This window comes from Magnolia sinica, chromosome 19 (genome assembly GCF_029962835.1).
Source record: "Magnolia sinica isolate HGM2019 chromosome 19, MsV1, whole genome shotgun sequence".
NCBI lineage: Eukaryota > Viridiplantae > Streptophyta > Magnoliopsida > Magnoliales > Magnoliaceae > Magnolia > Magnolia sinica.
Genome location: NC_080591.1, coordinates 31176172 through 31248260, shown reverse-complemented (window position 1 = coordinate 31248260; position 72089 = coordinate 31176172). Strand labels below are relative to the sequence as shown.

General features: G+C 40.4%; 1 protein-coding gene and 1 long non-coding RNA gene across 3 annotated transcripts; both read left to right on the top strand.

Moving 5' to 3' along the window:
• Positions 1-22516: 22516 nt before the first annotated feature.
• On the top strand, positions 22517-34784 carry LOC131235023 (uncharacterized). 2 transcript variants are annotated; one of them, XM_058232101.1, is made up of 4 exons: positions 22525-22630; positions 22940-25253; positions 32023-32330; positions 34277-34784. In XM_058232101.1, the coding sequence occupies exons 2-4, from the start codon at positions 23050-23052 to the stop codon at positions 34642-34644; spliced, it is 2880 nt and encodes a 959-aa protein (XP_058088084.1). In that variant the 5' UTR covers positions 22525-22630; positions 22940-23049; the 3' UTR covers positions 34645-34784. The 2 variants fall into 2 exon arrangements, with proteins under 2 accessions (XP_058088083.1, XP_058088084.1); XM_058232100.1 differs by having other exon boundaries at positions 22517-25253.
• LOC131235024 (uncharacterized) lies at positions 25260-26656 on the top strand. Its single transcript, XR_009165892.1, has 2 exons — positions 25260-25760; positions 25963-26656. It is a non-coding gene; the product is annotated as an uncharacterized LOC131235024 (long non-coding RNA).
• Positions 34785-72089: the final 37305 nt, after the last annotated feature.

The following is a 72089-nucleotide window of genomic DNA, read 5'->3' as shown; positions in this document are numbered from 1 at the left end:
AACCATACAGTTATGACCACATTACTAGACTTGACAACTCCCTCAGAAATCAAGTCTAAATGCACAACTTGAACCTGGAGCAAAGTGTGTGAGAAACGTGAATATATTTAGAATTAAATTTCGAATTTAAGTAATCTGAGTCGTGTAGCTTGCGGGCCAAATATAAGGATTCAGACCGTCAGAATCTGACCCAAATACACCCTCGGATCAGGAAAAATGTCCCATATATGGCCATGTACTTGTGGCCCTGATCGAGTGACCGTGACCATTGAACTGAAACTGGTCCGCCATGGTCGATCTATAAATCCGATCGAAATAAAAACTCAGCCTGACCTAGATCCAATGTGAGGGAGCTTAAGTCCGACCGCATGTGGAAAAGGGGCCACCAGAAGTGCTCCGTTGAGCTGAAACAGACACCCTTTGGATATAACCTAAGTATACCTTGGCCCTGGGGCCATTTCCATCAAACCTGGGCCTATATAAGGACCTTAAACTCTCTCTCTCTCATATTCCATACGAATTCTAAAACCCTAAGAAAGAGAGTAGAGGAAAAGGAAAGGAAAGAGAGAAAAAGTGAGAGAGTGAGTTGGAGATTCCTCCTGGGATTCGATCTCATTGCTCCTCGGGCTAAACTACCGCTTCGACATCACTATTCCGGCGATTTCGACTCCGTACTTGGGTAAGAAAACCTAACCCTAATTTGTCTTAGGGTTTTCGATTAGCGTAATAGATGAATTAGCTAACCTATTCCCTGTTATAGGTTATTGTTGTGCCGTAGACAAAGACTTAGCTTTTAAACTGAGTTCGTTACGAGTCTACCAGTGAAAGGTGCGGACTATAAACGTATAGGTTATGGTTTTCAAGACTTTCAATGTCGGTTGATGGTTTATTACTGATGTGGGTGCTATTTCACATGCCAAATGCGATGTTTGTTTCGTGTTTCAGATATATATGAACTATATGGAGTTTAGTGTATTCCATGTATTTGTAGAAAGGATCGTATACGTATGGAATTTGAATGTGTGTTTGCCATGATTAATTGTCGTGTGTTTATACTAGTTGTATGTGTAACAACTCCTTGGCGAAAGGATTTGCCCCAGTATATGTTATGGCCAACATACGTTGTGTATGTTAAAAAGGTGTAGTCTAAGTGTTCGTAAAAATGTCTAAATGAGTAAGTACTTGGCATCAGGCACTTTATATGAGTGTTGAGATAAGATTCTCAACTAACTTGACTATGTGTATGATTTCCTCCATGCAACTTATATTATATTGTCTGTTTTACTTATGAAATGCGCATGTGTGAAATCTTGTGTATGTTGTACTTCATAACATGCTCAAGTGGTTGTAGGATTAAAATTATGTGTTTATTACTGCTTTAACTATTTCATATGAATACTTGTTAGAATTGGATATGTTTGGGACTACGATTTAGTCCGGCCAATCGGTATCAGATCTCGAATAGGTGGTTGAGGTTATTTTCACCACACAAGACGCATTCGATGAACCCGAGTCATACTTTGATTGTCGGCAGTGGTTAGGCCACACGGAGTGCTTACGCACTTCATGTCGATCAACTTGAGGTGTACTCGTACTAATCGGGCTTGTCAAGTAACCCGATTGACCTGATGTATGTTCACTATGTATGGACGTTACTGCTTGAATCTAAAGTACTAAACTCACCAGTGAAAACCCCTTTAACCTTGGTACCTCGATCCACTAAGACTCATGAGCCGGGCATGGTGCTATGGGACACCGTGGTCGAGCTGTCGGCCTATGCTGGCGTGACGAGCCTCCCCGTAGTGTCCAGTGAGCAACACAGCCTCGTGAGCTGAATATGGTAGTATGGGACATTGTATTCGAGCTGTCGGCTTACACTGATAAGGTGACGAGCCCTTTGTAGTGACCTCGAGCATACGCTAAGACTGTGTAGAGGCGACGAGCCCTTACGTAGCAACAAGAGTACAAACTAGGCCTACACTGATAAGGTGATGAGCCCTTTGTAGCGACCTAGAACCGTAACACCGTATGAGATTTACTAGGATTGACGACCCTAGATTGGATCATCGTTTAGGAATTGATATAAGGGAGGTACCTTAGCTTCCTAATCCTGCTGTATAAAAAGGACTAATAAGAACTTGACAATCATGTTCATGCACCGCACTGCATGTGCCGTTTGGCGTTGGGTAGTGTACTAAGGAAGTGACTAACATGCGCGACCGTTAGATGAAGATCGCAGATGGAGTGCAGGCGAAGGCGTGCATCATTTATACATACCATTCTTGCATTAATTAGAGTACTTAGGGATGTTTGATTGTATTGTTTTATCATTACTGCTTAGCTGAATTAAGAACATGTTAACCTTTGCTTTATTATTCCACTGAGTTGATCACTCACTCCCACGTTACGGGACGATGTTGTACACACCAACCAGACTCTGTCTTAGTTGCAGATGGAGACCCAACTGGCGAGGCAGAGCCGGACTTCGAAGACGAGGAAGATGCTTTCTCGTATATGCAGTATTCAGGCGGGTTTATATAGACCGTTCTGATCGACGGGGCTTTAGGGTTATACTTGTAGTGGACTATTACATTTTTGACATTTTGTATTTTGAAACAATACATGTAATTATTGACCTGGCAATGCATACATACTTTGGGGACCTATACTAATTTATAAAGTTATACATATTTGAGACAGTCTTTCGCTTGCGTATTACCACTGTCCCTGGATTATGTTTTATTGATATGGCTTGATCTTATTCATGTTTTATGCACTAATACAGACAATATTTAATCATCATTAAATATATTGCATAAGTGATGCGTTGGAACTCGTAAGTTGGACTTCTACTCGACCCCCGATTTTCAGGGCGTTACAATGCTAAAAATCCAAAACGAACGCCCAAAACCGGCCATTAAACCATGGTCATTGGATGGAATAACCCACACATGTCTAGCCCTATAAAAGCTAACCGTTGGCCTCGGGATTCGCACCAGTGAAAGAGAGGGGAGAAAAGAGAGAGAGAAAGGAGAGGAGGGAGAAAGAGAGAGAAGAGAGAGAGTCCTATGAGTGAGTCTGTAGCCACTCGGCTCGACTCGACCCATCTCCAGCTTGACTCGGTCAGGAGTCGAGTTGCTGCCTCGTTGCGTTCTAAAATCCGGAACCCGTAAGGATCCCTAAATTAATTTGATCAACCCCCCGTTCAAAGCATTGCACTAAACCAACGTGCACATTGCAGGTTTACACCGCTGTAGCTGCAATTAAGTCAAGTCGACTCAGGTGACAACTGAGTAGGCCAGGTAACTCGTAATCCCACTTGTTTTCCTACCATCTAGCAGCGCATTACTGATGGAATCATGATCGGTTAGGATTAGAAATCAAAACTAGGCCGAGCGTCCCATCCCTACTGGCAAAAATGGGTCGAGGATAGCCACAATCTGGACTAGGGCCCATTCAAAGGTAGAGCTAGAATCGGCCTTCCTCTTGGGCCGCAAACCAGCCTCCAGCTGGGCTCAAAATGGCCTTAATGGGCCATGGGACCAAGCCCTCATCAAACCTTGAAAGGAGCCGAAAACAGGCCTCCATCAGGCTTGTCTTGGGTCGCAGAAGTCAAGCTCATAGGCCCTGTTTCTAACTAGAAGCGGACCTCCGACTAGGCTTCTACATGGGCGCTAAATGGACTAAAGATAAAACGTCTTCTGGGCTGAGATCACAACCGGTTCCAGTCACAAATCTAGCCTCCATTTTTAGCTAAAAACCACCTTAAGTGGGTCGTAGGAATGGCCTGCATGCTGGTCTCAAGCCCTGAAGTGGGCCTTATCCAAAGAAATGCAGTAATGGGCCGCACCACATTTGGAAGTTAGCTGGGCCGCACCCTGTATAACTCAGGTGGGCTGCACCTGAGATATATCTTAGTGGGCCGCACCTCACAGGGCAGTGGGCCGCACTCAGTCTTAAATCTGGTGGGCCAGGCCATCAGGCCACCACTCATGCATGGGATGGGCCGCACCTTCTCAGTAAACTGTGCCACAAATCACAATGGGCCACACCATAGATTCCAGTGGGCCGCCCTTAAGGCCTGCTGATGGGCCGGGACAAGCCAGCCTAACTCCCTGTGGTTGGGGAGTAAATGCAAGTGCTAGGCCGGGATAGCCCAGCCTAGCCGGCTGGCTCTTCAAAGCAACTGCTGGGCCAGCAACCGTCCGGCCCAGTCCCCATTGGCCAGCTGGGCCAACCGTTATTAGGCCAGGGATAGTTAACCCATCCCAATCTTGGGCTCATTTTGAACCTAGCACACCGGGCCCAGTTAGGCCCAATTCAGCCTTAGAATAGGGTAGTTCTAGGCCCAATTTGGACTGCTTGTTGGACTAAAAAAATCTGGTGGGCCTTACCACTTTGGTGCAGGCCCAATTCCCATATTGATGGATCCTTACAATCCCCACGCAATTTCGATAGTTTAGATGGACAAAGGCCTTGGAAATACGTGTCTAATATGAACTCTGACTCTAAGAAATTACTTGCATGACTCTGGGCCGCAAGATTCATACGGGAATTTGGATTAAGGTTCGGACTACAACTCTCAGGTGATGATTCTCTTCCCCTTGGGCTTTCCATCCTCAACTAGACTAAGAGTAGTCGTTATAATGATTTAGAAATGTAAAGACATTTAATGGCTAATTAGACTTATGGTGGATTGTTTTTAAATTAGTTACCTAGACACTGCTTCAAGGAATGATTTAATAGCTTGGAAATAGATTGTATTTATTTGTTATATTTGTTTAGATTAATGATTCTCATGATTTAGAAATAATTGACTTACCTGGTGAGATTGTTTAGTACATTTGATTGTTGGGATTGAAAGCATGCTCTAGGGTCACATTTATACTTGGTTAGCTCGCTTGAACATGTGTATTAAATTTATCTAAATTACATGCACAATGTGTTAGTTCACTTAGTACATATTTTGGATTGTAAACTCATGATCACGTAGGAATACATGCAATGCTCTCTACTTCTTATTCATAAGTAAGTTCTATGCTATTGTTTATGACACATACATTATTGAAATCTCTCTATGGAAACTCTAACTAAGGAGAGTCTATGCTTGGGGTGTAACTAGACTAGTTGTGACGTAAGTAAACCCCTAGCATGGAGGTTGTGGTTAGTGTCATTTGATTATGAGGTTTATTATCCATGTGTAGTTTCACCTATCTGGCTATGGAATGAACGTTGCAATATTTATAATTATCGTTGTTTACTCGTCCTTGAATCATACATGTCATCATGTTTAATCGCCGTACTTAACAATTTTGATATTTCATTCCAAGTTAGCATTTGGTGGTGGCCCTATTCGCATTGGAAGTGATTGACCACGTGTTGGTGGGTTCTACACACACCCTAAGGCGGTAGTCTCATGGGCCAGGGATGGTGATCATGGGACACTATGCCTGAGCCGTCGGCCTACGCTAGGCCATGAGTTCCCCGTAGTGACCATGAGTTTATTTAAATCGGCTGAGTGAAATTGGATTAATAATGTGTTGGCTAATCATGCATACATCGCATTCAGGCGATTACGGATGGCTAATTCTAGATGTTGTAGCACGTACCCAATAGGATTTAGCTGGGGTATCATTTCGCTAGCTCTCAGACCATCGACTATCGACCCACCTTTAGTGAGTTTAACACTACGTATGTACTATGTACTTTCGCTGGTGACTGGCCACATTGCATGAGTTTTACCTAAAAGCCAACTAGATGAGCATCTTCAGTTGATGTGCACTCATACATCCATGTATTTAATAAGACTACGTCATGTATTGTTTTGTATGCTATATTGTTTGATGCTATATCTTGTCTAAGGTGGCTGTAACGCCCCGTACTTTCAGTACTCGGGTGCTACCAAGTAACCTTACTTAGTATAAGTACGAACCTAGCTCGAGCAAACGTTCACATGCATTCCAGTAAAAAACCGACCGTTGAAGAACCGTTCCCATCCATATGTCAAGCTATCCATCCGTTATTCCTCGAGACAGACCATCACGTCATCAGAATACCCACCCTTAGGATTCTAATTTGATTGACAAACATGTCCATCCAACCATTGTAGATTGCATGGGGACATTTAAAAGCATCAATGAATAACATACTTCAAGTAATTTAATGACTTATATAAAATTTAAAGCATAGCACATGTATAACCATACATATAATATATATTATCTTCACTTACTAATATTCATATAATTTATATATGTTAACGATCTGCGATAATATAAAGCATATATGATAGAATATATGAATGATAATAATAATAATAATAATAGTAACAATAATAATAATAATAACAACAACAACAACAATAGAATTATTCTAATAATAGCATTTAGTGTTTTAAATTCATAGAACAGGTGTCCCAGTCATCTAAATGGATCCTTGGACCTTTTTAACCATTGGCGTTCAGTTTTGGAATCATCCAACCATCAGATTGATGAGAATCAGCAAATAGGACCCGAATCCATTTGCGGAGCCCACCTGAAATTTAGATCTATCTGAAAATTGGCCTAAGGCCCAAAGTAAACTCCTAGGAACGAATGGACAGTGTGGATCTGATGAAAGCATCACACTGGACCCTCCATAGAGCGTGTGCGCACCAAAACTACCCGTGCACGAAGTGCATGGGACGTCATGGGTTGGTTTGACCAGCGCTGACCGAGCCTCTTTCGAAACAGAGGACGGAAATCCCGCCAACGCTACCCTGTTTAAACTGACGAACGTCAGCATCCTAGTGGCCCACCATGATCATGTTCTTACATGATCCGAACCATCTATCACGTTTGGGGCATGGTCTCGACCAAAACCGAGAAGTTTTGCATGTTGAAACCCACAGGCATGCACGCGGTTTTAGCCGAATCGAGTCGACGAGCGAATAGAAGTTGTGTTTCCAGCCTCCCCAAATCTGACCCATGGTGATCGAGGTGGACCACCTTCAACCAATCCCAACCGTCCATTGAGTAGAGGACTCCCATTTGACCAAACCCATGCCGTCTGTACGTGATCTTTCACACGTGCAGGCACTCAAATCGAGCCCGAAAAGAGCACTTATCTTCGGATCATAGCCGTCCGTCCTAGGCATTCTCTGTCATCCGTTCTAGCTGAGCGGTTTAGGGCTTCCTTAGCAAAAGAAAACCATGGCCGGTTTCGGCCATACCCACTGTTTTAGGGGCAGTTTCGGGCAGACAAATCCTGACCGATCAACGTCCATCCGACGGTTGTTGGTGCTAGGACGAATGGATAAAAGAGAAAGGAGAAGGAATAGAAGAGAAAGGAATGAGGGAGAGAAATCAGGAGGGAATAAGGGAGAGAAAACAGGGGAGAATGAGGGGGATGCGGCTGCTGTTGCGGCTGTCGCTCGACCCGCTGACAAGTGGTGGCCTGGGACACCTCAGGCTGGATCGGACCAAGGTCTGTCCAAGCTCGGAGGCGTTGCTGGATATTCCCAGCAGTAGGAAGAGAGAAGAAAGAAGAAAGGGAAGGAGGAGAGGAAAAGGAAAGAGAAAACAAGGAAGGAAGAAGAAACAGAGGGAGAGGATTGGTGCGTTGCTGCACCAGCTCAAACCAAGCCCAGTTCGAGCTCGAGTCGGGTCTGGTCCTGCTGATGCTAAAGTTCCAGCAGGAGGATGAGAGATGGAGTAAGGAAGATGAGAGGAGGAGAGAAAGAGAGAAGAAAAATAAGAGTGTGGGTCTTTGGGGGTTACCGAGTCAACTCGGCTGAAACCGAGTTTGACTGGGTCAAGTTGGGTTGGGTCGGGTCCATGTCTTGCTGGACATTCAGCATGTGAAGAAAGAGAGGGAGTGAAAGGAAGAAAGAAAAGAAAGAAAAGAAAGGAAGAAAGAAAAGAGAAAGGAGGAAGAAGTGTGATTGGTTAAGCTGAGTTAACTCGGCTGGAACCGAGTCAACTCATCGTGTCAGCTTGCTGACCCATTGGCTGGGCCAAGTCCAGAGGCCGCTGGACCTCTCTAAGTAAGGAGAAGAGGGAGAAGGAGATAGGGAGAGGTGGGCGGTTAAGTGGAGCCGAGTCAACTCAACTCGATCCGAGTCAACAAGGTGAGTCAACATTTTCTCCTCATTCTAGTTTTGTTTCGATGTACTATTATCAATTGTTACCGTTGTTATTATTAGGATTATTAATATTAGCAAAGATTAGTCATTAGTGGATCATTATGCTAAACAAGTTATTATCAACAAAATGCAATTATTAACTAGTAGTATCTTATTTATCATTCTTAAATATTCATTTTGGATAGTCATTGGTGTTACCATGATGATTATTTTGCTACATTAACTAATATTAATTGTAACACTAATGTTAACAATTATTTTCTAATTATTAAATTAACATCGTTACCATTTCCATCATTATTAGGGTTGTTAAATATTAGGATGCATGACCATTAGTAAATTATCTATTCTAATGAAAGTTATTACATACAAGAAATTAAAATGATATCATTATTAAATGCCAATGTATTGTTTTTACATAAATAATATATCATAATATTAATTGTCATCATAATGATTATTAACTAATATTTATTACACTAATGTTAGTAAATATTTTATAATTATTAAATTAACATTTGTAAGCTATTACACATCAACTACAATTCAAACCCTATAGTTAAGACTACAACTAAGCTCTAGGATAAAGCCCTAATTCTACATTAAAAGCCCTAAAAATAAGAAATTCAAACCTAGGTTACATTGGTCTTAACCATGGATACTTGGCAGAACATCGATCTCACGTACAACTTCACAGTTCGTGGTAGGATTCAATTCTAAGGGTGTGCGCACTTCCTAGTAATGTCAGTTAGCGATTCAAAATATAATGTGATGATTTCTTCCCCTTAAGCTTTCCATTTCCAAATTGGTTTAATTTATAGTTTTTATCAAATGTTAAAATTGTTATCTCATAGCATGTGACCTCTTACATTAGTATGAATTCTTAATATATGATTTATATCTGATTTATGGATGATAGTTATGAACCGTGATTGCATGCGATAGCTACTTACACAATAACTCTCATTTTAATGGATTGTTCACATCGTGATTTATTGTGATTATTATGCTTAACTTCTGCCATGCCACAACTATATGTTTTCTCATGGACTGTTGTGAGTCGCTATGGATCTCTATTCACTACACTTACTAGCGGGCGATCCCCCTTGTGTATATGAACCCATACTTAGGATATAACAAGATGGGTTGGTGAGGAATGGGCCCTCGATTTAGAGGTTATATGGGACATGGAACATTAATGTGGGATTTACCATCCATAGGGCATATGACTTGAATGACTTGAAATGACCTCTTTAACCGCTCTGATTTAATCTTACCTGACCCTTTGCCGTCTCGATTAATATTCTGAGCATTCTTTTACCGCTACGATTCAACATATGTCCTATGTTTTAATGATTTCCTTGCATGCCTTTGATGGCCTATACCATGCGATGGAAATCCCTACTTATTGAATTTGATTGGCCACTGATTGATGAGTTTCATTAAGCATCCTAAGGTGGGGGAATCTTATGAGCCGGGGATGGTGGTCATGGGACACTATGCCCGAGCTGTCGGCCTACGCTGGGTGATGAGCCCTCCGTAGTGACCATTGAGTTACTTAAATTGGCTGATTGTAACTGGATTAATAACGGTTGGCTAATCATGCATTCATAGCATATTGGCAATGACGGGTGGCTAATTCTGGATGCTGTCTAGCTCCCAGACCATCGACTATCGACCCATTTTTCCGACTGGATGAGTTTTCCTAGGTCGATGATTGCATGGGTGACGAGCCCAAGTCTGACTGGATCTGCATCCCCAGGTTGATGTGCATTCATGCATCCATGCATATAAAAAGACTGCATCATGTATTATTTTGATTTCCTTGTCATTTTAACTATGCTTAGCTAAGGCGGCGATGTGAAATCTTGAGGAAAATTCACATTGAGTTGGTCACTCATCCATCAAATAAATAACCGTACAAGTAGCACAAGCGGCTTAAGTGACATTCAGGTTTAGATTTGATGAGGAACAGGGTACAAGTGCCAGGGACGCATGGCTGTATAGGCAGGAGAAGCTGCGCGATCTTGCGGCTCAAATTATATGCATTCTTTTATTTCTCATGTACTAAGTCATGTAAATCTTGTATTTTTTTTAAGACATTGGTTTGTATAAGTCATTATGGGCAACCTCTTGCATATTTTAAATATAATTGAAAATTTTCTTTATGCTTACTTATCCATTCTACGCTCATTTGCTTACTCTGATAGTTAATATATATATATATACACACATACACTCGAATTTGACCATCCTTTAAGGTTAACACTAGGATTTTTGGGAAACGAGTCCTATACTCGAGTCTTAAAAATATGGGGCGTTGCAGTGGCGGTGTGTAATCTTGAGTGAAAATCACACTGAGCTGGTCACTTATTCATCAATGTTCGGCCCTACAGAGGACGCAGATACAGGAGCCGATAAATACGCAGCAGATTTGGAGGTAGTGGCGGTCAAGGAGGAGCTCTATGACGAGGAGCTGCAACAGGAGGCGGCTGCTTATTTTGGGCTAAACCAGTAGATTAGCCCTTCATGATTATTTCAGTACATTTAGAAACTTGAAGTTTTGTAATTGGCCCCCAGCCGAGTGGGTCAGGATATTATTCACATTTTGGATCATATCTAGGCTATGTTTCATTTTCGCTATTTTCACTTTGATTTATTTATTGATTACCATTATTACTAGTTAACTTCTGGGTTTTTGGAATGCGAGGCATGTACTCAGGTTTTGAAAATCGGGGCGTTACAGTTTGCTTCTACAATTAAATGGTTATATTTTTTGATTAAGTGTCAATCGTCCTACAAGAAGTTGTGGGCCCGATGAACAGTAAATTTTGTGAATTAAGTCCATAAAATGATGGTGTACGATGGAGATTGTTCATGTCGATTTAGGACCATAATTGAGGGATTGGTTTATCTTTATACCTGGATCGATCTGAAGCATTTAGGTATGATATCACATGCCTCAACGATAGGCTCAGGTCGTGGGTTAAATAATCATATATGATGAAATCCTATATTGAGAAGTCCAGGGTCAATTCAAAGGTTGGTTAATCTCAAATCAAATAAGTACGTTGTATACCCCAACGTTAGGCAATTAAATGGCGAATTGTGAAGTGGTATAAGAAATCTGATTTTTTTTTCATAGCGAGTTAGAGGTTTATCAGGAGTGAGTATGATCATTGTGTCTATTACAAGACACTTAAGTAATGAGAATTTCATTATCTTGGTATTGTATGTTGAAGATATGTTTATCGGTAGTCATATCTTCTTTGAGATCGACATACTGAAGACTTAGTTGTCATGGCCATTCAAGGTGAAAGATATTGGGGATGTAAGGAGGGTTCTCGGCATTGACATACATAAAGACAAAAAGATAAGCAATCTATGGTTATCTCAGGAGGAATACCTTGAGATGGTATTGAAGAAGTATGGGATGGACAAGGCAAAGTTGGTTAGCATTCCCCATGCGGCTCATTTTAAGCTTTCTTCTGAACAATGTCCTAAAACAGATGAAGAAAAGTAGGATATGTCTCGTATGCCTTATTTGAGTGTAGTTGGCAGGTTGATGAGTGTCATGATCTGTACAAGACCAGATATTTCACATGCGGTTCTTGTTGTTAACAGATATTGTCTAACCCCGACAAGCAACATTGTTAGAGTGAAATAGCTACTTCGATATATTCAAGGTATGCAGGACTACGTCTTTCATTTGAGAAATCAGAGGCTAAGTAAGTAGGCTATGTCGATGTTGATTACGCGGGCAGTATGGACTATAGAATGTCAACTTCTGATTACTCGTTTGTACTAGCGGGTGAAGCGATTTGTTAGATGTCGAAGCTTCAGTCTGTAGTTGATTTTTCCATGACCGAAGCTGAGTATATGACGGTGAAGAAGCATTCAAGGAAGGTGTTTCGTTAAGGGGGATGATAAGTGCAACACTTCATACCTTTTACTACTCGGGTATTACCATGAGGACCAAATTTAGTATAAACATAAACCCAATTTATTTGAACATTCGCCTTCATTCAAGCTTGATTTGACGGTTAGGAGTAATCTTTGTCCATAGATCAACCCCCATTCGTTGATTCTCAAGATGAATGATTATATCACTTTGAAATTAAACTGCATGCTACCAATCTGTGGTCTTAAGTTGCAAGATCTACCGTTTATTGTGTCCTTAATAGCATGAGGGTTGATCCACACATAAACCACACAATCTAGTTAATAATTATGTAAGCACCTACCTAATTCCACCTAAAATTCCCTTAGGAACCATTAGGAATGCTGACAATCAGATTCGAAAATAATCTGTCCATTAGATTATTAGGAATCGACGATTAGGACAAGTTTCACTTGGCATGGCCTACCTGAGCTTTGGATCTGCCTGATCTTTGGCCAAGGGTCCTAGGTAGACCTATAGAATCTGGTGAGTGGTGTGAATTTCACTAGACATCATGGTGGCCCCCACCTTGAAGTTATGTGTGCACAGATGTGTGGTGTACTTGTGGAACACCGAGCGACAACCCCAGCCAATCAAGTTTGACATGATCTTTTCGAAAGAGGAAGGCTTCCTTCTTTTGATTTTTTCCACCCATGAACGAACAAATGGACAACGTCCATTTGGGTTTAATTGTGGCCCACCATCATGGCCCACTGTGCTGATTTGAATCGTCCATCGAGTCCGTGTGGTGGATCCGACCAAAACCACATGGGTTCCGCGCGTAGTTGCACATGTGTATGCACACAAATACTAGCACAAAAAGAGTTGTGCATGCAAAAAAATTTCAGAAATGGAAGCCCTCTCACTGCCAGGCTGGCAATTTGCCCCAACATCTCTCTCACCTCTCTCTCTCTCTCTCCATCTTAGCCGCTAGAATGAGGAAATATCAACCCTTTAACCAAGCCATTTTAGGGTTTCCACAACTTCAGAAACATGAAAAAGGAATCTTCGATGTTTTGTTGTTGGCACAATCATAACCATCTAAAGGCTTCTAAAAGGCTCGCTAATGAATCCCAGTCGTCGAATTTAGGGCATCCCGAAGCCCCTTTCGTAATGGATTGGGCTCTCATAAGATATTTATGCGGCGCACAAGATATTATCGCATAAACAAAATTCTCACGCACCACCGAGTTTTGTGCAAACTCCTTCATCTGGTGGGTCCCACAATGATAAATGGATCAATTTAGTCTATTCATATGCCTCAAATCACAAGATCGCCCATCTGTTGGAATTCCGCCATGATCGACAGAGCCTTCTTCCTTATTTGTTTAAAAAACCCATCTTCTTGGATGGCCCCCATTTTACTGATCGAAGGCGTCCTTTAAGTGGGCCAAGGTCCCAGAAATTCATCCCTGGTGTCCGATAAGAGCCACGTAAGATGTTTAAGACAACCAGACTCAGATTAGTGAAATTTCATTGTATTGCATTTGCATCCGAATTTGACTTGGCATAACTAATCCAGTGATTAGTTGTAATTGGAACTTCTGGGATGAGATAACATAGCTTATAAAAGCTATCTTTTAGGGCTTCCTTTCTTAAAATAGAAAACGAGAGAGATAAAGAGCAGCGAGCGTCACATTGTAGTGAGTCGAGGGTTGTTGCAAGGGTCAACTTAGTTGAGTCATGTGCAAGTTTGGTCGTGGGTTGTATTGAGGAAAAGAAAGAGAAGAGAGAGAGAGAGAGAGGAAGAGAGAAGGTGAAAGTAGAAGAGAGGCTAGAGAGAGAGAGAGTCGAGGGTCGCTGCATCAAGTTGACTCAGGTTTTGGTCCAGCAATCTTGTTGGACAAGCCTGAGGTGAGAAAGCAAAGAAAGGAGAGGAAAAAGGAGAGAGCGAGAGAGAGAGAGAGAGCGAGAGAGAGAGAGAGGAAGAGAAATGACAGAGAAAGGGATCTTGGCTCGTGGGCTGTTGTCGAGTCGAGTGGACTCAACTCGCAGAGTTTGAATTGGGTCTGGGTCATCGACTGAGTTGCTGGTCATTCCACAAGAAGGAAACAATAAAGAAAGAGGAGAAGAGGAGGGAAGACAGAAGTAGGGAGAGAGTTCGAGTCGAGGGCTGCCGCACTAACTCGACTCGGTTGATTTTTGGGCCGTGTTTTGAGTACACCTGGTCTGGTCTAGTGTAGACACCATCTGGTCCAGAGAGGGAAGAAAGAGAAGTAGAAGAATGAGAGAGAGAAAGGAAAAGAGGAAGAAGATTATAGAGAGGGAAGTGGGAACGTTGCTTGGTGTCGAGTCAACTCGGCTAAAACTCACCGAGTACAGCCGAGTCTAGCTAAATATGGGGTTTGTTGGGTTCCGTTTAGGTTGAGTTGGGCTTAGGTCTGGTTCGGGTCCAGCTAGAATCCCAGTAGGTAGAGAGGAAGAACAAAGAAAGAAGAAGAGGAGGAGCAAGAGTCGCTGAGGCAACTCGATTTAAAACCGAGTCAAGGCGCTAACTCATTGGTGGGTTACTGGGTTCAAAAGAGTGAAAAGAAGTAGGAGGAGATAGAGAGAAGGGAGGTGTGTCTGAGTCATGATTGAGTTGACTTAGTTGTTTTTCGGTTGAGTTCAGCCAAGTTCGGCTGAGTTCAGACAAGTCAGCCAAGTCACTCAATTCTTCATTAGATTTCTGTATCAGTGAGTGCTTCTCAGAGTTCATTTTTGTAGTGGTTGCAATTACTCCTTAAGTGAGTTCGTGTCGAGTCGTTGAGTTGAGCTACTAATTGAGGTAAATCGAAACCAAATTCATTTGTTTACTACCAAGTTGACTCAGTAAGTTTTCACTGAGTCTATTGTCCGTCGAAAGCTAAGTATTAACATTTTTCCTAAATGTATTAATTAGCTCATGGCTGCATGCTTATCAATCAGATTTCACTCTATCAGATTGCAGTCGTGTTATCTAGCGGGCCACACATGTAGGTTGTTTGATCGAAGTGAGGACTCTCCCTTTAAGCTTTCCACTTAAATTTGTTAATCTTGATATATATGATGTTTTAGTCTCTAACATTTAGTATCTCCTAAGTTACTTAATTAATCTACTTGTCTCACTATACGAATATGCTAATCTGTTGCACAATTGTCTCTTAATTTAGATAATTGACATGTTTCTTTAATTTCAGTAAGCATGAATAATTTGATTGCCACATGTTATCTCAAGTTATAAAAGTTGTTAATCAATTAGATGCTTGCTACTTGTGATTACTTGATGATATTTTTGGAGGTCTTCTGTAAGACCCGTATCCTAGACCGTACCGTTTCGTAGGCTTCCGCGGTCCTTCCGGTCGAATTCTGGCAACCCTCGACCTGTATTCGATGTTTGCATGTGATCCTAAGCCGAGTCCTGCATACCGAAGTCGGCTCGACTCGAAACTTATACCCTAGCGACCGCGCCGTCGCCGCGGTTCCAACGCCGCAACTCGCGCACCAATCCGATACCCGGGCCAGAAGATGTGGGCCCGCGTTCATTCTAAAGAATGGCACGTGTTACGAATTTTGAGAGAACCTCTACAACATGTCACATCAAATCAAGTCAAGTACACCACCATACCCCATGCCACCTCACCCTATCCCAAGTACAAATGCCCACTCCCTCTTTTCCACAAGTCAATTCTCTCTCTCTCTCCCTACCCATCCCTCTTTTACCAAAAATTTAAACAAACCCATGCTTTCCCATTCTCATTCCTTACAACACCCATTCCATCCATCCCTTTCATCCATTACTCCTCTCCCTCCCTCTCATTTCTATCTTTACTCCCCAACTCCCAAGAGAAATATCCAACGTCCAAGCTCCCCAAGCTTTCCAAAAAAAAAACTAAGTGTGACCCACTTTCCCACTCTCTCATCTCCCATCTCAACCATTCATTCTCTATCAACCTCCATTAAAATAGAAGGTAAGGAGCATAGGAGTCCAAGGAGTTAAACAAGAAGGCCGATAGGTGGGTGATCCACCGTTAAATCTCATTTTTTTTGGGACCACATGTGGTGGGACCCATTTGGAGTATGCAATGTAAGAAATGGAGGGCTCATAGTGGCGGGGTCCCTCCTCTTTGTCACGATCTCTCTCTCTCCCTCTCTCTTTCTCTCTCTCTCCTTCTCTCACTCTCTCTCCTTTCCAAGTTTTGTGGCCCCTATTGTAATGTATGGTTCATATATTTGATCTAGACCGTCCGTGGGCCACCATGGTACATGTGTGAATCCACGCCATTCAGTACCTTGATATGGGGCCACCTTGACGTATATAGATCGTGGGCCACATGTATGTGGACCCCACCTTGATGGATGTCTAGCCATGGAGCGTCCAGCAGCTGAGGCTGCTGGACCGCATGCAGCTGTGAAGCCTGGAAAAGAAACACCTCCCTCCTTCCTTTTATTAGTATTGTTATTATTATTATTATTATTAAATGCTATTATATACATGGGACCCACCATCTTAAATCTACCCTGCCTTGACGTCATATAGCAAGCTGTATAGCTGCTATATTGACGTCAACAGGGTCTATGGGACCCAGTTGATGTGACAACCTTCCCCACCGTCTAAGGTAATACGGTGGGGCCATCTGTGAGGTGTGTGGGTCCTCCACACGTGGGACGTGGGACCCACCTTCCATAGTGCTGGTGTTATATCCCAGCCGTCTATCCATTTGACGAGCTTGTCTTAAGCTTGAGACAAAAAATGAAGTAGATTCACGTCAGTGGTGGGCCACATACGTGGATTCCCACCCTGATGCATGAGTTGTATCCCTACCGTCCATCCATTATGTGGGACCCATCGAATGATGGATGTGCTACATCCAGCCGTCCATCCCTTTGGCCAGCCGTCCATCCATTTGGCTACCATCCATCCATTATGTGGGACCCACCGCATGATGGATGTGTTACATCCAGCCATCCATCCATTTGGCTAGCTCGTCTCAAGCTTGAGACCAGAAATGAGATAGATCCAGTTGTCAAGTGGACCACATTGCAGAAAACTGTGGTGTTGAACGTCTACCATTGAAACCCCTTTGGGTTATAGAAGTTTTGAATCAATATAATATTTGTTTTTCCCTCCCTATTCAGGTCCTTGTGACCTTATGAACAGATTGGATGGAAAATAAACGCTATGGTGGGCCCCCTCTAAATTTTAACAGTGGAAATCATTATCACCACTGTTATTTATGGTATGGTCCAGATGATCTTTTGATCTGATTCATTGTTTGGATAATGCTCTAAAAAGATCTCTATAGATGGATGAATGGTGCGGCTCAAGTAGTGCGGCCCACTTGTTGTATTTGAGAGGCCCAATATGACGTATTCGGGGCCCATGGGTTGAGGCCCATTAAGATGTATTTGGGGCCCATGGGTTAAGGCCCATTGTGATGTATTTGAAGCCCATGGGTAGAGGCCCATTGTGATATATTAGGCTCATTTGACTCGGCCCATTTGATTTGGCCCATTTGACTCAGCCCATTGATTTCGCCCATTTGATTTCGCCCGTTTAGTTCGACCCATTGATTCGGCTCATTTGATTTGGCCCTTTGATTCGACCCATTTGTATTGGCCCATGTGATAGGCTCACTTGATTCGGCCCATTTGATGTAAATGAGGCCCGTGATGATGTACATTAGACCCTTGTGCTAGGCCGTGGGCCCCTATCCGATTGGCCCTATGAGCGCCATTCCTTAGGAGCAATGTTGGTTAAATGACAACATTGATAGACAATGCTGGTTAAACGTCCACATTGTGACCTTCCCTTAGGCCTTGTTAGGCCCTTCCTCATCATTCTCTCGCGGGTTAACCTAAACGCTTGGGCTCCATTGATTTTAATTGGTCCATCATCGGCCGTATATTTATGGACCCTACTTTGCATTGAGGTTGATTATCGATGCCGATTACCGATACCGACTATCGTTGTCAATTATGAGTTTGTGACAGCATAACATCATGATACATGCCCATACGCATCATCTGTATGTTTGTTATGAAATGTGATTGGTCATTGCATATGCCACAGTGTAGGTGGTTTTTGGGACTCCCTGATAGGCAGAGTTACCCCACATGAGCGCATGATATACGCATGATTAGACTGCGCGACTCATGCACATTTACATTTGTGTGATTGTGATTACTGTGTGCCCTAACGACATCAGGGTTGTAGCCTCCATAGACACATCATGGGTGGCCAGATTGGATACCAAAAATACTGTTTCTAGCATCGAGGCGCCATAAATGTCTCTTGGTGAAAATCCCAAAACCCGATGGTACCAGAGGATGACTCCAGCGTCGAGATCGAGTGGATACATGAGCACACGAGGGCCGAATACCAGGAGACCGCATCTCCCACTATGTCGTGGTCGGTTAGAAATGGGTGTGGCCTTACCTACCCAAGCGTGGGGAGCATTGCTAGGTTGAGTTTGACCAGCTTGTGAATGGAGCCGCTATTGACGTGCCGGATAGGTATTGACAGACTATTAGCCAGGCAGATAGTGAGGTTTCTTACGCTCACTTGGACTGCGCGCCTAGAAAAGGGGTAGTGCCATTTGGAGTGTACTAAACCTCGGTAATGATCCAGAATGAGAACTGTACTGATATTTGATGCTCTATTGATGAGGTGCATTGATATGTGGATTTGGATGAGGATTGACATGCTTGAGTTGCATCTCGCATCGCATGGTCTTGTTATGGCCGATAACATTCATATCTTGCACCGCATAGCCTTGGTACGGCTGATTGCATTCATGTACTCATCAGCATGATTCCGTATTACTTTGACATTGTATTCTTAGCACATTCACATTCGCACACACTTACACCACTCTTTAAGCTTTCTATAAGCTTATGCACGATTGATGCGTGCAGGTGACGCTAGGACGTAGCCGTAGCTTCGCCGCCGTAGGAGCGTACAGTTGAGCTTCTAGAGTTTTCATTATTTCATTATCTTGTATTTTCCTTCATACACATTATACTCAAAGTTTTTTATCATAGTGGATTTTGTGATAGTGTTCTTGTGGTTATTGTTCATGGGTTATGCTTATGGTTATGCTCATTACGAATCAAAATTATGTTAGAAATCCTCCTTATAGAATCTCAGGATTGGAACCTAGTGTATGAGTGTGGGAGCCGAGAATGGGGTACTACGGAGGCTGTCAGCGCCGGATTTGACAATCAAGAATTTTGTGAGCCCGGTTTCCGAGTTTGTGGCGTGACATCTTCGAACTAGTGTGTATTTATAATGGATTGAATAGAATTTATTGGACTTATCATCTCGCAGATCATTTGCGCGTATGCGGCTTTTAAGGATAACCCATTTTTATCGCATCTGTTGACGAACTATTTTCCCTACGTGGCTTTAATTAGACATTTGCCCTATGTGACTTTGATTAGATACTTGCCTTATATGGCGTTGATGGAATATTTATCCCTTTGAGGCTTGATAGTTTAATTTGTATAAACTTACTGATTTTCGGGTTATTATATGGAGTTTATATGATTTTTGAATGAAGATGAAGTTCATTTATTGATTTTCTAGTTACCTTACGGAGTTCATATGATTTCCAAGTGACTTCAGAGTTCACGTATTGATTTTCTCTTCATCTTGCGGAGTTCACTTGTATTGTGATTTACAGGTGAAGTTGGAGTTCATTTACTAATTTTCTAGTCACCTTGCATAGTTCACGTACAATGTGATTTTTAGGTGAAACAGAGGTTTGAATGTTAGTTTCTATTCACATTGCGGAGTTCACTTTGTATTGTGATTTCAGGGTGAAACAGAAGTTCACTTGTTGATTTTCTAGTCATCTTGCGGAGTTCACCTATAATGTTATTTCTGGGTGCAATAAAAGGTTGTATACTGATTATCTGACTATCTGGACATATGTATTTCGTACTGCAATTTTTACCATGTTTTTCATAATGATGAAATTATGTTGGTTGACTATATTCATGAGTGTATGATCATGATTTTGAATTTCATTGTTTAATATATCTTTTTCTATGTTTTGCGAACTATATTGGATTATGAATTATGAGTGTGTGTAATTTTAGAGGATATTCCTCATTGCCATAGCCATTGACGTTACCAAAATATATCAGTTGATGCAGGTGTAGAGCGAGCCAATGCGGTTCACTTAGTTGCTGGAACAGATGGGGCAATTGAGGAGCTAGACGAGCTCCCAGTGTGACATATTGAACTTCATCATTAGTTGATAGACTTTGATTTTTGTTTAGTGTACTTTTGGTATTTGGGTTGTATATGTCCTGTATGGGCACTATATTTAGATTTGGTTGTGAATGGAAAGACTTTTACTCAATGCACGGTTTACTCTGATAATAATTGATGCTAAATCTAATTGATGATAAGATTGTTTAAATTTAAACTTTAAATTCTAGGTTAACACCTGGGTTTTTAGAAAACGAGCATTATACTCAGGTTTTAATGACCAAGGCTGTTACAATAAGTCAGTTGAGTCTTTAGCAGGAGGCTGTGCCAGTCAATTGCGACAGCAAGAGCACGATAAATTTGGCTAAAAATTCTATTTATTACTCACGTACTAAATATATTGATGTGCATCATCATTTTATCCAACAGGTACTTGATGAAGGAGGCGTAACTCTAAAGAAAATTCACACAAACGTGAATCCGACTGACATGTTTACGAAGGTAGTTCTTATAGAGAAGTTCAGGTTCTATGCAACTTCTCTCGACTTGGTGAAGGCGTAAATAGAAGACAAAGTGTGCACGAGAAGCGATAATGGAGTTATCATACAATGCAGAATTAGATATGGTAAGAAGTTATGAAGAATGAAAATTGAAGAAAGTGGGGATTGTTGTTGATGAATTTAAGTTGTAAACAACAGGGTCTGTCTATGTCATCCAAGTGCCATCTAAGTGTGATCGAGCAGGTATCGATGCCATTGAAGTCCCATCAATTTTTTTTTTTTTTTTTAAAAAATTTTAAATTCATGTTTTGTTGTTGAAATGTTTTAGTGATTCTACTCGATGTTATCGAAGGTGTTCGATGTTATCGACAGATCGTTGATACTATTAAAGTCTTATTAAAGGTCCCATCGAGCACGTGCAAAATTTCGTAAGTGTAAGATTTGTTTTCTATTATGATTGTGATATTACATGATCCTACATATATCGGGTGTAATCGAGATTTGGGAGGTAGTAGAGGAGTTCTAGGCTTTCTAATTCGCACCTAATGATTTCAAGGGCAAAACTTGTGCTTGTGAGGTATATTCGAGACTTGTTCGAATCTATCACTCTCTCTCTTGTAATTTCTATTTTCACAGTGCATACTTGTCACTTTTTACCGTGTTTTTTTTTTTCCCATAAGAGTTTTTCAAAGCTTATTACTGAGGTAAAATGCGCTAGCACCTGAATTTATAGTCATTTTTCATTTGAAAAATCCAGTCCAGGGCTTACCATCGCTAAAACCTCTCCTTTCAATTGGTCGAATTCTAGTGGTTTGGAGGAGGGATGGAATGAAAGAGGGAGGTGATGAGCCTCCCCACCATCGAAATGATTCAGATGGTGCAAGTAAAGCTCTCTTCCTTTTATTTGCTGATGGTTTTGATCCGAGAATCCTTTAGGAAGCTCCACGTATTCTTCTTGTCTTCATGCAAAAATACATTCTTGACCAATTAATAAGTTACGGTGAATGATTAGAGGAGGTAACCCATTGATGGAGAGATTGGGGAAGGATCACTAAAGCATGTACCAGGGAGAAGACATAAAATTTAAATTATTTGTATTTGAACTCGGTTATGCAATTGGAAGTACTTTGCTTGAATCTTCTAGGTGTGATTTCACCGTTCCTATCAAACCACAAGGTAAGAAAACAGTTGTAAGCGAAAACCCACCAATGAAAACTTTCATGCCATCCAACCTACTAATTAGGTAACTCATTCCATGACGAAGGGAAAACGCAATTACGAGCTTCATGGATGACTTTTGTAACCTGCTTTAAATTTTTAATGGTGGGCTTTCACCCACCACTGTTTCCTGCCGTGTGTTCCACGCGAGAGATTTTATTTATTTATTTATTTATTTTAACACACGCACACACACCCCCACACACTCACACCGTAGTGGGATTTACCACCAAGGTATGCGCGAACCCTTGATCGGGTGTTGAAACTCTGGGGAGTCTACCACCGGGTGTTCTACGTGAGAGTTGAATCTCCCTCGGTTTTCAGCCTCGCGCCTTAAGATGATCCCAAAAAAATTGGATGGACGGAGGGGATAAAACACATACATCATGATGGGCTCACAGAGCACCATCCATCAGCTACTGGCAATCGGTATCCCATATAGGTGGGCCACGGTCACGACCTGACCCTGACTGAATCTGCACCGCTAAAAAGCTCGAGGACGCTAAGCATATCCTCGGGAGCAAGAGCCTACAAAAGGCGCGCCTTTTATTTTGGTTCTAGCTACTTTTCATTTCTAAAACGCAAACGGTTTCTGAAATTCCCCCAAAGAAAGAAAAAAGACACGAGAGAGAGAAAGAGAGAGATGGATGAAGATGAGATCTTCACTTCAAAAGGTTAGATCGATCTCTCTCTCCTCTTTCATCGAATCTCGATTGTTAGAAACCCTCACTTCTTCCCTTTGTGATCTGCTGCGTTCCGTTTTCTAGGGTTAGGAATTTTTCCTCTGCCGATTCTGTCATTTTAGGCGATTATCTTCAATTGATGAAAATGCCTGACTGAATTTTCTAGTGTTAGGGTATCCGACTGGGAATTTTCTAGGGTTACGATTTTTTTCCACCCGTCTCTCTCACTGTCTGCACGTTGGGTTTGGTTGCGTTTCTAAGGTTTTGGGTTGCGTTTCACGATCGCGTGTTTCCTTTCAGTGCTTTGTCCTCGTTGAATCACAGCTTGTATCTACTGTCTGATTTGTTTTATTCGGTCGCTTTTTGGCGACTACTTCTCTCCTGAAATCATATTTTCTGGAGGTTGGAAGATGCGGTCTCGGAGATCTGAAGGTGGCAGTGCCAGTGTTAGGATCCGATCTCCACCGTCGTCTTCAGCAGCGAAGATTCGGGAACACCACCGATCTGAATGGCGTTCCAATCCTTACCGGAAGGAACGCCACAGCCCTCCACCGGAGCGTGAGAGGCTGTCTCGGAGGGTTTTGGATGGCGGGGATCGGCGCAGCGCTTCTGTTGAAAGGAGAGATTTTGCTCGGCATTTGGATGGAGGTCGAGACGTCAGCAGTGGGGTGCGCTTGCGCCAGTTTGATGAGGCTTACCTTCGCCAGGACTCTACACCCATTGATTTCCGGCGTAAATACTTTGATTTCGATGTTGAAGGAAACCCTAACTTGAAGCACGTTGGTGTCAGCGGTGGAGATGGTATTGGAGGTAGTAGTACTTCAAGGCCTGGAAAGGATAAAGATTTCCAAGGAAACGGGTCATCGGGCCTCGATGGGCATGGGATGCTGCTTCAAAAATCAATGTGCTTGGAAGATGGGTCGGTTCGGACCTTCTTTTCACTACCTCCAGATGGTGCCTATGCATTGTCGTCAGGATTGAATCCTGGCAAACATGGTGGTAGTAGTGCCTTCGCGTCGTCTTCGGGGGTTAATTTGAATGTTGGCCTCCGCGAAGAGAAAGACCTTCGCTATCCAAACAAGTTATTGGTGAGAGAACCTTATGAGGAAGAAGAAGAGAAACAGCGATTGTTCTATTCTAGGGATGCTTCGTATCCTACAATACTGCCATCTGTTTCACAGTCTAAGGCTTTTGGAAATACCTCGAGTGGCCTTGGGAGGGATGATTTCCTCAGTTCGTATCGTGAGCATTTGCATCTACCATCAGCGGTTGGGTTTGGTAGGAGCAGCGGTGGCAAGTTCACAGACATTTCGGAAGGGTACGGTGGGAGGCAAGAACTCTTTGACCCAACGAATGGCCCTGAGATGCGATCGAAAGATCTGAAATCCTATCAGCGGGACCTAATTAGCCCATCCAGGGATGAGTCTCGGGATTATAGGTATCCTGAACTTGGTCGAAGAGATAGGGATGATCTGCCTTTTTTGTCTGATGAATTATACAAGAAGATGCAGCTGAATGCTCGAGGGGACTACTATAGCAGAGATGCATTGGGGTCAACTTTCATGGATCATACTGGAGATGGGATAGACGACGCTGAGACTTCACGCAGAATTCTCAGAGACAATGGCTCATGGGATCACTATTCTCTACAAAGAGATCCAGTCTCAGACTACCACGATGTGAATAGAGTCCCTCTGTCAACAGATCGACGTGGGGAACTTTTTGGTTCTGGAAGCACACATCTTGAGTTCGGAACGGAAGCATCCCGAGATCGTGATGTCACTTATTTTGGAGGAGATTATGTTTTTGGAAGAGATGCAGATGTAGCAGATTACAGAGAAAGATTGAGGAGTCCATTGAGATCAGAACATGATCCAGATGTGTTCAGAACTGATGTGAACCCCCAAGGGCCCCAGCGAAGGTTGAATGCGGAGGAGCTAGGTGTTTATGATCCATCTGAGAGGACAATGAAAAGAAAACATGCCATAGATGAGATGGATAGGCATAATTTGAGAAGTGTATTACCACATAATCACAATATATCGAGACGGATTCCCGAGAGGAGTGGCAGTGCTGAGCGGAGGATTCTGGAAGGCCGGATCGGGCCATCACCATCCCAAAGATTGGGCTTTGGACGCACCCAATATAGAAAGCCTGGGAGGATAATTGATGGTTCATGCAGAATATCAATATCTGATGATTCACTGCCATCTGAAGATCTACCAGTACATGTGCGAGGTGGGTTCATTGGATCCCGTCTTAGTGGCAGCCGAGAACTTAGCTTAAAAAGGCGGTTGAGACTTGGTCCTTCAGCCATTCATAATTCAGTTCCATTCGACAAAAGACAAGGTTTTTTCAGACCATACAAATTTCGTAAAGGAGCCTTAGAAGAGAGGCATGGTGGTGCCAATGCACACGATTGTGATATGTTAGAAGATACAGTGCCACTTGTGAAGAAGAAGGCTGATCCACCAGAAGGCTCAGAGGAGTTCAAGCAGCTGGTCCATAGAGCCTTCCTTCGGTTTTCTAAACAGTTGAATGAGAGTCCGGCTCAGCAAAAAAGGTACAGGGAGCAAGGAAAAGCTGGTAACCTGCTTTGCAGCGTATGTGGCAGGTCTGTCTTCTATCAAGATATGTTTCTGAAAGTGGAGCACTTGTTCCTCCCCATATTTTGATTCAGAAGTTGCATATATGTCGTTTCATTCAGTGCCTGCCTCCAAGCATTAGGGTTAATTTCATGACACATATCAGGAATCTTACTATTTGCAGCTGCATCAGGTGAGCATTGAACTATGTTTTTAGGACCTCAATTTAGTTTAGGAGGATCTAGTGTCTAGGTTTCGATTGCGACTTCTATTCTAGTTACAGGCAAGTTACGTAAGATGCTGCTGCTCTGTTGAGTATGGATTGAGGAAATATTGGAGCTGGGATGTCCACCAAGAGATTTTTGGCCCATATAAAGGCAGGACAGTTATGAAAAGTCAAGGATTCTAGTTCTTTAATGATCCTTTGTCTGATGGAGTGCAGGCATGCAGGGGAAGGTGTAACCTTTTTAGGTGCTGAAATGCTTCAGTATGTCCAGAGGCTATAGTTTCTACTATTTGTCGCACTGATATGAATGGTAAGTTGGTATTCGTTCAAGGAGCATTTTGCAGATCGCAACTCTTGGTCCCGAGAATTGGTTGAACTGCTGGTTTGAGCTGGATATTGAAGTTTTGAGAATGATGATGTGTAATCCCAATTGGCTGCCTGAATTAGAAATCTGATGATCCTTTTCAGATTTCATCCATATTGACTTTCTTTATTTAATTGCTGATTATCAGTGAAGGGACTTGCAGACTAAATCACTTGGTAACCACTCGGTTAGTGTATCTCGTCTAAACCTTCCACACTGGTCAAGGAGTTCTTAAACCAAGTGATGGTCTATTGTGGCTGGTATGGATTTGGAAAACCATCATTTGTCTCTGCAGTTACTTTGGGTGCTGCTGGAATTAAAAAGCTACCTGTAAGCGAAGAAATAGATGTGACCCAGTTGCATGTATTGCAGGGGGTCCATGAAGGGACTTTCGGACTCTGATGAACCATGTTACTATTACAGTCAAAGGATTGTTGAGACATCTTCACTGAGTTTTGAATGTGAAGTATTTGACTCTGACCCTCAAATTATATGCCAAACATCATGACAGCAAAAGGCATTATTTTCTAGTTAAACCACCCTCTACAGGTAAGCTGCCATCATTTGGTCCTATGATGGAAGCTTGCTTGCTTGAGGCATATGATATGTCGTATTATTGGACTTTAAATGGTACTGATTTTGCATTTGGTTCCTTCTGCAGTTTTGCTAAAGGTGATACTGCACATGACTGAGCTTTGTAGGAGATACAGATCTGTTAATTGCTATTGCATCCATTTAATAACTCAAATCATTGTTTGTTGATTCATTCTTATTAGGTGGACGATTTTTTGTGATGTTTATGGTAGAACTTTTCTTAGCTATTTTTCCCATTATATGATAAATTTTTTTTAGGAAAATAAGTCATTATGCAATGTTGAGCTCTGTGAGAGAGGGATGTAAGGTACATGTCTTCATACAGACTTGTGAACAAAGTTAAATTGTCTGGGGAGCTTTTTTGTTTATTATGAACAACCGTGAACAAAAAAATAAAAATAAAATAAAATTCTGTGTTTTCCACCTTTACCAAAAAAGGTAAAAAAAAATTAAAAAAATCTGTGGTTTCTACCCGTCGAGTAATTTGCAGTGAGAGAGGCAGATTTTCCATCTGGAGCTGACTACAGGCATCCACTCCATAACCAAGTTAAAAGTTAAAACAGTGTTATTAGTTAAAATATCAGCATTAGGTTGTGTTCTGATCTTATTTAGAGGATTCTACCCCAGCATGAAGCAACAATCAGATTATGTAGTATTGATACGATTAAAATTGCTAATCTGTCAAGATTTGTTTCTGAAACAGGAGGACTTGTTCCTCCCCATATTTTGATTCAGAAATTGCATACATGTCATTTCATCTGTTGCTTGCCTCCAAGCATTAGGGTTAATTTTATGATCCGCATGCACATATCAGGAATCTTACTATTTTCCGCTGAATTAAGTGATCATTGAACTATGTTTTTAGGACTTCGGTTTAGTTTAGGAGGCTGCATTAAGTGATCATTGAATTATGTTTTTAGGACTTCAGTTTAGTTTAGGAGGATCTAGTCTACAGGTTTCGTTTGCAACTTCTGTTCTAGTTACAGGCAAGTTATTTAAGATGCTGCTGTGCTCTGCCGAGTATGGATTTTGAGGAAATATTGGAGCTGGGATGTCCATCAAGATATTTTTGGCCCATATAAAAGGGAGGACATTATGAAAATTCGAGGATTCTAATTCTTTAAAGATCCCTTATCTGATGGAGTGCAGGCATGCAAAAGGTGTTGAAATGCTTCAATATGTTCAGAGGGCTATAGTTTATACTACTTGTTGCACTGATATGACTGGTAAATTGGTGTTCTTCAAGGAGTATTTTGCGGATTGCAACTCTTGGGCCCAAGAAATTGACCTGCTGGTTCAAGCTGGATGTAAAAGTTTTGAGAACAATGAAGTGTAATCTCGATTGGCTGCCAAGTTAGAAATCTGATGATCCCTTTCAGATGTCATCCATACCAACTTGCTTTATTTAACTGCTGATCATCAACATTGGGTGATCTGTCACTGCTTTCCTGCCCGTGCTAACACTTACTAACCACTCGGTTAGTGCATCTTGGCTCAACCTTCTACGCTGGTCAAGGAGTTCTTAAACCAATTAATAGTCAATTGTGGCTTGTATGGATTTGGGAAACCATCATTTGCCTCTGCAGTGATTGTGAGTGCTGCTGGAATTAAAAAGCTCATTGTAAGCAAAGAAATAGATGGGACCCAGTTGCATGGATTGCAGGGGATCCATGAAGGGACCTGCAGACTCTAATGGACCATGTTACCCTTTCAGTCAAAGGATTGTTGAAACATCTGCACTGGGTTTTGAATGTCAATGATTTGACCCAGTTGCATGGATTGCAGGGGATCCATGAAGGGACCTGCAGACTCTGATGGACCATGTTACCCTTTCAGTCAAAGGATTGTTGAAACATCTGCACTGGGTTTTGAATGTGAATGATTTGACTCTGACCCTCAAATGATATCTAACATCATGACAGCAGAAGGCATTCTTTTATAGTTGAATGACCCTCTACAGGTAAGTTGCCACCATTTGATCCTATGATGGAAGCTTGCTCGCTCGAGGCATATGGTTTGTCTGTATTATTGAACTTTAAGTGGTACTGATTTTGCATTCAGTGCCTTGTGCAGTTGTTGCTGAAGGTTATACTGCACATGACTGAACTTCCCAGGAGATACAGATTTGTTAGTTTCCATTGCATCCATTTCATAATGCAATTGTTGATGCATTCTTATTAGGTGGACACTTTTTTGTGATGTTTATGGTAGAACTTTTCATAGCTAAAATTTAGGAAAATAAGTCATGATGCAATGCTGACCTCTGCTAGAGAGGGACATAAGGTACATGTCCTTCATACACACTTGCAAACAGAGTTAAATTATCTGGGAGCTTTGTTTATTATGAACAACTGTGGACAATTCTGTGGTTTCCTCATACCTAGTAATCCATTAGGAGCTGACTACAGGCATCCACTCCATAACCAAGTTAAAAGCAGTGTTAGTAGTTAAAATATCAGCATTAGGTTGTGTTCTGATCTTATTTAGAGGATTCTACCCCAGCATGAAACAACAATCAAATTATGTACTATTGATATGATTATGATTGCTAATCTGTCAAGTTAAACTTTCTGTGTTGACATTTGAGTTGAGCTGCCATAGGTTATGCTGATTACTTTTCGTCAATGTTCAAAATATCATTATCATTAATATCACATAGTTTTGGGAATGTATCATTGTCTGAGGGAAACATTAGGAAAAAAGTGGGTTTTTTCAGTGAAATTTTATGAGATGTTAAAAGACACACGATCACAACTTAGGATTAATTTAATTAATAATATGATTTTAATGCACTTTGTTTTTAAGAAATTATTCAACAATTCAGCACATACAATGCACTAATATAAAACACCCCTAGAAAGAGAACCCCAATTATTTTTATTTTTTTAAAATAATGTTTTTTCTTCTTCTGGAATTTCATAGGTTTTAATGCTCATATCTATGATAATATCAGCAATATTATTACATGTATTGATGATACAATATATTTGTTTCAAAGGACTATCACTGATATCTCACGATACCGGAAATATCGCGTGATACCAGTGATATCATCAATGATATCGGCCGGCAGTGTGTTTTTTATATTACATTCTGTATCTGTATCTCTGAACTGCAATACAGATCATATCGATTTATACTATTGGTAACGATTTATACTATTGGTAACATTGGCAATACTGGGAACTACTTTACATTTTCATTTTGGTAGAAGACCATACATCATTCTTTTTTGGTCCAATGGTGGTAGATCTGTGTGCCCGAGTGTATCGCAATGTATCGCATATTATTGTCGATACATAGATACCAACAACCAATGTTTTAAATATCATTATCGCGTAACGTATCGCACCCTTGGGATACGGACACATATTGGTTATCGCATGGAATATATTAGTTGTATTGAGTAATGTATCACTATTGTTGGGAAACATGAGAACATTGGGAAATTGGTCAAATTTTTCAATGAAAATTCAGGGGTTATTGAAAAAGACATCAATACCCACTTATAAATCAAAACATTACAAAAAAAAAGTGCACATTATAGGGGTTTCCTTTGTATGGGGTCCTAATATATGCGCTTCCAACTGAACTGATGCAAGTATATTCAAAGTCTATTCATATAATTTATAAACGTAAGAAGACATGTATGGAAACACAAGCAATGCATTCAAAAGCAAAAAAAGAATCACTAGATCATGTTACATGTTTAATTTTGTGTTTGGATACAAAAATTGCAACTGATTTGTGAGAAATTGATAAGTTTAAATTTTTCTCAATTTTCTGCAACTTGATCCATCTCCCCGAAATCTCGAAATCGAAGTTCCAAATCCATGATTTTTCATGAAAAATATGAAGAATCATAGATTTGTAACCATTTGACACTGGTTTAACATGATTTACAACAAAAACATGGATTGAAAATCGAAAATGCTCACTAGATCGAATAGGTTGGATATATTGGCATTACCTATGCGTTTTGTATCGCACAGGTGGGATACAAGATGTATTGTGGGATATATCGGCTGATATCGTCGATATTTAAAACATTGCCAACAACAACACTTGGGTTTTTCAAAAAAAATTGAAAAATTCAAATTTTTTTTATATTACCAAACAATTGCATCACTTCTGTCAAATCTTCCACTTCTAATCCATTTCTTAGATTTATAAATGACATGAATTGATTTTCAATACAATTGCATCACTTCTGTCAAACAATGCATAGTGTAGGATCTTATACAAAGAAAACTTATTATGTCCACATGTTTTTTGTGATCATTTGATTTCTAAGTGCGTAATGATGTCTTTTTTAACATCCCTTGAAGATTCACGGAAGAATTCGACCAATTTCCCAAAACAGCACAACATTATGTGATGCATCTGATATTTCGCATGCGATAACTGATGTGTTTCTGTATCCCAAGGGTGTGATACATCCGTCATTGCTGATATTGAAAACATTGGTTGTGTGCACCTCGTGCTCAGCAGATGTCTGGCAACTGCCTCTCGGTGGCCCTCATTTGCGTGATTGCCCTCTTTGGGTGTACATGTATTATCTAGGCTGGGGGCTAAAGTGAGACTGCGTTGGCGTACAAGTGTTGTCAAATTGACCTCTACCTTGGTTGGCTCCAGAGCTTCAGTAAACGAGGAAGGTTGATGTCTGGTGGGCAGCCAGTTGTAGTACTTCTACCAATCACCGTTTAAAAGCCGACCCCAAATTGCTTGGAGAAAGGCCAATATGATGATGATGATGGATTTCTTTTTGTTGTGGTTGTTGTTACCTATAGCTTTTGTGGTTGATATTTCATTAGCTTAATTAATGTACCATTTGTTTTCGGCTAAGATGCTTTTCCTCTTAGCTGGTGTTTATTTACCTGGTTAAACACATTCAAATCAAGTTTCTTCTTTTTGTCTGTTATTATTATTATTTTTTTCTTTTTGTGTTTTGAGTACTTTTTAGGCAAGAAAGGTTTTTGTCTTTAGGGACCACAGTAGTCAAGGCATTTTGGCCTAGGTGATGGGACCTATATCTTTTGCCAAGGTTTTGATAATTTTGGTTGTTATATCTATTGCCATGATTATGATCATTTAGGTTGTTATAACTCCTGGCGATTTTAAAGTATTTTAGGAGCTTGCCTGGTCAACTTATCATCACCTTGCCTGGTCCTAGGTGATCACTTATGAGTTGTGACACAACAACTTTGCAGGGATATAGTAGAGGACAACATTGGCTTTGCTTGTTAAGAACAATTGAAGAGCATTAGGAGTTCTGATTGTGGTTTAAGATTTTTGAAATATGATGGGCTGGTTTCATGATAAATAGATTACTAGATTTAGTAAATATGTCCTCTCGCTTACTTGTGCTAGTTTGGTGTTTGGCTTTAGTTAATTAAGAGTGTCAAATGAGAGGGGGTTGATGATTTCTTGGTATTGGAAGTTCTATTTCTTGACATATTGCCATTTACTTCAATTCAATAAAATTTCTGTTAACCATCCAAAATGAAGAATCCAAAGGTTGGGATTTATTGGTTCTCTTTTGTTGATGTTATCGATCCTGTCTGAAATGAGGATGCCCTTTTGATAATTAATCTCTCGATCCTTATTTATTCAGCCTCTCGAAGGAGTTTGGGGACACACACAGCTTGGTAACCCATGCATTCAATTCCCTCAAGGTCGGCTTAAGAACAGATCACTTGGGCCTTCACAAAGCGATCTGTGTGATGATGGGGTGGAACAGTCTCATTGCCCCTGACACTGGGAAGGCCTACCAGTCCATGCCTATTGCCGAAGCTTCAGCTCTGAAAGTGGACCTCATTCTATGGCCCCCACTCGTGATCATTCACAACAGTTCCATTGGAAAGAAGAACAACGATACACCGGTGGTTGTAACCAATGAAAGAATGGAGGAAATACTCAGAGGTTTGTGACTTGCTTTACTACCCATGATTTCTGTTGGTTATTGAACTATCATGATATTTATGGCCCAGTTTAGGTGTAGTGCTAAATGGTAATTGGGTACCTTCTGTGGGCCATTAAATGGCACTGCAGAAAATATTCTGTTTGGGAATTGGATTTTGGCTCCTCATAAGGTGTGCCCGCTGTACTTATTCGATCAACCGAGTGCTCTCCTGCAGGGAGGGGCACCTGCAACTGCAAGGGTGGCAATGGGCCAGGCAATTTGCCGGTCCAATAAGCCCAACACCGCTTTGGACTGGGCTTGAACCTATTAGCTTGGCATGTGGGCCTGGCATGCATGGCCTGATCAATTTTCGGGCGCGCTTGGGTTCAAGTCGTTTTTGCCCGACCCATCCTGGCCCAATCCGACTTCATATGTACGTCTTATAGCCCACGAATATTCTATTCTTATCCTTGATTAGGCAACCCATGCATCTTGAATGTACGCCATTGATTTTATTCCTCTGAAGCGTTGATTCCTTTGTGCATGGGTGGCCCACTTCATCAATGGATATATTGGGGACATCCGAGTGGAAAATAGAAAATCGGGATCTCTTTCAAAGAAACAAAAGTGGAAAATTGGGATTTTAGCAATTATAGGGCTGGGCCAGGACGGTTTGGGTGCAGGCCCAACCAAATCTTTTCAGGCTCTGGCTTGGGCTTGCTGTGCTAGGCTCATGCTTAGGCATGGGCATTGGACCTTAATTGCTGGGCCATGCTTGGGCCTAGCCTGGCCCAAACTCGGCCCGTTGCCACCCCTAGGCACTCGTCTGGCAGATGAACATACTTCATGTGCTGATTTGAAAATGCTAAGCTATTAGTTTTCCAACAATTAATGCTATTATCCTAACAACCATAAAGTTAATAAGATGGAAGGTTAGTAGAAATATTTTGGACATGCCCAAAAACTGCACTGGTTAGGGTAAATTGGTCCAAGTTGAAGGCACTTCAGGGCAAGTGGAAAGCCCAAAAGGGCGTCGTTTGAGACTGAGTATACATGCGCTGTGGGATCCATCAGATTAATGGTTCTACAAAGGACCCGAATATGCTATAGGCATCCTTGGGTTGTGGATCTTAACCTTTTGATATGGATAGATAGTCTATATTCAAGTGAAAAAGGTCCTAACATTGGTCACTGGGATATCCCAATCTGGGGGAGATCTTTGGGGACATTTGTCATCCATGGTGGGACAATAGACTAATGGTCTGTATTATTAACCCTTGGACTCCTCTTGTAATAATTTAAAGCCCTCATATGCTACTGTGGAAGATGTGGGCCAGATATAACATAATGACCTGAACAATATGCCTCTTGTTTCTGTTGACACGGCAATTCTGGCAAGCAGGCACATTTTGTTGTTTAAATGATTTTCCAATTGCATGTGTCACACAAAAGATATGGATTTGATCCATGAAATCTAATATCATGACAGGAGATCTCCACGGTTGCAGCTTTCACTTGGCAAGACATTCTCTGTCCCAAATTTATAATGATTCAGAGCTTTGCTAAATGCCAAGCACAGGAGCTGCCTGCCACATTCATCTATTACATGCTATATGTGGAATATCTTGCCATGCATCAGGCGGGCCCCACAATGCAGATGCCCTAGCCATTGCTGCCTTGTAGCTAGTCTGGTCCACTCCACAAATTTGTGTTGGATGCATACAGTTGACAGTCCTCTTAGACAGTCTGTTTCTTTGATACATGTCTATCCCCACACTGCCCTATTTTCGGTATGGGTGAGCTGGTGAGCTACAGGGTGGGTCCCACATGATGCATCATGACTTGGATGGCCTAGCAAAATTGATGATTAGAGGATCAAAGGGCATGTCATCATCTCTCGCTGGCTGTTGACAGTAATGTTCCTTCTCACATCTCCACTGATTTTGCTTCTGTTCCCTGGTTGCAGAGATGGGGTTTGGTGCAGGAAAGGCCAAGGTATGCCGAGGGAAGCCTGCGAACCATAGCATTCTGGTGGTGAAGTTCATGCCAACATTTTCCGGATTACAAGAAGCGGAGAGGCTTAACAAGCATTATGCTGAGAACAAGCGCGGGAGGAAGGAGTTTGAGCAGATTGCTTCCAAAGAACGTGGCAAAGGCATGGGTGGAGGAGAGGCACTGGTGGAGAAGGCAGAGCTACTTCTCTACGGGTACATGGGGATTGCTGAGGACTTGGATAAGCTTGACTTTGAAACTAAGAAAAGGTGTGTGGTGAAGAGCATGAAGGACATTGAAGCCATTGCAGATGCTCCTCTTGTAGCTGATTCCGAAGTGTGACAGATTTATCTGCTATTGTAAGTAAGGCTGACCCTTTTCTTTTTCTTTTTCTTTTTGTTTCGTTGATGTTTACTGATTGAGAAATGATCATACACAACCCTGTCTTTTAGCTTAACATACACCGTTTTAATTTTTGCTGATGTCTCACTTTTGTATAACATCAGCCTTGTACAAAAGGTGGGCCGTGGTCTTAAGAAGATCACCTTGAATGATGGTCCCTTTGTTAGGTGGGCTGCACTGCACCTTTGAAATTAAATGAACAGCTGGTCTCACTCAATACATGTGTGTGGCCCACCTGATGAGTGGATTGTTCCAATTTCTGCTTCCGGTGAGAAGGTTGTGGTCCATCCTTTCCATAGCTTGGATGTTCCGGTGAAGTGACACATGAGCGGACAAAAATAGCATTTTATGTTAATGTGCATTGTTGTATGTGATCAATTCAGTTGCTATTCAATGAAAGAAAATCATCAATGTGGTTTCGGATCTTTAAATTACAATCAAGTTAATGATTCTCTTGTCCTTGTCATTTGGGAAGATCTGTGGGGGCCTGCATCCTTTTGGGGTTGCTGTGTGTGCTGCCGCGAGTCTCTGAAATAGCTATGTTATAGGTGGGTAGTGCATATAGTTGACCGTTTGAAAATGAACGAAGATCTGCTGCAAATGGGATTAAGTTGTGGATTAACAAAATGAGTCTCTGAATCAGTTCAGTGAGGCATAATTAGTTTTTTTTTTTTGGTCTACCAAACTGCATGTGTAGCATGATGCATGCCAGAATTCATGTAAAAGTCTGTCATTGTGATTTGGGCCCCATCATTGACCGGCCATACCTGAAAAGTCTCACGGATTGGTTGACCCCAGTGATGTAATCCTCTCGAGGCTAAGAAGCTTATCTTGGCTTCTACTTATTCAGCAAATAAGTATGGTTTGGTAAACAAGCTACTTATTAGCCAGTATGTAGAAAAGTAGGTTTGGTTTCTAACATTAAACTATGTTAAGACTGGTCTTTTCCCATTAAGTGGATGTGGATCACCAGTAGCCCACTCAGGTTCCTTTGTTGCAATATGCCCGTCTGCCCCCTACAGCCTCCTGTGTGGATCACCAGTGGCCCACTCAGCGCCCTTTGTCGCAATATGTCCATGTGTCTCCTACTGCCTCCTGGGTGCCAGATGGTTGAGTGATGCTTCTTTTGGAAGCGGATCTCTCCTACAGCCTTAATGCTAGCCTGGATTACAGTTGATATTGATTGCTTGGCGGATTACTTGTGACTGCCAATCCAGCTACGTGGGTGCCACCCTGGCCATGACCCCACCTCACCTCAATGTATGCATTGTATATCCAGGCTGTCTAATCTGTTTTGCGAGCTTATTTTAGGGCATGGTCTGAAAAGTAAAGCAAATATATAGGAGTTTCTCTTGTGAAACGTGAGTGTGGTGGAAATTAATGCTACACCAATCTGATCCTGGGAGCGTGAGTGAGGTGGAGATTAATGCTACACCCTAGTATGCTTTTAAAACAACTCAACGGAAGTCTCCACGCTGTGTTGTTGAAACACCCAGTTCGATAATGTCGTGACTAGGGGACAATGTGCATTTCTCATTAACATCACGGTGGGCCACACGAAAATTGGTGCGGTTTCAACAGTGACCATTTGATACAACTCTCTCTCTCTCTCTCTGTTTTTTTTTTTTTTTTTGGGTTTTAAATTTAAAGCACAAAAACTTTCATTGAAGTAGGTGGGGCTGAGGTGGCACCAAAATACATGTTTAAAAACAACAAAAAGACCAAATAGTAAGTAGCCAAATGCACACAGCCCACATTTTAACAAAAGAAGAGGCAATAAAGACTACCCCCCGTCCCTCCCCATTACCCATTACTATCATTACGGAAACAGCTATTGTTTGCCCCCCTCAAATCGACCATAAAATAGCCAGGAGCAGTAGACACCGTGCCACGCCATTAGATGACCCCTAATATCAAGAGGCATGGACTTTGCCAGAGTGAATCTTCTTAGGACAGCCAACCATAATATTTGGGATGATCCTAGCTCTCTTTTGAAGCTTGTCAACAATGATGATTCTTTTCCTGCCCACTAACCATTAAAAAACTGCTATCTTTGGGGGAAGTGGCGTGATTTGTCTTTAACTCAAATTATTCTGTCACTTTCTTCATTAGACGAGCGACAGAGGTTTAGCAATGAAGGGGGATCAACTCCACCAACTCGTCATCCCTAAGGCTTCGGTGGCACGGCGGGGTCCAAACCACTTTCCTTTGCAAATAGCATAGGAGCTAGCGCCCATAACATTTTGGTCCAGAGCAAGGGTGGCTAATAACGGATAACTGACATGGAGTGGTAAGTTGTCCCTCCAAATATCTTCCCAAAATTGAATATTTTCCCATTCCCATAAGCAAAAGCCTATGCATTCATTGAACTTTACTCTCACCCCCATAGATTCCTTTCCATATTGCTGACCCTCTATAGAAAGAGCATTCCTTGGTCCACTACCCACCATGATGGCACCTATATTTGCTTGCTATTGCCTCCCTCCACAATGCTCTCCTTTCCTTCCCAAAGCGCCACTACTGTTTCCCAATACGGCCATATTCATTTCCTTCAACATTTTAATGCCAGCCCTTCCCTCGTTGAAAGGCTTACACCTCACCTTAGTCTAACAGGTGGAACTTCTTTTCTTGTGTCCCTCCACAAAAAGTCATGCGTCTAAGCCATTTGGAACGAGCTAGAACCGCCTAAGGGCACTTGAAAAGTGACATAAAGTAGAGCGTTAAGTTAGAGAAAGCAGCTTTGATGAGGTTGACACGAACCAACCCTCCCAATTCGTCAGCTTCCTCTTTAACCTCTCCACAACTCTTATCCCATAAGGGTTTAGCTGGGCTTCCCAAGCAAAGAGGAAGTCCTAAATAAGTTGAAGAAAACGAGCACGCCATGCACCCAAGAGAATAAACAAACTGAGCTAACTCATCGGCCTCCAAATGGATACCCAACATTTCACACTTTGTTAGGTTAACCTTCTTCCTTGGTACCACCTTGAAACCCCTGATGATCATGCTCAAGTTGTCGACCTTTCTTCTATTGCCTCATAAAACAGAAGCGTGTTGTCCGCAAACTGAATGTGGGAGATCTGGGTTACTTGAGCTAGCTGCCTTGAAACCAAAAAAAAAAAAAACAACCGAACCTCTTGACCTCTACTTAGCATCCTACTTAATGCTTCTACAATCAAAACAAATAAGAATGGAGAGAGTGGGTCACCTTGTCTCATGCCCCTTGTGCTCTTGAAGTAACCTTTACTAGAGTCGTTTACTAAATGGGCTGAACTTACACATTCCCTCATCCAAGAATGCTATTTTGCCCTGCACTCAATTCTATCAAGCTATAGTCCAGAAAATCCTAATTAACGTGGTTGTAGGCATTAACAATGTCCAACTTCCAAGCTATCCCCTTAAGCCCTTCCTTGTACTTAGAGTCAATGCACTCGTAAGCAATAAGATCATTGTCCAGAATCCGTCTTTCCCTCCACAAAGGCCTTCTGGTTTGTGTGGATACGACCTTTCCCATAATGTTTCGAAATCTAGTTGAAAGGACTTTAGCAAAGATTTCTTCTGATAAGGTTTGAAGGTCTAAAATCCTTCAATCTCTTAGCCCCTGAAATCTTAAGGATAATTGCAATGAAAGACGCCCCTATTTTTGAAGAAAACCGGTTGTGTAAAAAAAAAAAAAAAAAACCTATTGTAAGAAGTTCATCACATCACCATTAAGCATATTACAGAACTATTTATCACACTCAAGCTTTAATTGTTGAGATATGGAGCCACATTTGGGGCCTGCACGATCGGTCATGGCCCCTGCTTGACCGGTCGTGGGGTCCGCTCGACCGGTTGTGAGCAGTCGTAGATTGGCTCGACTCAAAGTCCAACGAGCATCAGATTTTTGGTTCCGAGGTGCTCGACTGGTCGTAGCCCATGCTCGACTGGTCGTGGGGTCCGCTCGACCGGTTGTGCAGTCTGCTCGACCAGTCGTGGTTACGGAGATTCATTTCCGAATTTGATGCGGACTGCGGATTTTGGAGTCGGCTTTCGCAAGGGTGTGAAAGGGAAGTTGCCTAAACTATATACAGGTATCCCTAGGGCTTTTTTAGGTATTGAAAATTATTGAAAAATAATTCTAAGGTGTTGGCAAAGGGTTTTCTATGTACTTCTAAAGGAGAGGTTAGTATTTTGCCTTGTAATCTTCATTTTTCTTCATAGTGAAAGTTTGCATCCGTGGTTCTTTATCTTAGTTTGGGGTTTTTTCACGTATATCTTGTCTTGTGGCTTATTTGCATTACTTTGATCTGTTTCTAGTTTATATTTCTTCTTGTTTATCATTTGTAGGTGAGACTGGAGATTGGATCTCGGTTCACTGCGTTGTTGGCGTGTTGCGCAACAACTAGTATCAGAGCTATTGGTTTAGTTCTATTGGGAGTGTTGACAGAAGAAGAGAACTAGAATTGAGAAGTTTGATGGTTCAAACTTTGCCTTCTGGAGATGTAGATGGAGGATTATCTGTATAAGAAGGACCTCTATATTCCTATAGGAGGAAAAGAGAAGAAACCAGAAAAGATGACAGATGATGAATGATTTTTACTGGATAGGAAAGCTTTAGGAACGATCCGACTCTCTTTGTCTAAGAGCGTCGCCTTCAATATATTTAATATGAAAACTACAAAAGAATTAATAGAAGCCCTAGCCACCATGTATGAAAAATCCTCTGTGTCTAACAATGTTCATCTTATGAAACAGCTATTCAACATGAATATGTTAGATGGTGGGAGCGTGACCGAACATCTAAAAGAGTTCAATACAGTCATGAGCCAGTTGAAATCCGTTGGCATTGCTTTTGAGGATAAAGTTAGGGCGTTATTGATCTTGTCTGGTTTGTCAGACAGTTGGGATGGTTTGGTGATTGCTGTGAGCAATTCTTTAGGGTCAACAAAGTTGAAATTTGATGATGTGGCCGGCCTAATTCTCAGCGAAGAATCTAGAAGAAAGGCATCAGGAGTTTCAGGGGATTCAGGGAATGCTCTAAACGTTGAAGGAAGAGGAAGATCGCTGAACAAAGGAGGTAATAAACACGGGCATTCTAAGTCAAGGAAGAAGTCCAAGGGACCGAAAGACAAAAACGGGTGTTGGCATTGTGGCAAGAAGGAGCACATGAAATGTGATTGTAGGGCGCTTAAGAAATAAGAAGGAAGCTCTCAAGGCGGGAAGGATTCAGTGAATCTATCTGAGGAGAGTGACACAAAGGCTTTGATCTTGTCTCTTGATGCGAGGAATGACTCTTGGGTTATAAACTCGGGTGCTTCGTTTCATGCCACTTTGTGTGAGGAAGTTCTGCGTAACTATGTATCAGGTAACTTCGGGAGAGTCTACCTGGGTGATGATGAGCCGTGCAATATTGTTGGAAAGGGAGACGTTCATATAAATCAGAAAGACGGAATGATGTTGAAATTGAAGGATGTCAGACATGTACCGAGTTTGAGAAGGAATCTGATCTCAGTGGGGCAGTTGGCCGTTACCGGTTATGTGACGACATTCATCAGTGATTCCTGGAAGATCACAAAAGGTGCCTTGGTGATATCTCGAGACAAAAGGAAGGTACTTTGTACGTGACTTTAGGATCGTATAGTTCACTCACAGTCACATCAACTAGAGTGAATGGGCAGTTATGGCATTAGAGGTTGGGACATATGAGTAAGAAAGGGATAAAAGTGCTATTATCAAAAGGAAAGTTACCAGGGCTGAAGTCTATTGACTTGGAATTCTGCGAGTACTGCGTGTATGGCAAGTAGAAAAGGGTAAGTTTTAAGAAGACAGGACGCGCTCCAAAGACACATCTATTTGAGCTTGTACACATTGATGTGTGGGGACCGGCACAGGTATTATCTCTTGGTGGCTCACGTTATTTTGTTTCTTTTATTGATGATGCTAGTAGAAAATTGTGGGTTTATTTCTTAAAGCATAAATCTGATGTATTTGATGTATTTAAGAAGTGGAAAGTTATGGTAGAAAACAAGACAGGTAAAATAGTAAAATGTCTCAGATCTGATAATGAGGGAGAGTACTGTGATAAAAGGTTTGAGGAGTATTGTGAAGCAAATGAAATCAAATATCAGAAAACGATTCCAGGGACACGACAACAGAATGGTGTGGCTGAGCGCATTAACAAGATCATCCTTGAGCGTGCCAGGAGTATGAGGTTACATGCAGGGTTGCCCAAAACGTTTTGGGCAGATGCTGTGAATACTGCCGCATTTCTCATCAATAGAAGTCCCTCAGCACCATTGGATAGTGGGTTATCAGAAGAAGCGTGGAATGGGAAAGAAGTGAACCTTGCACATCTTAGAGTGTTTGGTTGCACTTCATATGTTCATATTGATGCAGAGCAGAGAAACAAGCTAGATGCGAAGTTCAGGAGGTGCACGTTTATAGGCTACGGGCAACATGATTTTGGCTACAGGTTTTGGGATGTAGAAAACAGGAAAATCATCAAAAGTAAGGACATAGTCTTCAATGAAAAGTGATGCATAAGGACAGTATGGAAGAAAATAAGGCCAAAGAAAAAGAATTCGTAGAGTTGGAAGAGTTACCGGACACAGGTGTTACAGCGCCACAGGACGATTATGCACAAGAGCATTATGAGGCAGAGCCACAGACACTGGTTGTGAGGAGGTTTACTTGGGAGAGGAGACCCACGGTCTGATACTCACCCTCCTTACATTATCTACTACTGATAGATAATGGTGAACCAGAGTGTTTTGAAGAGGTGTTACAGTTAGATACACAGGTTAAGTGGGAGCAGGCCATGGATGATGAGATGGACTATCTTGAGTCTAATCGTACATGGGAGCTAGTCACTCTACGTAAGGGTAAGAAAGTTATTCATAACAAGTGGGTTTACAAACTGAAAGAGGAGTACGATGGTTCGAAACAGTACAAGGTGAGACTGGTTATGAAAAGGTTTTAACAAAAGGCATATATCGATTTTACCAAAATATTTTGACCTGTGGTGAAGATATCTACGATTCGCATGGTCTTGAGTATAGTGACTATAGATGACTTACATTTATAGCAGCTAGATGTTAAGACAACCTTTCTTCATGGGGACCTTGAAGAAGAGATATACAGGCATCAGCTGACAAGATATGTGACACCAGGAAAGGAGAACATGTGTGTAGACTGAAGAAGAGTTTATATGGCTTGAAGTAGGCCCTGAGGCAGTGGTACAAGAAGTTTAACAGTTTCATGTCGGGAAATAGTTTTAGGAGATATCATGCAGACCACACTGTTGTTACTTAAAGAAGCTTGATACGTCGTACATCATCCTTCTTCTGTACGTTGATGATATGCTTGTGGCCGGTTCAAGCATGAAGGACATCTCAGATCTCAAAAGACAACTGTCTAGAGAATTTGCCATGAAGGATTTAAGAGCTGCAAAACAAATCCTAAGCATGAGGATAAAGCGTGACAGGGAAAACAAGAAACTGGTTTTGTCACAGGTAGAGTACATAGCCAAGGTACTTAGTCGATTTAATATGGGAGGTGCTAAGCCGGTTAACACTCTATTAGCTAACCACTTTAAGCTATCTAAGGATCAAGGTGTAAAGACGCTGGAGGAACGGGACTACATGGCTAAAGTCCCATATGCGTCGGCTATTGGGAGTCTCATGTATGCTATGGTGAGCACGAGGCTAGATATTGCTCAAGCAGTGAGAGTTGTTAGCAGGTTCATGAACAACTCCGGGAAGGAACATTGGGAAGCTGTGAAGTGGATCCTTAGATACCTGGTAGGTACTAAGGATGTAGGGATATGCTATAGTGGATCGGAAATCAAGCTATAGGGCCACGTGGATTCAGATTTGGCAGGAGACAACGACAGCAGAAGAAGCAGCACATGTTATGTCTTTACTCTAGGTAGTGCTGCAGTTAGTTGGGTCTTTCAGTTACAGAAGATAGTGTCTATCAGTACGACAGAAGCAGAATATGTTGCGGCTACAGAAGCATGCAAGGAGATGGTATGGATGCAAGGTTTTATGGAAGAGTTGGGTAAGAAGCAAGCAGATTGCAAGCTGTACAGTGACAGTCAGAGTGTAATACACTTGGCTAAGAATTCAGCCTTTTCTTCAAGGACCAAGCATATTGCCATCAGATATCACTTCATACGTTCGTTACTGGAAGATGGATCGATCGCTCTGGAGAAGATTCATACAAGTGAGAATCCTGTGGATATGCTGACCAAGTTGAATCTCTGTTCAGCTTTGATTGGTCTTCAGGCTTGAAGACGGGGAGGTGGTGCACTCCGGATGTAGAAGATGAAGGTTCATGGTGATGTGTCTTTAAGTGGGAGATTGTTGAGATATGGAGCCACATTTGGGGGCCGCATGACCAGTCGTGGCCCTTGCTCGACTGGTCGTGAGCAGTCTTAGACTGGCTTAACTCAAAGTCCAGCGAGCATCAGATTTTTGGTTTTAAGGTGTTCGACCGGTAGTAGCCCATGCTCGACCAGTCGTGGGGTCCGCTCGACTGGTTGTGGTTATGGAGATTCGTTTCCGAATTTGATGCGGACTACGGATTTTTGAGTCGGCTTTCGCAAGGGTGCGAAATGGAAGTTGCCTAAACTATATATAGGTGTTCCTAGGGCTTTTCTAAGTATTGAAAATTATTGGAAAATAATTCTAACGTGTTGGCAAAGGGTTTTCTATGTACTTATAAGAGAGGTTAGTATTTTTCCTTGTAATCTTCTTTTTTCTTCATAGTGGAAGTTTGCATTTGTGGTTTTTTACCCTAGTTTGGAGTTTTTCCACGTATATCTTGTCTTGTGGTTTGTTTGGATTGCTTTGATCTATTTCTAGTTTATATTTCTTCTTATTTATCGTTTGTGGGTGAGACTGGAGATTGGATCTCGGTTCACTGCGTTGTTGGCGTGCTGCGCAACATTAATTTCCTTGGAAAATGGCCTCTTGCGTTTCTGAGTTCGTCCTTGAGGAGCAAAAGTTCAAATAAAGGGAGGTCTTGTCCACCTCTCCTCTTACAGCAGGCTTTTGTAAAAAGCTCACCACTACTTTGCATACCTGGTCTTTTTGCTTAATCTTCTTGCCTTTTACCAAAATGCTGCTAACTTTGCTATTTCTAACCTGCACACTAGCAATATTGTGGAAAAATCTAGTGTTTCTGTCACCTTCTTTAAAACCCATGTGGCACGAGACCATTGCCTCCATCTAATTTCCTCCTCTTTAAGCCGACCAACATAATCCTGAGCAAGCTTGACTCTTAGGGCTTGTTCCTCTTTTGACAATGTGCAACTCTCCGCTTTTAATTCAAGAGCCTAAATATCGCTAAGCCTCGAGTCAACTTTTGCTTGTCTCTTCTCCAATACCTCCTTCAAAGCTAAAATTTTGCAAAGAATAAACTTGGCATTGTCATTGACTTCCAAAAGAATCTCACTAATCTGAGTAACTTAGAGAAGCCTTCAATTTGAAGCCATGAGTTTGAACCTAAATGGCTTGGGACCATAATCCACCTCCTCCACTTATATGCAAAATGGGTTAATGGTCAGAAACAGGTTTGGGTAACAAACTTTGTGAGATAAAAGGCCACACCTCAATCCACCTCCTCCACTTACAGTAAAATGGGGCAATGGTCTGAAACAAGCTTGGGCAACAAACGTTGAGACAATGTCACGGCCCAAACTCAGGAACCGGGCTCACTAAATTCTCGGTAGCCAAATTTGGTGCCGACAGCCTCCATAGTACCCCATTCTTTGCTCCTAGCTCGCGCATTCCAGGTTCCGATCTTAGGATCCTACAAGGTGGATTTTCAGGTTGAATTTTTTAAAATAAAGGAGCATAACCAGAAGTGTATCCAAGTCACGAAACATCATCACCACATATCCACTAATAAAATCTTTGAGTACAATGTTAGAAGGGAAATACAAGATACAATAAAAAACTCAAAAGATCAAGCTCATGCTTCGGGCTCAATGTTGTTGATACGCCCTAGCATCACTTATAGTATAAACAAATGCGCATAAGCTTCCTATGAAGCTCAGTAGAGCGCATGTGTGCGTGCACAATGCATATGACAGTAATATAGATATCAGAGTATGCAGAAGATGATGGAGGGCTAAGCTGCCAATTTCATAAATGTTGTTAGCCATATCAAGGCTATGCAATGCAAGGCCTATGTGGCCGAGTGTTATATGCTATAGATGCAATACAAACATTCTAATCCTCAACTAGTCCGCATATCAGTATAGTTCATATCTGGAAACATCACCGGGGTTTAGTACATCCAACACTATTTGCCGCCCCATCGCACGCATGACCAATTGAGTGGAAAAAGCTTCACTATCCGCCTTGTTAGTGGTATGCCAATGCCCACCCGACTCGTCGATAGCGGACCTATTTCATGAGCTGGTCAGACTTAACCTAACTTACAATCCCATACCCTCAGGCGGATAAGGTCACACCCTTTTTCAAACGACCTCGACACAATGGGAGATGCGACCTACTAGTATTTGGCACTCAAGTGCTCTTGTTATCCAGTTGCTCTCGATGTTGAAGCATCCTATTAGTACCACAAGAGTTTAGAGACTTTCACCCAAGGACATCCATAATGCCCAAGTGCTAGAACATATATTTTCAGTATCTAATCCGGCCATCCATAGTATGCTTGTGAAGGCCACAACCTCGATGTAGCTAGGGTGTAAAGTAATCGTGACATATAAGATGCAAAATGCATAAGTCATACAATCCAAGTCATGCACCAAACTTGCGCATACCGCATGATCATGCGAGGCGATCCTATATTATATAAAGTCCCCTAAGTGTCTCAAGTTGAAGGTCTTATGTTAAGAACAATGTCATCCACAACAGGCATACAAATGATGCATATGGGCATATAATTGGACATGTTATCAGTGTGTCCTATCAAGCTAAGTACGTTAGCATGTTATCAGACATATCATGTGATAATCGACTTAATTGACACATCATATACAGAGAGCGGGACCCGAACGATAGGCCCCACTTGAAATATAGAGGTCTATGTGGTGTGGCCCACGTTAGACTAACATCGACTCTTTATGTAGCTTACACATTGTAAGGCATTGATAAAATACATATGCCAAGGTAGGGCCCATTGGGAATGACCCGAATGGACACCCACATGTGCAACATGTGTGCCACTAGGTTACCAATCTATTGGGGACATGACCCATTGATGATATCCCAAAATGATTAAATCATCATCAACATTGTTATAATTACTCCAATAGGATGATCTGCATTGTCCGAACATTTCCAATATAAATCAACGAGTACAGATCGTTAGTTAGTCACTAGGATGTGATCTTGTGCTTATGGCCCATCAAAGTCTTGGGATTTCATCATTTCAGGCAAAGTGTATACTTCGACAAATTTATTACGACCTTAGTGTCAACATTATATACTCACACTAATTAGAGATATTAAAATTGATTTAATAATTAAATTCAAACCCCTGCAAATATATTACACATATTAGCTTAGAATTTATAGGGGATTTGAATCCAGGGTGCCAAACATAGCCAAAGGATTCCAGAATCGAAGGATCCTAAGTCCAAGTGACTCCAAATCCAAGGGATCCCAAGTCCAAGGGATTCCCAAATCCAAGGTATCCCAAGTCTAGGAAATCCCAAAACAATCAAATTATCAATCCCCACAGTTCCCCGTGGTTCAGATCACCCAAGTTATGGATCGCCTTGAACTTTGGGCCATTGGTCGAACACGACCTGAAGAAAAGGATGGACAAGTTGGATGATACATAAGCATCAAGGTGGGTCCCACTCATGCCCCCAAATAGGGGTAGCCCTCCCTGCCCAATTGTTCCTCTCAGTGCAGTTCACTGAGATTTAGATCAGCTGATTTTTGGGCAAAACCGAATGGATAATACAAATATATCATGGAGGGTCCCACAAGTGGGGCCTAGTCCATGCCCGCTGGCTCTTATTATTATTCTTTTTTGTTATTATTTTTTTATCATTGTCACAATGGACTCCATTTAGATGATCTGACCTTTCCACTGGATTGGCCAGCTTGAGCAAGATTTGATGGGCCATGACTTGGACTGTTTTGGATGATCAGGGCCTCACGGTGGGCCTTGGAACGTTTCAACAATAGAAATTAAATTCCCTTGGTGCGACCTACTCAGAACTCAAATCTGCCTCATCTTTCGTCCATGGCCTAATATGATATGGAGAAATAGGTGGATGGCGTGGATTTAACAGATACATCAAGGTGGGGTCCATGAGTGGGGGCACTACTCCTCACACAATTGCTAGCCCACAATCACCTGTGGTGTGGTCCACATGATGGTTGTATCCGCCTCATTTTTGGGCTCTATGGCTAACATGAGCCGGGAAAATAGATGGATGGTGTGGATCTAAGAAATACATCACGATGGGTCCCACGAGTAGGAGCCACTAGTCTAGCCTAATGCAAGCAGCGTCAATGACGCTGGGGCTTCCCAAACCCTTGCTACTCATGGTGCAGCCCACTTGAAATAATGATCAGCTTCAATTTTGGGCTCAATGCCTAAAATGATCTAAGGAAGCGGATGGACGGCCTGGATGAAACATATTCATCGTGGTTAGTCCCACGAGTGGGGCCACTCGGTGGCTTATAGGAACCCAGGCAGCAGCATCTCTGGACTTTGTTTGCATCCAGCAGCAACACTGCTTCCCTCTCTCTTTCTATTATCTCTAGGGGTGGTGAGGTCCACCTAGACAAATCTACTATGTCCATCAAATTGACTAGATCATGGTGGGGCTAAGGAGTTTTAGATTAACCTGATCTTGGTGGTTCTTCCACCACCCAAATCTGTATGACCAAATCAATATGTTGGATTGGAAAATAAACATCACACTGAGCCACATAAGGTGGTCCGCGTTGTGATAGTGTGCGGGGCACTCTTCCAATAGTGTGGCCCACTTGTGGGCCCCACAACATCATAATCTTAGAAGAAAGAAGGAGAAAAGAAAGGAAAGGGAATAAATGTTTGGCCATTGGGGTGGCCCCCCACCACTATGGGGTCCACCATACACTCCATACATACTCAAGGTGGGTCCCACTAAAACTGGGATAATACAAAGAAAATGAGGGTTTTTATCCTCTCATGCACTCACAACGCTAAATGAATGGTTGGATTGGTTCAGATCAACGATTGGACGGTCCACCAAACTCCTCTCCACTCCTAATCTCCTATAATATCTCTTTTCTCTTTCTTCCTCTTAACCTCTAGATCTCTCCCTAATCTCTCTCAAGCTCCCTCTTTCTCCTAAACCATTTCTCTAATCTGCCCTTTAATCATTCTTTTTTTCTCTCTTAATCTCTCCCTAATTCTCTCTAATATCTTTCTTTCTCTTCATCTCTCTCTACTTTCTTTCTAACAAATGTGGTATAAATGAGAGAGAGTAGGAGATTTATGGTAGAATTTTTAGGACATAGGAGGGATTAGAAAAAGATGGAGGGATGGCTTAGCATGGGCAAGGCATGGCTTGCATGATGGGAGACATGGGCGTGTTTGACTAATGGGGAGAAAGATACATGAGTGATTAATGGGTTGATTGATTGATTAATGGATTAAACAACCTTGGGATTTGTGCAAGTGGGGCCCACATGCGTTGCGCGACCCACCTCGGATTGTGCTAAAACTGTAAATTCTAATATAGGGGTTGCAATTAGGGTGTGCCTCATGACATTGGAATTGTAGCGCCCATGTGGTCGCTAGGGTACAAGTCTCAAGGTGTTGCGGTATAAAAATAGGGTCACGATCGAAGCTCATCGATCTGGTTCGATAGGAATATGCTGGTGTCGAAGTTGAAGAATACGGAAGGTCTCACAAGGTTACGAGTCTTACACAAAAGGCCATACTTCTATCCATTCAGGATAAACAAGAAATCTACTTAGTGTTAGCATGATTGCCCGATTTTGCCTGTTAAACCACGTAAACCCATTGCCCCCCATTGGAAGATCCAACAAATCATGTGAGGCTACCCAAGTTGAAAAAGCCCTTATACTGCTTGTAATAATACCAAATCTAGTGACGTTAAAGTGACCCCCCCAAGCACCAAGGGCCAGAAAACATGAGATGAGCATTGGTTAGCTCCTCTCTTATCTCCCTTTTAGCAAGAACATTACGATCGTCGACTATTGAGAACAACCACCTAAATCCAGAAGAGACATTTTTCAATATAGTTGAAACACTAAAAACATGTAACCTTATCCCCACAATACCATTGTTGCAAGTGATGTGGCCCACTTGAGTGTTGGATCTGCCTCAAATTTATGTGACAGAATGGATTTCTCAAAAACATCACGATGGTGGACCACAAAATTTTCAATGATGACTAACCCTATTTTAGTGATTGGCCTGATGGCATTATGAGCAGTCTGTAATAGGAAGTTGTAAAAAAAAAAATACTTCGACTAATGAGCGACTTGTTTAAATTTAATAACTGCACTAACTAATAAAGAAAAGTAGCTTTTTTGAGAGGAAAGAAAATTTATTAAAAGAGCCAAAACGGCAAGGCTACAAGAACAGAACTAAAAAGCAACAAGAAAAACAAGGGAAACCCAAAGAAAAAAAAAGAAGAAAGGAAGAAGAAAAAACTACCCAAGTGCAACAACAAAAGAAAAACATCCTAGCCTTAAGGAGCCCAATCCTAGAAAACACAGCAACTACTGAGATGAGAAATTCTTGAAACATCAATTATTACGCTCAGCCCACACCACCCAGAAAACAACAAAGATGATAGAAAACAATTTTCCTTTCCCTAACACACCTCCCGACTTCCCATGCCAGCGGCAAAATAGGCCATTCAGAGAAGAGGACATGGACCAAGAGACGCCCACTAAATGCTACACACTTCATTGCAGATAAGAGGAAAAGTAGCTTAGTAAGTTACATAAGTTAAAAAAACTACTTTTAGCAATTAGTAGTCTATTGTACTTAATTGCCAACAGACCTAGTATTTCCTTCAGTGTAAGCATCTGTGCTAGATATCTATCTGCTGTTAAAAGAATAATCAATTATGTTGCAAGTACTGCTAACTTAGGTCTATGGTATCCACATGATATGTCTCTACAAATAGCTAGATACACTGATGTCGACTGGGCAGGTAATGTTGATGATAGAAAATTCACGAGTGGTGGATGTTTATATATTGAAAACTGCCTTGTATCTTGGATGAGCAAGAAGCAAAATTTAGTGTCCTTATCCACTGCAGTAGCTGAATACATTGCTGCAGGGAATGCATGCACGCAACTTATGTGGATGAAACGTGTTGAGACTCAAATATTGCATAATTTTCCTCATTTACATCTTGGTTTTATGAACATGAATCAGCATAATGTTCTATTTTACTCATGTATGTGTTGCAAGGTGAATTTAAGAGCTTGGATTGAAAAAGGGTGCTAAAAAGCATAGATTTGATGCTGGAGAATCACCAAGGCAAGGGATGAATCTTAGGAGACCAAGATTGAAGAATTCACATGCCAAAGATCATAGAAAACCAATTGAAGAATGAAGAAAATCAAAGATTTGAAGTGAAGAATCCTGAAATCATCCTGAAAAAGTGTATTCTGAAGCTTTGAGGTCTATTTTGGAAAACTGCGTAGCAGGAAATCTATTTTAAATAAACTGTGCAGCGATAAGTCTATTTTGAAAAATTGCGTATATTTGAGGCAGTTTCTACGGTTTTTTTAACTTTGTACGAAAATTGGAGTTCCCTACTTATAAATAGGGCTTCCTCGGGCATTCGTAAGCATCATTCAAGGCATGCCAAAGCAAAATTTAGGGTTTTTAAAGAGTTTTTAATTTTATTAGAGTTTTATAAGTTATATTTTTTTTAGATCTTTTCTATTTGTATTTATTTATTTCTTTTTATTTTTTTCCTATCTTATTTTAATTATGTTTTTCTAAGTTCCTTCTAGCCCAAGCTAGAAGGGAAGCACATAGGTTTAATAATTCTTTAAGATTATGATGATTGATTGTTTTAAGGATGAGAAGAATGGTGTATGCATGTTATCTATTATTTAGGTTTTGTTTTTTATCATCTTGTGAGATCCATATGTTTCCATCATATGAGATCCACATTGATGGATAGGCTTACCCTAGATCAATCAGATTTCCTAGATAGGATAGGTTCTCAATCTGTTATATTTCTTTGATTTTCATTATCTCATTAATATTGAATTCTTAAAATCACTGACGCTTAAGAATATATATCAATGGTGCAAATCCATGATTTTCTAATATTTTATATCACTTATTAAAATATTTAAACTATTTTATTTTTCGATTAGGCTGACCATAGTGCTCAGATCCTAGTTGTGTTATCCAAGTCATCATGATTTTGGAACATTAACCTATGTGTGGAACTTTGAAGCTTGGGTGTTATTTTATTCAGTTGAATTACATCCATTCAAAAATCCTAAAATCAAATCATCAGTTTAGTTTTTATTACTTAGTTTGTTTTGTATTTGATTTTTTCCTTTTCACAATTCATTTCCCTGTGGGATCGACCCTGTATTCACGAGATACTACTTACGCACTTCTGCACTTGGAGGTAACCAATCAAGTTTTTGGCGCCGTTGCCGGGGAGAGACTGAGATAGATCAGATCTGTGCAAGATAGCTAAGGTAAGTTTTTTTTTAAAGGTAAGTTCTCTTTTAAACCCTCAAAATTTTCTGTAGATTTTTTTTTTCTTTTTCTTTGAAAGTAAATTCAGTTGGGTTTTTCAAGCACTAACTATGCATAAGGTTGCTGTGCTTGGGATTTTATCACCCAAGTGTTATGGTTGTCCTACAGTTGCTGTTTGATCATAAAGATCATCCGCTGAATCTATTTTCCAGATTAACATAGTTTAATTTTTGCATTAGTTTTACTTTTGTTGATTTATTTATTTTTATTTTTATTTTTTTTCGTGGACTGAACCCTCATGGTCGGCCCTGCTGCCTGGGTTGTTGATTTATTTTTTCTTTGTGGACTTAGCCCTCATGGTCGGCCCTGCCGCCTGCGTTGTTAATTTATTTTTGCTTTGTGGACTGAACCCTCATGGTCGGCCCTATCGCCTGGGTTGTTGATTTATTATATTTTGTGGATTAAACCCTCATGGTCGGCCCTGCCGCTTGGGTTGTTGATTTATTTTTGCTTTGTGGATTGAATCCTTATGGTCGGCCCTACCGCCTGGGTTGTAAGTTAAGTTTTTATTTTTACTTTAAGGATCATACTTGCTATTTGAATTAGTGGTATTTGTTTTGTGGTGTGGATGGTTTATGTCCCATTGGAGTAGGGATCGAAACAATCGACTCTCCTCCGAAGGTGGACTAGTTCCAGGCCTTGATCATTCACTTAGAAGAGACACTCAAGATCACTTGGATTTTATAGCAGATCCAGTTGATAATCCAAATCCAAATCTTCCAGATCCAATTATAAATCAAAACAGAGAAAATCAACCTAATCCTCCTCTTGAGGATGAAAATGAAGTTCATAGGAATGTGTTAAACCAACCACGGACTTTACGTGAACATTTACACCCTGAGAGATTAACTTTACCATCTTGCATAGTGTTCTCTGCTCATACAGGGAATATTGATTTTAAACCAGGTGTGATTCAATTAATTCATAAATTTCATGGCTTGGATTCTGAAGGCCCCTACTTGCACCTTAAGGACTTTGAGGAAGTAATTGTAACCTTACAAGTAAATAATGGCAATAGGGATATACTTAAGCTTAGATTATTCTCATTTTCTCTAAAGGATTGGGCCAAAGTATAGCTCAATTCTCTAAGACCTAATACCATCACTACATGGCAAACCTTAAGTAGAGATTTTTTAAAAAGTTCTTTCCCGAGCACAAAACAAATGTACTAAAACAAGAAATTATGTCATTCTCCCAAAAGGGGAATAACTATTTTTTCAAGCTTGGGAGTGCTTCAAAGACATTCTAATTACTTGTCCATATCATGGTTATGAACTATGGCACGCGATTGATGCTTTTCAAAAGGGGCTCACCATAGATACCCGGCAGTTCATAGAGATGATGTGTGGTGGAACCTTTCTTGACAAAGATCATAATGAGGCTTAGGATTTTCTAGATATGTTAGCAGAGAATATGCAGACATGAGATGTCTCTGCTAAATCAGACCAAACTAGACCCATTCCTAGAGAGAAAGCAAGGATATGTCCTAAGAGAGGAAGACGACCTTAATGCAAAATTCGTTGCATTGGCTAGAAAGGTCGAAGCCTTGGAAATTAGGAAGGTTGATATGGTTAAAGCAAACATTTTCTTAGGTAATTTTTGTAGCATTTGTGGTGGTACAGACCATAACACAAAGGATTGTTCAATAATCTCAGTTGTACAAAATATCACGCATGAGCATAATCAAGCAAATGCTATAAATACTACCAAAGGTCAGTTATGCAACCAATGGGAAACACGTATAATCCAAATTGGTGTAACCATCCTAATCTTAGTTGGATGAATGGACCACAAATTAATGTGCACAATGCACCTTAAATGCCTCCACAAAACAACTTCTTTAGGGCACCTAATAATGCACCATATGTGCCCCCACCAAAGCGATCATCTATGGAGGATGCTTTGACCGCATTCATGAACTCTCAAGTTCAAATGAATCAATCTCTAATTCAATCGAATTAGGAATTAAAGACAACTGTGGTTAGGATTGAGACTCAACTAAATGTTAGGAAAAAAGGCACTTTTCTTTCTCAACCTGTGCCAAACCCTAGAAACACACATTTCATTGGAGACTCAAATCCAAGTGAGCTACATCATGAACAAGCTAGGGTCATCATTACCTTGAGAAGTGGAAAAGAGGTCGATAACAAGATAATGCAACTGGTAGAAATACCGGAGGATGAGCCATTGTCTTAAGAAAATGATGAACCAGCTATGGTTCAAGAGCCGTAACCGCAAAAGGATAAAGAGACTAAGTCATATGAGCCTCTAGTTCCGTTCCCATCTAGACTTCGGAATCCAACTGTCCCCCTAAAATATCAAGAGGTGTTGGATGTGCTCCAAAAGGTGATTGTCAATATTCTTCTGCTTGATGTCATTAGATAAATTCCATCATATGCTAAATATCTCAAGGACTTGTGCACTGTAAAGAGGAAATTAAATGTGCATAAAAAGGCCTTCCTTACTGAGAAAGTGAGCACTATCATTCAACAAAGGGCTCTACCTAAATATAAAGAGCCGGGAAGTCTCACTATTCCTTGTATTATTGAAAATTTTTAAATTGAGCATGCTTTGCTAGATTTGGTTGCAAGTGTCAACTTAGTACCTTATTCAGTTTACAAACAAATGGATTTAGGCGAGCTTAAACCAACCACGATTACACTCAAACTCGCTGACCTCTCTATTAAGGTACCAAGGGGAATTTTAGAGGATGTGTTAGTCCAAGTGGAGAAAATCTACTTCCCCGTGGATTTTATTGTATTAGACATTGAATCATGTGTAAATGCTAGTGCTCAAGTTCCCCTCATTTTAGGCCGCCCATTCTTAGCAACTTCAAATGCAATCATAAATTGTAGGAATAGAATAATGAACTTGTCTTTTGGTAACATGACTCTAGAGCTAAATATTTTCAATCTATGTAAGCAGCCCATTGATAATAATGAGATCCATGAGCTGAATTTCATGGATTGTTTGATAGAAGCGGAATTGGAACCTAGTCTGATTGAGGAATTGATTCAAGTCATTAGGGACTTGAAAAATTCTGATTTAGAAAAAGTGTTTACTGAAATTTGTGATGATAATGAGAGCACTACCACCCAGGACATTGGTATGTACCAATGGAGACCACGCACTCAAATCCTATCTATCGAGGACTCGCGACCTCTGCCATCACCAACCAATGTTGCAAAGCTTGATTTAAAACCACTACCAAATGAGCTTAAGTATGTATACTTAGGTGAAAATAAAACTTATCATGTGGTGATCTCTTCATTTTTAGAGAAGAATCAAGAGATTAAATTGTTGAAAGTTCTAAGGGACTACAAAGGAGCCTTGGGCTGGACCATTTCTGATATTAAAGGTATAAGCCCTTCCATATGCACCCATCGGATCCACCTCGATAAGGATGCCAAACCAATTAGACAACCTTAAAGGCGTCTCAATCCAAACATGATGTGTCACGCCCCAAACCTAGGGACGGACAGCTTCCGTGATGCCCCGAATTCGGCACTCAACTTTCATACACCAAGTCCCGAGTTCGGCGCACCACAAGGAAGATTTTTGACTGATTTTTTTTTTTATATTTATATACATAGTAATACCTGAGCATGAAGATCCATGATCAAACTACCAAGCAACACTCTCCATCATAAGTCCCGATGGTTATAAGTATAATGCTTTACAAAAGATACGTAACATCAACATTGCTAAATCGAAGAATAGATGCAATGCATCGAGAAAGCTAAGTCTTCTAAGCTACTCCAACCCTGAAAAAAAATGGAAAATAGGAGGCTTAGGCAAAAAGCCTAGTGAGTACACATGTGTATGCAGTGTGTTCTACATGCAGGCAAGATAAATATGCTATAAGGAAATCATACCACAGCTATAACCATATTACATGCATCCTTAATCACATCATCATCATCATATTGTCATGCCATAATTATACAATATCGAAAATACTGACAAGTCTATGAGTCATATAATATCAGAGTACGCAATATAAATCGGCATGTAAATGAGGAGTTATAAAGAGTCAAATATCAGATGTCGAGGATGCAATGCAATATGTGGTGCGAATGAAATGACTATGCTGGAGTGAAGTCGGGATGGTAGTACGTAGTATCGCAAACTATGGGGTTTATCACAAAGGACTTCTATCCAAACTAGTCCCATACCTAATTTGGATAGTCAGACTCAATGTGGTAAACTCCTGATCTCAGGTTAGTCACGCGCCCCAACCGAAATCCTGGACATTGCGAAGGTACACGTAACAAATAGTTGCGCACCACCAGCCCGAGTGGATAGTGAATGAATGAATGAATGAGTATGCAACCCTGCTCAATAAGTCCACATATCAGTACAGTTCATCTCTGGGATCATCACCGGGGTTTAGTACACTCCAAATGGCACTGTCTCTCTCTCAGCAGCACAGTCCAAGTGAGCGCAAGAAACCTCACTATCCGCCTGGCCAATAGTCTGTCAATACTTACCCGGCACGTCGATAGCGGACCCACTCACGAGCTGGTCAAACTCAGCCTAGTAATGCCCCCTACCCTCGGGCGGGTAAGGCTACACCCCCTCCCAACCGACCACGACACAGTGGGAGACGCGGCCTCCTGGTATTCGGCACTCGGGCGCTCATATATCCACTCGGTCTCGACGTTGGGGCGTCTCCTGGCCTCGAAGGTTTAGAGATTTTCACCCAGGGACATCTATAGCGCCCGTATGCTAGAACCAAATATTTCCGGTATCCCATCTAGCCATCCACGATATGCCTGTGGAGGCTACGGCCCTGATGTCGCTAGGGCACACAATGCAAGATGCATGAGTCATACAATCCAGTCATGCATCAATCCTGCACATACCGTGCACTCATGTGAGATAACCTCCGCCTATCAGGGAGTCTCATAGTAACATGCTCAATGATATATGCAATGATCAACCACATCTCATAACGAACATGCAGATGATGCGTATGGGCATGTATCATGATGTTATGCTATCATGTACTCGTAATCAGCATCGTCAATTGGAATCAGTGAGAATGGGCCTAACAAGGCCTAAAGGAAGGTCACAATGTGGACATTCAACCATCATTGCCCGTTAATGTGGGCATTTAACCAACATTACTCCCAAGGAGTGACCCACATAAACATCAATACATATATCATGGCGAAATCACACATCACATTGGTCCTCACATACATCGCTTTGGGTCTCTCGCAAGGGCCACACATTCATCGCATTGGGCCTCACTCGTGAGCCGCATATACATCACATTGGGCCGTATCATATGGGCCTTACACATCGCTATGGGCCTCGACACATGGGCCAAGAATACACCACATCAGGCTTCACAACCCATGGGCTTTAAATACACAATAGGTGGGCCCTACACATGGGCCTCAAATACATCACAATGAGCCTCATCATATGGGTCAGAAATATATCTCAATGGGCCTTGCTCATAGGCCATGAATACATGGCTACACCAATTATGATAAGTCTTATACTACAACCACTTCACACGTCACATAGTTAATGGCTCATATTTGGTGCTGCATAGTTAAGGGCCAAGAGCCACGTTTCATTGTACCATTTACGGTTTAGCGATCACAACGTATAGAATCTAGGACCTTAATAGCATTAGCTTAGGTAATATAACTCTACATCACATTCAGTTAGTGTACAACTTAGTTGTATGTGATTCAAGTGGCGATATCTATATCGATAAGCACAAACCTACGTTATTGAATGACCATCAATGCCACTTGATTTCATACGGTTAGGTGGCCTTGTACGTATTTCACATTCATACAATTAGATGACTACGTATACTACATATACTCCACCATTGCCTATGATTAGGCGGCTATATATACATCAAATACCTACATGATTAATGGACCAAACAGGTATATCACACCCTCACACCACTAGAGTCTACACATTTATTATAATTAAACATGTTTAAGGGTTTAGACACAAGTCACATGATCCTATTACTTAGGGCCGTACTTTAACCAAAGTGCCAAGTGATCAAGGGCTGTCCATGATCAACCCATTTAAGGGATTAACCATCATTACTTTAAAAATTACAATACCAGTTCGTCATATGTTTAACACATGGAGATTACAAACTCTTGTCGAAGAGACCTAATGGTTGGCCCAAGGCTACCACTGATGGGCCCACATGACATTAACTTAAAATGGGCCTTAACATTCTTGGACCCACAAATAAATGGAATTTACAATGAGTTCTATATGGTGGAGCTCATGGGGCTTTCCCATGAGGTTAAGTCGTATGTGACTCACTTAAGACTTATGTCTACTTTGATTTTAGTACAAATCCTAAAATGATATGAGGAAGTGGATGGTCCGCATGGATTAAATAGATACACCATGGTGGCCTTAGGTTGGATTCAATAGTTAAGTCCTTATTCTCACAGCCTTGTATTGTGTGGTCCAATTCAGGTTGAATTGACTGATCTTTGGGACAATGCCCTAGAGGGGACCCGGTACATGGGCTAGATGGGTTGAATATCTAATACATCATCAGGATGACCCATAATAAATTTTTAGTGATGAGAGTTCAATTTACATTGTTTCATAATGAACGGCTATCTAATCATTGGATGGGCCTGAGTCTTGGTAACATACCGTCAAAGGGGCTGATAAAATAAATAAACGATGAGGATCTTGAATATAAATCATGTCATAACCATGGTAGATTAAGTGGCATAATACCTACATCAAAGTGGGCCATACCACACACAAGTTGAGAGGGTTACCCTCCCTTAAATATTCATAATTATTTTGTTGGGCCCGTAGAGGTGTGGTTCATAAATCTAGCCCATCCATTATGTGCGTCCCACTTGGTTGAGGGGTCAGACCAAGTTTCAGATATATCCAAATTTTAGGTGGACCTAACACATGATTTTACATGCTTGAGCTTCAAGTTGTACGAATGGTTCAAGGAGATCAATGTTACATGGGTGCTAAAGTGATGTATTTATTATATCTACACCGTTCATCTATTTTTAGAGATCATTTTAGAAAATTATCCAAAAATGAATCATAACCAAAGATTATATAGACCTCTCCTCAATTAGCAATTAGGATAATGATTTCACCGTTAAACCATTCATCAGGCCCACCATATCATTTATTTTCCACCCAATCTGTTCATAAGGTCATAAAGACCTGAATTAAGGGAAAAGACAAATTTTATATTGGTTCAAAACTTCTAACCCAAAAAAAGGGTTCCAATGGTAGATGTTCAATCCTTGCTCCTTTTGTCGTGTGGCCCACTTGATAGTTAGATCTATCTTATTTTTCTTTCAAGCCTTAGGTCAAGCTCACCAAATGGGTGGATGGTTTAGATATAACATATACCACATGATCAGACCCATAAAATTGCTGATTTAGACAACTTCATAATTTTATTTTATTTATATATTTATTTATTTTTTTGTTTTTGATGGTGTGGGCCAGAGTTCCATGTATGGCTGAAATTTGGAGGTGACCCATTTTTAAACGGACCCATCAAATGCATGGTATGGGATGTTCGACATGCATCAACGTGGGGCTGTGATGGGGCCCACTTTCCTCCAACGTCAGCAGCCGATGCTGGGCCTACCATCATCGGCAATATATATATATATCTATATTTTTCTTGTTTTCACGTAGGGGGCCCACAACAGACGATCAGTCCGACTGTTGTGTGTGTCCCTCGTGGTTGATAGGTCAAACCAAGTTTGAGATGCATCCAAATTTTAGGTGGGGCCAGAAGTGCTTTTATATGTTTTAGCCATGACTGCACATTATTTTAGATGGTGTGGGCCACTTAAGTTCTTCGTACGGTTGCTTTTTGGCGTGACCCATTTTTAAGAGGGGACCCATCAAATGCACGGTGCCGATGTTTGACATACATCAAGGTAGAGCCAGTGGTGGGGCCCCCCTCTTTCCAGCGTCAACAGAGACACTGCAGCATGCAGCATCAGATTGCTGTTTTTTTTTGTTTATTTTTTTTTTCTCATATATGGGGTCCACAACAGGACGATCTAGTCCATCTGCTGTGTGTGTCCCACGTGGTGGAGCGTTCAATCCAAGTTTCAAATGCATAAAAATTTCAATTGGACCCCAGCAAGTACTTTTGTATGCTTTAACATGTCTTCACATGATTTTTAATGGTGTAGCCCACCAGAGAACTGGATTAGTTTCATTTTTCGGCTCAACGCCTAAAATGAGCTGAGAAATTAGATGGACGGCGTGGATTGAATACATACATCATGGGTGGGGCCCGTTGGGGACCCAAACTTCTTTCCTTCTTTTTCTTTCAAGCGGCAGGGGCGTCTGGACGCTGCTTGCTGCAGCGTACAAACATCCTCTCTCTTTTTTTTTATTTTATTTATTTATTTATTTATTTAGTGTGTGCACGTGTGTGCACATGTGTGTTTGCCCAACACAATGGCCTCACTTTGGGATGGTTTGGATGGCCTACAAAATTATAGTGGGGCTCACAATCAATGGGTCCCACATAAAGTCTATAAAAATATTGTTATTATTATTATTATTTTATATTCTCCCATGAATCCACACCATTAAACACATCATTATGATCAACATCATCTCCACCATACAAAAACACAACAAAAACAAAATAAGAATGAATAGTGTGGGTGTACTCACCTTGATGAATTAGATGGATGGTTGAGATGGATGGAAGGGATGGAATTGATGGTTAAGATGGATGGAAGGTATGGGATTGATGGAGTTAATGGCCCACCAAGATCACTCCTCTCTCTCTCTCTCTCTTATGGAAAAAAAATGGTGAAATGCCAAGGAATTGAGGGGTATTTATAAAGAAATGGATAAATTTTTGGTTAAGTTAAGCTAATGTGATTAATATTATCTTAGGCTAGGATTATGGTACTTAATTCATGCTTTGTAATTAATGGTGGATTAAAGGAGCATGGGATGGCATGGTGTGGTGATGTCATGCATAGTATATGGCATGGAGAAATGTTGACTTTTCATGCACATGAGAGAGAAGAGGTATGGGTATGTGACATCACACACATGGGTAGAGATTCTCTCACCCATGTGTGGCATGTGCATGTGTATATGACATGTGTTGTGCACATGTGTGGAATAAAATACATGGTTCCATGCGCACATGATACACTTATTATTCTTCACGGTGTATCTCACTAACAGATTATCATACCGACAAACGGGTGGTACCTCCACGATCACGGCGATGGGGCGGTCGATATGAGGTAGGTTTCAAGGTCTTGAGGTCCTGGTCAGTAGGGTGTGTACTATGAACGGCTAATCTAGGTCTAGCTAAGGGTGTCGATCATCGTGCATATATGCATAGAAACTGGTACGGAATGGACTGGGTATTACATGATGGAAGTTGTAAAAAATGAGGTGATCAAATTATTGGATGTGGGAATCATTTACCCAATATTCGATAGTGTTTGAGTGAGTCTAACTCAAGTAGTCCCAAAGAAATCCGAAATAACTATTGTGCAGAATTCTAATAATGAACTCATACAACACGTGTCACCACTGGTTGACATGTTTACATTGACTATAGAAAATTGAACTAGGTCACAGAGAAGGATCATTTCCCTCTACCATTCATTGATCAAGTTTTAGAGAGGGTAGTGGGTCACTCCTTCTATAGTTTTCTTGATGGACATTCTGCATATAACTAAATAGAGATAGCCCTGAAAGACCAAGAGAAAACCACGTTCACTTGTCCATTTGGCACGTTTTCTTTCAAACGGATGCCATTTAAATTATATAACGCCCCAATAACTTTTCAACGGTATATGTTAAGTATTTTTTCAAATATGGTTGGGAAGTTTCTTGAGGTTTTCATGGACGATTTCTCTGTATTTGAGAGTAGTTTTGAGGAATGCCTCAACAATTTATCTCTTGTCTTGTCTAGGTGTGAAGAGAAACACCTTCTCTTAAATTGGGAGAAATGTCATTTCATGGTTCAAAAGGGAATTGTTTTGGGCCATGTTATCTCTAAAAATGGAATCGAGGTAGATCGCTCAAAACTCGACATTATAACTAATCTACCTATCCCCTGAATTGTTAGAGATATTAGATCACTTATAGGGCATGCTGATTTTTATAAAAGATTCATCAAGGACTTTAGTGTCATTACTAGACCCTTGACTAATCTTCTTCAAAAGGATGTTCCATTTAAGTGAACAGATGAGTGTGCAAGTGCCTTTAATAAAATTAAATCATCCCTTACCACTGCACCTATCATGTGTCCAACAGATTGACACTTCCGTTTTAACTAATGTGCGATGTAAGTGATTATGCCACAGGGGATATTTTGGATCAAAGGAAAGATAAATGGCCCTACGTTATTCACTATGTGAGTAGAACTCTAAACTCGGCCCAAGTGAACTACTCAACAACTGAAAAATAGTTACTTGCAGTAGTTTTTGCTTTGGATAAGTTTAAGTCCTACTTGCTGAGATCTAAAGTGGTCATTTTTACAGACCACTCAGCTTTGAAATATTTACTATCTCAGAAGGATGCAAAGCCGAGACTTTTGAGATGGATCCTCTTACTCCAAGAATTTGACTTAGAGATAAAAGATAAGAAAGGAGTAGAAAATGTAGTGGCTGATCACCTTTCTAGATTGGTGTTAGATGATTTCACTGAGAAGATGCATATCCAGGGCACTTTCCCTGATGAACAATTATTTGCAATCTCCAAATTGCCTTGGTATGTGGATATAGTGAACTATCTTGTAACGGGAAAAATGTCATATCATTGGAAGTCACAAGATAGGAAGCGTTTTGAAACCGAGGTTAGGAACTTCTTTTGGGATGACCCGTATTTATATAAATATGTGACTGATCAGATTTTTAGATGTTGTATCCCAGATGATGAAGTTCAGAGTGTTATTTCCTTTTGTCACATGGAAGCATGTGGTGACCATTTTTTTGTTAAGAAAATCACTGCAAAAATCCTGTAGTGTGGTTTTTACTAGCCCACCATGTTTAAAGACATTCATGCTTTCTATGTTGCTTGTGTTAGATGTCAAAGGTTGGGAAGAGTATCTCGGCGCAACATGATGCCTTTATCCCCAATTTTACCATTAGAGATTTTTGATTGTTGGAGTATTAATTTTATGGGCCCATTTCCATCTTCTTTTGGATTTTTTTTTTTTATATTGGTTGGTGTGAACTATGTTTCAAATTGGATTGAGGCATTTCTAAGTACGACCAATGATAATAAAGTGGTCATACGATTCCTCAGGAAGAATTTTGAAACTTAGCAAAAGGTCCTATTATACAATTTTCGTCTCCAGTTCTTTTCGGGAAAGTTAAGATCAAGATGGACAGGCCCCTTCATTGTGAAGAATGTTTATACTCATCAGGCTGTTAAAATTGAGAATCCACGTAACGACAATGTGTACAAAGTTAATGGTCAGAGATTTAAGCCTTATGTGGAAAACTTTCATTTGGGAGAGGAGTCCTTCCCTCTTCATGAGCCAGAATATTCAGAATGATGCTCTTAGTCTGACGAAGCATTTCTGTAAAATTTGTATCATATTCAATTCTTTTTAGTGTCATATAGTAGGTGAATTTTTCATGGTAGGTATTATCCACCCTTTCTTTTATTTTTATTGTTCTCTGCATTACATTATCATTATAGTGGTTTTCATCCATGTGAAGGTTTTTTTTTGGGAGTTTCAGTTTATTTTATTATTATTTTTATTATTTTTAGGTTTCAGTTAGGTTTAAGTTTATTTTTTTTAGGTTTATGGGAAAAAAATTTTCAACAAAGGCAAAGTTAATACTTAGTCTAGATTGATAGTAGTCAGAAATCTGATAACTGAAAATTATAGACTTGAGTTTAATTATCTAATCACTAGTTTAAAGTGAGTTGTAATTTGATGTACTGAATTCACAATACACCCTAGCTAACTAAGTGAGGAATATGATATGTGAACTAGAATAACAAATTTTGATTCAAACAAGGTTGAATGAACTAGTACCATTGATATATGCTTAAAAGAGAGAATATTGAAGGAAAAAAATGATGGAAAAAGAAAATTTTATTATAAAGTATGAATGCAATTACCATAACAATCGTGTCGATAATCCGGAGTAAGGATACCTAAGTATCCATTACTGTTACCATTACAAGTATGATACCTTATGTTATGAATTAAATCCAATGATAATCTTCATCTAATGGTGGTTTATAATAATGAGGATATGATGATAAAAGAAGAAATGTTATGAAGAAAATGAGATAACTAGAGATTTCATATTCTTGGGATGATTGAAAGGAGTTAAGGTATGGAACATGCATATTTCTCAAAGTTAGACCAGTGTCACGGAGCACCTAAGGATATTGTATCATAACTATTATAAATTTTGATTAGGTCTCTGAACTCAAGGATGTAATGAATTAGAAAATTGAGATTCTAACTAACTTCAGTTTTAGGGTAAGTATTGTTTTGTTTTGGAATTCATATGATAAATGGAGGCAAATTGTATAAATTTTTGAGTGTTAAACTATTTTTCATGTTTTCAATGTTTGTGGGTAACATTTCTGGAAACCCTCACGAGACTATAACTTGTCCACTAGGGGAAACCTAGGGGTTTAAAGGCTTGTTGCATATGCTAAATGCAATCGAGATTACCTGCGAAAGTGGTGTAGTTAGAAATTTATTTTTATTTTAATTTTGTTTCAAGAATTAATTTTTATTTTTCTTCACTTATTTTGCTCGGGACTAGCAAAATGCTGGTTGGGGTGTGTGTTGAGACTCAAATATTGCATAATTTTTCCCATTTACATCTTGGTTTTATGAACATGAATTAGCTTAATGTTCTATTTTACTTATGTATGTGTTGCAAGGTGAATTTAAGAGCTTGGATTGAAAAAAGGTGCTAAAAAGCATGGATTTGATGCTGAAGAATCACTAAGGAAAGGGATGGATCTTATGAGACCAAGATTGAAGAATTCACATGCTAAAAATCTAAGAAAACCAAGTGAAGAATGAAGAAAATTGAAGATTTGAAGTGAAGAATCCTGAAATCATCCTGAAAAAGTGTATTCTGAAGCTCTGATGACTAGTTTGGAAAACTGTGCAGCAGAAAATCTATTTTAAACAAACTGTGCAGTGATAAGTTTATTTTGGAAAATTGCATATATTTGATGCAGTTTCTAGGGTTTTTTAAATCTTTGTATAAAAAATTGGAGTTCCCTACTTATAAATAGGGCTTCCCAGGGCATTCCTAAGCATCATTCAAGGCATCATAAAGTAAAATTTAGGGTTTTTAAAGAGTTTTTAATTTTATTAGAGTTTTATAAGTTATATTTTTTTAGATCTTTTCTATTTGCATTTATTTATTTCTTATCTTATTTTAATTATATTTTTCTAAGTTCCTTCTAGCCCAAGCTAGAAGGGAAGCACATGGGTTTAATAATTCTTTAAGATTATGATGATTGATTGTTTTAATGATAAGAAGAATGGTGTATGCTTGTTATCTATTATTTAGGTTTTATTTTTTTATCCTCTTGTGAGATCCATATGTTTCTATCATATGAGATCCACATTGATGGATAGGCTTACCTTAGATCAATCAGATTTCCTAGATAGGAGAGGTTCTCAACCTGTTATATTTCTTTGATTTTTATTATCTCATTGATATTGAATTCTTAAAATCACCGACGCTTGAGAATATATATCAATGGTGCAAATCCATGATTTTCTAATATTTTATATTACTTATTAAAATATTTAAACTATTTTATTTTTCGATTAAGCTGACTATAGTACTCAGATCTTAGTTGTGTTATCCAAGTCATCATGATTTTGGAACATTAACCTATGTGTGGATCTTTGAAGCTTGGGTGTTATTTTATTCAGTTGAATTACATGCATCCAAAAATCCGAAAATCAAATCATCAGTTTAGTTTTTATTACTTAGTTTGTTTTGCATTTGATTTTTTCCTTCTCATAATTCATCTCCCTGTGGGATCGACCCTGTATTCATGGGATACTACTTACGCACCTCTGCACTTGGAGGCAACCAATCAAAACGCATGTTAGCTGACTATGGTATTGATCAAAATACTATGAATTTTTATTATGATAATACTAGTACTATAAATATATCTAAAAATTATATTCAACATTCTCGTACAAAACACATTGACATACGATATCGTTACATACGAGAATTAGTTGAAGATAAGACTATCATGCTGGATTACATTCAAACAAAGAAGCAACTTGCAGATATCCTGACTAAACCCCTGGACAATGTCATATTCTCTAATTTAAAGCATGATCTTGGTTTATGCACTGTTAAATAACTATTTTGTCTTTTTTTTTCTTTTTTCTTTTTTACTTTTTGCATTTTGTTCATTTATATATAATATATGCATGAAAAGAAAAATAGAAAAAAATTAAATTATTTTAAAAAAAAGATTTTGGGTTTTTCGACGAGCCCATAGCTGACCAAAAAATTTGGTCAGTTGAGCACATTCTCAGGCTAGCCGAATCATGCGTGGATTGAATCAAAAAGGGAGAAAAACCCCAAATTGTTCATTTTTCTTTCTTCTTTTCCGGTCCACCAGTGCTTCTTTCGGCCAACCCATTTCTCTAACTTCATTGTAAGTTGTTTTTATGCAATTTCATTCTAGATTTAAGTTCCTAATTGCTTATTATTTATGCAATTTTCATTTTCCTTGGAATTTAGAATCTTCTTTTTGGTGGGTTTGCTTAAAAAATCTAGTCTTCTCTAACCCATCTCCCTGTTAGTAACCTCTTACTTATTTTCTTTCATGGAACTAAGATATAAAAGTTCTGCTCGTAAATCTCATGCTGGTTCCTCATCCCACTCCGCTCCTTGGGTTGTGCGAACCATACACACACCGGAGGATGATCCAAAAAATGTTCGGGTGTAACGTCCCGAAAATCGACACCTGAATACAAACACCACGATCCCGAGTTCCCGAGTGTTAACCAAATGAGAATGCACATGTGACCTCATTCGGATTCACATTCATTCCGCACACGGATAATCAGAGTAACACAATTCATTTAGCGGATTCAAAGCGAGGTAGAGATAATAAAAAATTTAGAAATATAAGGCTAAGAGTCAAAAATACAATTATAGTAGTGATAATTGCCCAAAATGGGATTATATAAGCTACAATATACATACCCAAGATGATTAAAGTATAAAGTTTTCAGTTTACACCCAATTCTCCAAAACATAATGGAAGTGGCACAACCCGATATAAGTCTGCCAGTCTAAGGTCTCACTAGTACCTGCATCAATGATACTCCTGATTGGTGTTTTAAAATACCGTCCCAGGTGGGAGTGAGTAGCTAACTTAGTGGTTCCATTAGTTCTAAGTTACGTATATTATCAACACAATCAACTAAGTTAATGATAAACAAGAAATCAAACAATTCCTAAATACTCTTGTTAAATATGCATATTAAGAGATGACATAATGCATGCCCTCACCATTCGACACTCCCTCAACACGCGACTCCAACCACCTAGTTCGCAAATGACAATACTTCCTTAACATGTGACTTCAACGCCTGTTTCGCCACATTCTTAACTAATGCGATATAGTAAATGATCATGTTAGCCAAGTAATTATCAAGTTCAATTCATCCAATATATTAGTGAAGCTAAGATACCGACGTTATATCACGAGTCCTTATCCGGATCACGTGGCTTGTTGCCGCACGTAGCGGCTCCTTACTAGTATCCCTTGATCCAAATTTGGGTATCATCCGTTTATATCACAAATCAATAATTCCAAAGGTACGATATGATACCTAAATGCATGAGAATCAACCTGCTATGGATCGTCACCCAAACTGAGTATGATCACTCAGTATCGCTGGCCAGCATGCTGCCCCGACCGACTGGAGTGCTATTTTCGAAGGGGGTCCGGATCAAACGACTCACCCCAACCCACACTCGAACCATTGCCCAGATGAACAATGGCTGGGGCATTACAGAAGTGTGGGCTTATCACAAAAAACCAAATCACTATAAGGAAAGGGTGCGTCACCCAATTCTATTCACGCCCGAGTTATTCGAACGGTACTCTAGCACGCAACCATCGGCCGGGTAATTTGACGGGGGTTATTCGAACAATGGTCTATCACCTCCATCAGTACTCACTGGTCATTATGGGGAGGCTCGTCACCCCAGCATAGGCAGACAGCTTAAACACGATGTCCCATACCACTATGCCCGGATCATGAGTCTTAATTGCTCACTAGTCACTACGGGGAGGCTTGTCACCCCATCGTAGGTCGACAGCTCAGACACGGTGTCCCATACCATCATGCTCGGCTCATGAGTCTTGGTGAGATTATATCGCACTAATGGTCATGAATGGACTCATCCACTAGGAACGGGGTATCCTAGATTCGATTTGGTCATGTCATACATTATGAACATATATGATCAGTCGGTTAATGGACCAATTTGATTGACTCGGGAGAACCCCGGCGCAATTGGAATTGGGTGTAAGCATCCTATGCAGTCCAGCTATTGTCGGTCATCAGTGTTCAACCCCGGTCAATCGAACAAGTTTAGGGTGGCCGCCTTAACTTGAGTTACTCCTTTAGTTCGAGAGGTTAGTCAACTGACCCAACATCATAGAAATCCTAAGTATCGCTATGGACTAAATATTACATAACACAATTATAGTGTGGGTTCTACTACATAACCACTCAAGCATTTCATCGATTATGTGAGCATCAGTAGAAGCAGCACACCTACTTAGGCATTTTATCAAAACATGTAATCATTAATGGAACAACAAATCTACTCAGGCATTTTATTAAATATGTGGGCATCAATAAAATAATACATTCAGTTGGGCATTCAATTAAGTATATGAACATCCATAAAACAACACATTCAATCACCTAAACCTTTTATCAAACATGTAAGCATCCATATCTAACCAATAACATATATTATAGAAAAAATCAAAATGTCAACATATTAGCATGCACAAATTCATCTACAAGCATTTAATCATTAATTGAGACCCTCAAGGGTCGATAAACGATAACCTAGAGATAATTGTCCGCACCTTTAAGAAGAAATCTCTGATTTTGAGCTCCTAGGATTAGGGATTTGGGAAAAAATCATCAATTCCTAAATCAAAATCAAGAAAACACAATTAATGACTAGAAATCTACACTAGGTTGCTTAATCGAAGGGTAAGATATAATTTTTATCTTAAATTCTTGGCGTGGGTGGATTTGTTGGAGGTTTGATAGTAGTCAGAGGTTTGGTTGAAGAAGTACTAACCCTATAAGCACCAAGATTTTCATTGCTCACACACACACACACACTCTCCATTCTCTTTCCCTTTCTTTTCTCTCTATCTCTCTCTTTCTCTTTCTCTTCTCCTTCACCCAAGCTAGGGTATGAAATTCGTATGGGAGAAGGGGTGCCCAAATGAGGCCCTTATATAGTGACAGAAGTGGTACAAATGGCCCTAATGGCCCTTTATCCATTATATTAACCCTAAGGGAGGTTGTTTCCCACTTATAGGGTCTTTCCAGGGGCCCACTGGCTCATCTACTTCAGGGGGAAGGTGCCCTACTATAAGATCTATAGTTTTTCAGAATTGGGCGGCAATCGGACTTTTCGATCAACCGTGGGGCCCCACTTACGATGGACGGTCATCGGTGATTGATCGGGGCTGTGACTATACGGATATGAGCAGGGAAATATCCTTAATTCATACCTCGAGTTTGGTTACGATCTAACGGTCAGAAAGCCACAACTTCGCGAAAGAGTGGAAAGTCTATTTCACTTAAGTTTCAGGCTTCAACGTAGGGTATTTGCGCATTTCAAGCACTCAGCCTTTGGCCCAAGTTGCGTAGTTCTGGGTATTATCTTGATTCTCTACCCGCGATGGATGTCAAGCCTAGCGTGACAGACATTATTCTATAGTTTCGGAATTAGTGGCCCACTAACGAGCGATTTAAAGCTTGTTCAAAAAATCGGGGCATTTCTGGAATGAATTAGGTATTAAGATTTCTTGTGCGCAATTATGAGGGTTTAGATTAATTACATTCATAGTGTGGCCTATTTATAATTAACGAAAACAACGATTCGGTCTTAATAACCCTAAACCGTTGGTTTTTTGGCTAAAGGAGGATTGATTTGGCTTGTTAATTAAGATCTGACCCCTACTTGTCTCGACTTTGGGTAAATCTTTATTCAGTTATGGTTGTCTCGATTAGTCAATGATAGGTCGGTTAGATTTGGACCCTACGTGAACAAATCTTGAGGCTAAGCTCGATGTTTAAGTGATAGAGCAGATTCGTTGGCTTCCTACGGTTGATTGATCGGATTTGTGTGGTTTTTTACTAACACTACCCGTGTATAAGCTCACTTCGAGCGTTAAGGGACAATAAGCGACAACCTAGGCTAGTCATATCGAAGATTTTCAAGGGTTTTTAGAAATTCAAAATAGCGAAAATCCAGGACGTCACATCGGGATTTTCGATCTCAAAGTATTATCATTTAGTGATTAGTTAATCTTGATCATATCGCTCAATATGGTCTTTTTGAGCTCCTCTTTGAGGTAGGATTGGTGAAAGTTCTGAAATGCGACAGCATGACTTATCGATCAATCGTTGAAGGCATGTTTGCATCAATTAATGAGGTTTCTATAGATAATTTAACTATCAATATTCAATTTTTATAAGAAACCATCACAATAACACCCTCCATCATATCATCCGTAATGGACATTGAAATGGCGGATTACGGGATACTAATCTCCACACTTTCTGATGAAATGAAAAATTCAGAAAGAGCTTCTCTTACCCGTGTGTTATGTTGATTCAACGCGGAATGGCGGTCCGGTAATGCTCTTCTCACCTATAATTTATTTCCCAAATACCGCATCCTTCACCACATTTTAACCTCGAATGTTTATTTCAGGCTAGGGAATCAGACTGATCTTATTACCTTCATGATGAGAGTTGTTCATGCTATTGCCTCTGGTGTTCGAATTTGTTTTCCCTCTTTAATTTGTTTCATGATAATTCAATATCGCCTACATCCTTGTCATGGTTCTATTCCATTTGCATTTCTTATGACTTTCCTTGCTTTTATGTTATCACGTTCAAATTCCTATGATTGAAGCATCGGCATCCAAACTTCCACTTAACAATGCAGATCTGAACATAATACGATTAACTCCGCGTCCTAAGCAACAAGGTGATCATGAAGAAGCTCAAGAAAGCGATATCAATATGGATGACATTTTTACAGATCTAGAAGAGTATGGTGATACCAATGATTCTGATTTCCAGCCCTCTCAATTCTCTGATAGGTTGGATATCCTAGAGAAGAAGGTGGGTGCTCTGCAAGTATCCTATGATGCATTATCTCAAATTCAAAAATAACATATGAAGTACATTAAAAAGTACTTTCATCAATTTAGTTGAAGTTTGAAAATTAATGATCCTGAGATGTCTGCTCCGTCCTCTTCTGAATCTAAATGATATCTTATTTTCATTTGGTCTGTAATAACTTTGAATATTTTTGGATTATCTACACACTTTTGCTTAATCCTGGAATATTTGCACACTGGTGTTTCTGAACTCTCTTTGTCTGTCTCTCTTTTGATATTCATGATCTCTATTTCTTAAATTTTTGTTTTATTTCTTCCTTTGTCAAAATTGTGACAAAAATGGAGAGAAATGGATATATATATATATATATATATATATATGAGTATTGCATGCATGATATGTTATGTTTGGAATTGTTTGGAATTGGGTTTAGATATTTCTTGTTGAGTGCTCGGGGGGAGCTACAGATGATTGTTTTAAGGAGAACTTCAAGTAAAAGCTTCAAGTGGATGTACTACAAGGAGTGTACAGATGTTCTCTTGAACCAAAGCTTCATGATTGTATGACGAATCCATGAGATGTTGTATGATTATATGATAAGTTGTGTATGGTCGTGTTTTGTCATGAAATTAACAAAGGGGAAGATTGTAAGTGCTTATACTTAAAGCACACTTAATATTGTCAAATTTCATAGTTTCGGATGGATCACAAGCACGCTTCAGCATTCTTCAACAACTCATGAAGATCAATGGAAGATTGACTCAACATCTCAAGGGTAAAAGACTTTGCATGGTTCAAAGACTGAAGCACTCTGTATATGTCAACCATTAGGTGGTATAAACCTTAGAATTACCCTATATTAGGTGTTCTTCAAATATGGCCGTAATAATAATTTATTCAATGTAAAATACACTGCAGTTAGGCCAGACCGACTTCAGGTTCACCTAGCCTAACCATATTCGACTAACCTAACATAAGTCGGGCAAGTTTATAGCAATAATTGAGTTTTCCGTGGCAAGTTTGGCCAACCCAAGTTTTGTTGGGTCAAGTTTCCAGCAATACAATTTTTTAGAGTCTAGGAAAATTGGGCCAACCGAACCATGTATTCGACCAGTCAAATTTGAGATTTAGCTTACTGAATTTTGGCTCGAGCCAATCGAAAATTTGAATTTTCTTATCCCGTGGAATCCAAAAATCATTGGATTGCAATCTTTGAAATCTGGACAATTGA

Excerpts from the sequence above, each read along its gene's own strand:
- LOC131235023 (XM_058232100.1), top strand. The coding sequence starts at position 23,050 with ATGCGGTCTCGGAGATCTGAAGGTGGCAGTGCCAGTGTTAGGATCCGA. Across the intron at positions 25,254-32,022 it reads CTTTGCAGCGTATGTGGCAG|CCTCTCGAAGGAGTTTGGGG; the intron begins GTCTGTCTTCTA and ends TTATTTATTCAG. Across the intron at positions 32,331-34,276 it reads AATGGAGGAAATACTCAGAG|AGATGGGGTTTGGTGCAGGA; the intron begins GTTTGTGACTTG and ends CCCTGGTTGCAG.